The sequence below is a fragment of the Limanda limanda genome, chromosome 9 (assembly GCF_963576545.1).
Source record: "Limanda limanda chromosome 9, fLimLim1.1, whole genome shotgun sequence".
NCBI classification, from domain to species: Eukaryota; Metazoa; Chordata; class Actinopteri; order Pleuronectiformes; family Pleuronectidae; genus Limanda; species Limanda limanda.
Window position 1 is genome coordinate 10,031,380 of NC_083644.1, and position 54,883 is coordinate 10,086,262.

At 42.4% G+C, this 54,883-nt stretch overlaps 2 protein-coding genes across 2 annotated transcripts; both read right to left on the reverse strand.

The window, feature by feature from the left end:
- Positions 1-690: 690 nt before the first annotated feature.
- On the reverse strand, positions 691-7,721 carry ctdspl3 (CTD (carboxy-terminal domain, RNA polymerase II, polypeptide A) small phosphatase like 3). Its single transcript, XM_061078363.1, has 11 exons — positions 7,387-7,721; positions 5,211-5,334; positions 4,983-5,123; positions 4,078-4,186; positions 3,672-3,789; positions 3,159-3,245; positions 2,676-2,738; positions 2,415-2,494; positions 2,033-2,159; positions 1,656-1,751; positions 691-1,217 (listed from the first exon to the last, which is right to left on the reverse strand). The coding sequence occupies exons 1-11, from the start codon at positions 7,561-7,563 to the stop codon at positions 1,152-1,154; spliced, it is 1,188 nt and encodes a 395-aa protein (XP_060934346.1). The 5' UTR covers positions 7,564-7,721; the 3' UTR covers positions 691-1,151.
- Positions 7,722-15,734: 8,013 nt separating this feature from the next.
- On the reverse strand, positions 15,735-54,590 carry arid3a (AT-rich interactive domain 3A). The gene is made up of 9 exons (XM_061078400.1): positions 54,400-54,590; positions 39,805-40,578; positions 39,426-39,708; positions 21,031-21,103; positions 19,431-19,614; positions 18,974-19,221; positions 17,705-17,971; positions 16,877-16,966; positions 15,735-16,378 (listed from the first exon to the last, which is right to left on the reverse strand). Exons 2-9 carry the CDS (start codon positions 40,143-40,145, stop codon positions 16,257-16,259), a joined length of 1,608 nt encoding a protein of 535 aa, XP_060934383.1. The 5' UTR covers positions 40,146-40,578; positions 54,400-54,590; the 3' UTR covers positions 15,735-16,256.
- Between the last annotated feature and the right edge of the window lie 293 nt (positions 54,591-54,883).

Here is a 54,883-nt window from a genome sequence, read left to right on the forward strand (position 1 = left end):
ACACAATTCAAAAGTCAGGTTCACCAGATAATTAAAGTCTCACTGTTGTTCTAGCTTATCACAATAAGAGGAAGTGTATCAACTGAACAATGTGAATTTCAGCTGAATAATTACAACCAGATGGTTTTTTTTCTCCAGGAATCATTTTAAGATTATTTGGAAATAAATTGAAATTTACAGATTAGTTGAAGTGTTTTTGAAATTAAACTTTCTCACACTCATGTTTGTAAGGGACCTAAAATGTCCCACCATCTCAGTGTGCTGTGAAATCAGGTATGTTTTTATATTCTCATATTATTACACCGTCTCACTCTTCCTCTTACACCTTATTCCCTTAGTTCTTTCCAATTGTTCTTCTGTACATTTGCTTTCCTGCAGCACAGGAAGGGATGAGTTCTGTTATAACAGCAGGAACCTTTTTTGAGGATAAGCCTGGAGTTATCACCAGAGAGACATTAGATTAAAGCAAACTGACTATTACTCTTCAATTTGCACAAAAACACCAGCGTGGAATCTGTGTAAAATCATGATTCCACCAGAGGATGAAGCTGGATTTTGCCTCAGTGACGATATTAACCGCTTTCCACTTTAACATCCTCCTCAGTCTGACCTGCAGCAGATTTCAAGACTAATCTCTCGCACTTTTAAAAATCCCACCATTCAACTCAAAGCAGAAACACATAAGTCACATTGATGATTTCAGTGATTTATTCTCCCGTTAATATTAGGGCAATTTTATTGCATAAAAAAAATATACAGAGATAACAGCCATTGATTAGTCATTTAATCAATAAATAAAAGATAATTTCTATAAACAACATATTTCAAGTTTTTTTCTCAAGAATAAACACAAACAGTGGGGGGCAGTTTACTGGCCTGTGGAATGAGTCTTGGACAAAAGAGTTGGAGGTGATGAACGACCAGCAGCATGTTTGAAATACCAACGTCTCGTCCTTTTAAGTCATCAGGGAGGACGGTGGAGGGCGAGTGTGTTCACAACACAACGGGCCTCAGGGCGCCCAATTCTAAATGGTTTCATTTTCACTTTTTTTTTAAACAAAGCACAACACGAATGCAAACACAAGCTGTGAAAGTCACGTAAAGTAGTTGAAAGTGAGGGTGTGTGTGTGTGTGGACGAGAGGCGGGGGGGTCAGTCCTCCGACAGCAGCCTGTGGAAATGATCCTTCCTCTTCTTCAGCACCTCCCGACAGTCCTCCTGAAAAAACACAGGCAGAGATATTGGGACCGAACCATGAAGCCGGGGGAGGAAAGAGAGAAAGAGAGCGGGCAGATGCCCGCTCTCGAACAAGTTCTGTCCCAACCAGAGAAGCCTCAGCCAAGGAAGGCGGTTCAATACCTGAAGGTGTCTGCTACTCCTTCTGCACAGAGGCTTTAAACTAAACTTTCTTAAAAACATAAAAGTTTCAGGTTCTTCAAACACGTGATGAGGTTGATGACAGAGAACCTCAGGAACATGCTCCATTGTTTTCAATACGACAGATGTAAGAGATGCTGAGGGAGATTTTCAATCTTGTCCTAACATAACTGATCTTTTAAAACATCTAATTAATTGACTTTTATTGTTTCTTATCTTAAATAAGTCATTAGATTCATTTTAATAAGACACGTTTGTGTGTGATGATGTGAGACGTACCGCTGCAGACAGTTTCTCCATGTAGGAGACGAGTTTGTGGAGCTCTCTGTCCGCGGACTCTCCGGTCCAGCTCTTAATGGGAATCGTGTTCATCAGCTGTGGAAACAACAAAAACCTGTTACTTACATCACCTTTCACAGTGAAGAGGTGAGATGACACAGGGGCTTCAGAACTTCCTCTTCCAAAACAAATCTATAACATATTCAGGGGTATTTGAAGTGTAGGACTGATGATTCTGTTTATTTGAATTGTCAATAAATACCATGAAATCATTGATCCGACTAACTACTAACGTAAGCTGCTCACTTGGTTGTGAGTGGCCAATGAGCCCAGGATAATGTCTAATGTAGCCTGAGTCCCAGCTGTGCAGTGCTTACGTGGTACGGGTAGGTGTGTGGAGCGTTGTCCAGGACCACGGTCTTCGCCAGGTCTCTTCCCAGGACGCTGAGGTCTTTGATGTAGTGGCCGAGGATGCAGGCGCAGTCCTCCTGAAACAGTCGATGTCTAGAAAGATAAAAAATGACAAGGTTAAAAACATTTACTCTCGTTTCGGTGAACCACAGTCGCACTGGAACATGAAAGCCACAAACTAATGGTCCGAACACAAACGGAGCATGTGACGCTCAGGAGTTCTGTCCTCAGGTCAGTGCACCGCTCACGGTCGGGTCGGCAGCAGACTAACACGAGCCGGCCCAGTCGGATCAACCAAAGCAAATACTTTATGAAACACAAGTGGAGGAAGACGTGAGGGAGACATACCGGAACAGTTTCCTCTGCGGGTCCAGAACGTCCAGAATCTTCTCAGCGTATTCCTTCTTTGCACATGTGTAAACAAACAGCTGGAAGAGAAACCAAACAGCAGCTGGAACCGACTCCACACAAACCAGAGCTCAGTGGGCAACATGGACTCTACATAAACACTTCAATTTATATTTGTGTTCAAAGGAAGATAAGAAAGTAATAGAGTCAAGTTGATTGAGCTGGATTCAAATAAAATAAAGGGGGGAGTTCAACACAAACCTCATAGACTTTTGACATGGACTGAAGGAACTCTTTCAGATGTGGTCGAAGGATCATGTGCACCTGACAGGAACAAAGAAAGATGAAAGTATAAATCAACTTGTAAATATATGTTTTCTCACTTTCTTCCCTGGTTCCTTTTTGAATATCTAAACCTCTTTTTGACAAAGCATTTTAAATAATCAAATTTCATGCTGTATTGTTAATCTTCTGGGTTTTTCAATACATTGATGAAAAAGTGATTTCAGTGTTTTCAGAGATGAACAGAGACATTTTATACGGCATGTTTACAGATCATTGTAAATTTGAATCTGGATTAATGAATATTAATCAGAATACGCCACTGAATATTTCAAAACTGTCTTGTTGTCAATCTTTACGTTCAGCCAATGCTTTATAATGTTTATTCCAAATGATTTCAGAATGAAAATCATGTAAAAACTATAATAGTAACAAAGAGTGTGAGCAGCAGCCAGTGGTCACCTTGTACTGATTGTCCTGGAACGCCGTGTTGAAGGTGAACTCTGCTCCTTCGACCGCGTTCAGAGAGCTGAACATCAGCGTCTCCTCCTGGAAGGACACAGATCAGTCTGACTTAGTCTACTTCACTTCTGTTCAGACTGCTTTCTCCTTGTGTGTGCGATGGTGAGAGTGCACAGACACACAATGAAAACTGACAGTCTGACCATCCCACAGTAAAGTGGCCGGGCCTCCACCTGATGGAAAAATGTATTTCACGAAACAAACCAGTTGCACTAGTTTTACTTCCTTACACTTGAAGTCTGGATCTATCTTAGCTCCACCTTTGGTCTTGCAGTGTGACAGATGATGTTCTCTTTAATGACTTGATTATACATCAAAAGGGGGGGAACTGATTTAAGACACATGGACATAAAAAAAGAACTGGTTGACCACGTAGGGCAGGATAATATTCATGTGTGTGACTTATTTTTCCCCGTATCCCCAGAGTAAGAATCCACACAGAAGTCAACTCACCAGGTCGAGCACCAGCGTGGCCTCTGGAGTGCTCCTGGTCTTGGGGGGAATGTCTCTGAGTCGCGGGGGGGAATAATCTCTACTAGACTGTGACGGTATGTTCTTGATGAAGGTAAATCTGGAAATAAAAATAACACTCTTTAGGAACCGAAAGAATCAGTGACACCTTGAGAGTTGTGTGTAGAGTGGTGTTGAGTTCTGCAGAAGTAAATTATAATAGTCAAACTCACACATGACAAAACAGCTGTAACATTTTGAATTGACAGAACTGGGTTTCCATTCATTTTGCACCCAGGTGTTTGCGTTTTCTCTGATGAAGAAAAGTCTGTACTCATTTTATTAACTATAAGTTCACGATCAGTTGTGTGGTAAGGCGGTGGAGAAACATTAAGAGACATTCACTCACGGGTTGAAGACGTCCTCGTCCTCAACTCCGGCCAGAAGTTCATCGGAGCCGAAACCAAACACACCTTGTTCTGGACTCAACAAAATGCTCTTTCTAGTACCATTCGAATCTGGACAGAGAAAAACAACATGTTTAAGAAGTGAGAACCAAAAGAACATGAGCAGACGAGCAAACAGGGAAACTTGATACTTTGATCTTGTAGCTGCAACACAACACAGATGCAAGTGAAGCCTCTCATGTGCACAGTGAGAATCATATTAAAGCTGTTTACAGCATCACCATTGATTCTGACTTTTTCACAAGGGAGTGGTTATGACTCGTACCGGCTCTGACACTGAGGTGGTTTTATAACAACTCCCTCACACAACTCGATATGGTCATTGTCATGTTTGTTCTCAGCTGCTTGAAATTTGGCTTTTGAACAAGGTGGCACTTTGTGTAAAGGAGTAATTATTGAACATGTCCCATCACTCAATGGGATCATCAAGACAGTTACCATCTTTCTTCACATTGTCGCAAGTGAACGTTACACAAGGTTTAAGTTCAGGGGGCTAACAGGGTAAATATCCAGTTGCCCTGTTTCAGATATTCATATTCATACATACAGAGCTCATCCAAGCAATGTCTAGAAAAGTCCAGAGTTGTAGTGTACGTGTGAAAGCAGCTCGAGTCTGTCACCAGTAAAATAGAGACAAACCGTCACCACATTAATACGAGCTGAGCAGTTCAAGAGCTTCCTGCTGTTCTTTTTATTTGAGACACTTACACTGGGAATTTGCCACCAGCCACCAGAAAGATGCTGACACATTTAGGCCATAGTCAGTTTACACCACAGATCACTTTCATAATTTTTGTGTTTTAATCAAGACCAGATTGTTGAAACTCAGAACAGAAGCTGCACTCACTCTCTTTGCTGGGTGTGAGGAAACGCACAATGGGCGAGTAAATGTTTCTGGCTGTCGAGTTGCTGGGGGACCCCGGGTCGATCTCGGACAGGATGCGCTCGGGACGCAGGGCGGGTCTGACCGGAGTCTTGAAAGACAAATCTAGACCACAAGAAGACGATCAGTCAGAGAAACACAAGAGCAGAAAGTGAAAGGAATCATCCATGAGAAAATCTGGGCGGTGCGAACCGGTTTCTCTGTCCTCCACAGCGATGGCTCTCTTCCTGGCTCGGCCGCGAGGAAGCCGCCGCCTCACCATGGTGGGAACTTCATCGTCTGAGTGGTGGGATTCTGTATCCAAAGTTTCTTCAACCTACAAAGTAAAAGAGCATATAAAAGCATGTAACAATTCCATTTAAGTGTTTGAATTTGGATGTGATATTGAGAAGATAAACACAATTCAGATCTTTTACTAGGAGTTAACACCAGTAGATATGCCATGGATATGGCATTAGATAAACTGTCATGATGTGCAACTATTCCAGCCTCAAAACAGACGAGAGAGAAAATCATTAGTCATCATGTTGAGGCCTTTACTGGGTTTTTTTTGGAGTCAGATAAATCAGAATTTGAAATCCCTCAATGATTGTGCAGCTTTTAACATTCAGGCTCTATTAAACCCCAATAACCTGAATATCATTTTATAATTATTTACAACTGTTAATTTGGTTTTAAGTAGTCTGTTGAGGTCAGATTCAAATCACATTAAGGCCTGGTTTCAAAGTGCGATTGTTTGGATGGTTTCACACCAAAATACCACAAATGTTGTCCTCAAAAAGGTATTTCATTCTGGAGAGCAATGAGCATTGAGGTCGTCCTACTTCTCTACAGCTGTGGAAGTGGTCAGAACTACTCACAACAGGATACTTTAAAACAGAGACAAAACAATATGCATTCAGGATTGAGCTTATTTTAAATTCAAAGCAGACACAAAAGGCAAAGGTGTAACCAAACAGAGCAGAACCAGTTTGGAGTTGAAAGTCTGCTGGAAGGAAAGGAGGCAAACAGGAAGGTTGGTTCAGCCCTGATTTACTCGAAGTAAAACACAGGCTTACATTATATATCTATTTATTGTATTTAACTTGCTGTTGCACAAAAGGGAGCCATAAACCAAACTATAGGGATTCACAGCTCCGGTCTGAATGGTAACAGTCAGCGTGCTTGTGTCTTGGTGACCTACTTTTAACTGGGACCCTCTCTCATATGGAACTGGTCTATTTAACTCCCAGTGCGTTGTATACTCTGAGCCTCACAAACCCAGACAGGGACGTACTGCAGCCGTAAACACAGAGAGCTTAAACACTGGGGCTGATTTGTATCCTAGTGACGAGCATGACTGGTTTACTTCATACTTCATTTCCAAAAATCCCCCGATGCTGAACTAAAACTGTTAATATCAGTAAACGTTTTCACAAAAATTCTACATTTAAGATCAAATAGAGATAATAGTTCCTAGATTATTCAGGACGAGCGGTGATCTTTAGGTGATTAAAAGATTGAATAAAAGGGGTCACTATTGTTAATTAATTCGTTAGAGGGTATTTTTCAATCATAAATACATAAAACCCTTGTTTGTAGACACTAAATATACTTCTACAGCATCAGTCCATTAAAGATTGTTGCTTGGAAACATCTGAAGTTTCCACTTTGCAAACAGGAACCTGATGTTTTGACTCGGTCACTGATATTATACAGAGACAGAGGAGCTCAGTATATCAGTTTACACACATTATGTTAACAGGAAATACACAAAGCAACATGATGCACATGAGCCATTGAATTGCACGTGTAGAAATAAGTATCTCACAGTTTCATGAGTTAAACCTGCAAATTCAACAGCACCACGAGTAGCGACCATCAAAATGACAACAAACCTTCATGGAGGTAGCATTTCATGTTAGCTACATTAGCAATTAGCCAACTATACTTCATTATATATATTAACATATGTCAAAATAAGAGCAGTTGACCACGCAGGCACAGAGTAATGTTATGATTGGAGAAGTAAAGTATGATTGTTGTGGATTAAACGCTATTTGACAGGAAGCTAAGGAGCAGATGGGACCTGTTACTTCATTTAAAATTCAACAATTTATGTGGATGAAAGCATGGATTTGTTGTGTTGTTGTTGTTGTATCAGTGGTGGAAAAGCCTCCTTCAGTCCAGACTCTGCTCCATCACAACAACAGCGAGCTAACGCTGTTGTTGTGATGGGGAAGCTAGCTAGCTAACGTCCGGCTAACTAGCATCGTAGCTACCCAGGCGACCGTGTACACCCCGGAATCGGAGGCTGACAGGCCGGACACCGTTCACAATGACCCGGGGAGCGATGGATGAAACAGTCGGTCTCTCAGGCGGTCGGTACCTGGGTCACTACTGGTACCGGGCTCTCGGGCACCACTAGCGGGCTCTCAGGCACCGGCAGCGGGCTCTCAGGCACCGGCGGGCGGGCTCGTCTCGGGGTCGCTTTGACGGCGGCCGGGCGGGGGTTGGTCCTCCTCGGGGTGTCCGGGGAGGTCGTCTTGTGAGACCTGAGTCTCATCTTCTTTCTTCATACGAGACTGGAAACCAATAAACAAGCAAACCTCCTCCTCCCAGTCGGTGATGCCGCTTCTGTCTCGGTTTCTTTTTGTTTTGCTTTATTCCACCAGGCTTCAGCGCTTTCAAGAGTTGACTCCGCCCGCCCCGATCAGCCCCGCGTCCTCTCGAACCGCCGTTTAAATCTGCCGGGGTGCGATAGGTTCGTAGCTGCTGACACGCTCAGGGGGCGGTGCTCGAGTCACGTTCACAGGTCACGTTGCAGGACGAAAACCAATGTAGGTCAATTTATAAAACAAGTGTGAGGAGAAGGTTTTCATCCAGTTTAGAGCTTTTACACTTTAATACCATTTAAATTCAAAGATATAACAAACTGTCATTTAAAAAATATACAATAATGTCTAGAGCCTAAAACAAGGGGGGTGTTAACAGAAACCTTATTTAATTGCCATTTCCCATTAAAGGTTCAGTGTGTAGAATTGAGTGACATCTAGTGGTGAAGTGTCATGTTGCAGCTGAAATCCCCCTCACCTCACCCGCCCCCCCCCTTCCAAACATGAAATAGAACATGTGGGAACCTTCAGTTGTCATAAAAACTCAAAGGGTGTTTAGTTTGTCCAGTCTGGGCTACTGTGATTGATTCTGACTTTTTCACAAGGGAGTGGTTATGACTCGTACTGGCTCTGACACTGAGGTGGTTTTATAACAACTCCCTCACACAATTCGATATGGTCATTGTCATGTTTGTTCTCAGCTGCTTGAAATTTGGCTTTTGAACAAGGTGGCACTTTGTGTAAAGGTGTAATTATTGAACATGTCCCATCACTAAGACAGTTACCATCTTTCTTCACATTGTCTCAAGTGAACATTACACAAAGTTTAAGTTCGGGGGCTAACAGGGTAAATATCCAGTTGTCCTGATTCAGATATTCGTATCCATACATACAGAGCTCCTCCAAGCAATGTCTAGAAAAGTCCAGAGTTGCAGTGCACGTGTGAAAGCAGCTTCAGTCTGTCACCGGTAAAATAGAGACGTTAATCCCCATTTAAATTCAAAGATATAACAAACTGTCATTTAAAAAAAATACAATAATGTCTAAAGCCTAAAACAAGGGGGGTGTTAACATAAATCTTATTTAATTGCCATTTCCCATTAAAGGTTCAGTGTGTAGAATTGAGTGACATCTAGTGGTGAAGTGTCATGTTGCAGCTGAATACCCCCTCACCTCACCCCCCCCCCCCTTCCAAACATGAAATAGAACCTGTGGGAACCGTCAGTTGTCATAAAAACTCAAAAGGTGTTTAGTTTGTCCAGTCTGGGCTACTGTAAAAAAAACATAGCTGCCTCCATAGAGAGGACCTGCTTTAAATATAAAGGACACATTCTAGGGTAATGATGATTTAACGAAACATGATTTTTTCTTTGTTATAGATTATAAGAGCCTGGGGACATAAGCTGCGTTTAACTATAAATGGAAATAAGACCGATGAGGTTTAAGTGCTTAGTTATTTTGTGGAGACGACATAAATGTGAACAATAACAGATGAGCTAAAGAATTCAAATGGATGGAACATGTTCTTTAATGTACTGATAAACAGGTTTACCAACTTTCAACATGAACAAAAACACATCCGAAGCTCTGCTGACATTTAAGAAAGGTGATATTTTATTAATATCAGATTCAAAATAAAAGTATTCACACAAACACATATTGAGTAAATATATGTGTAGAAGAATAGCTCTTCACCCTTCAAAAAATCGAAAAGAAAAAAAAATGAATAAAACAAAAACAAAACAGTTGCATTGCCCGTCGCCACTTCACTGTTACCATGGTTACCGGGACACATCCCATTCATCAAAAATAAAAATAAAATAAAAGTAATCATTTATAGAAAAAAGGAGGAATAAACACACATTTACAGACTGAGAAATGACTTGCAGTACTAACAGTGGTACTAGAAGCAGTACTTGTTGTAGCACTAGTAGTATGTAGCTGTTGAGCTGGAGGTTCCCTGTGGTTGGTGCTTAATTAAACGGAACAGCAGAAGTGTTAAGAGCCTGTAACACAGAGAGGAGAGGGACAGAGGAAAACACCTCAGGGTCCAAAATGAGCCTTTTATTCACCAACCAGGGTGAAATAAATATCCACTGAGGAGATTTAGATATTCATATTCAGCCAATGTAACATTATAAATACACCAGAGTTTTCCCCCCCCCCCAAATCCATGTTACAGTTCATTTCGGACCCTGGCGTCGACCCTGGCGCCCTCGTTGTGTACCCACTACACTGTAACTGGAGCCCTCACTGGGTTAAATGCATCAAACTGGAGGCAGAGGTAGATTTTCCTGAGAAGTTGTAAGAGACAAAAAGACAGAGTTTGTTTCAGTTCTGAAGCTGACGCAGAGACACACGGAGCACGCACACACGCAAGCACACACACACTCACACACGATTACGTCACACGCTTCCCTAAAATAATGACACTGTTATCGTCATGATTATCGCTATATTAATAAATCTGCTCTAAATGTAATCTCAGTGTGCCACGGTTGCTACAGCATATCAAGAAAACAAAAAGCAAAGACAGCAAAAACAAACAAAAAAACAATATAAACATGATATAATCCAGAGCCCTAAAAAGCCATATTTCAGAAATAATCTATTAAATGAATCTCGGTAATACAGGTTAATAAATTCATATTACAATTGTCACAGCAGAAGGCATCTTGTTATTTTCTCAACATCATCCTTTTCCCTTCTCCACCTTCCACCTGACGGAGGTGAAGTCAGTGGCGAAGTCCAGTCCAAAAGCCCCTGAACCCACATACACCCGTAAAATGCTCTGGCTAAAGTTCAACGCCTGAAGCGAGTGGGACCTGGTAAGAGGTTGTTTTAGCTACAGCTCCGGTGGGAGTGAAAGCAGCAGTGTTTCAAGAAGAACAGCCCAGAAGCTTTGATGTGTGAGATTTGGGGATCAACTCCTGAACAGCACAACATTTACTACTTATATTGTCGAGAAAATCAAGCTCCAAGACAAAAAAAAAAAAAAATGCAATTTGCATTAAGACAATAAGTCCGGCTGCGGGCATTGATCTGATCTGTGGCCTCAAACAAAGCAGACTGAAACGGAAATCAATCCGAGCTTTTAACTGCATTACCACAACAACAACAACAATAATGTAACCATGACAAACAGAGACACGGCCTGAGAACTGCAGATGCAAAGTCCTCATGTTGATCTAATGAGGAAAGCCACCTGCAAACAGTCACATGACGCAGCTGGTAGCGTTCAGACAAAACACAGCCAGAGTCTGCTCCGACCTCAACACTCACACGAGGTGCCGACAGAGTTCAGGCTGACTCCGTGTTCACAGCTGCACTTTCCCAACGTCTCTTCACAGAGCAGCTCCCTCTGATACACGGGAAACCTGCCTGAGCGCAGATCCAGAGAAACCCACAAGACGGGAGATCTGATTATTGATTGTTCACCGATTGTGTCTTTGGTTTCTGAATGAATGCTGATTATCTAAGTGTTGCTTGATGATTGAAAGAAAACCCTGGAAACACTGGAAGGAAATTAAGACATGAACACTTTAAATATGTCATTTGTTTGGCTGCATATGAATCCTCCAGCCTTCGATTAAAACCAAGTCATTCCATTTAGGAGATCTAGATTGATTGTGCGTCGTTACAAAAAACCACCACCGGGGGGAGCTCTAACTGCAGAGATGGAAGCATCTTGAGGATACTGACTTCTCTTGATTCCCCCTCATCCTTCAATAAGGATTGTCTGCGGTCTCTACAATCTCTTTCATAGTCAACGATTAATAACCCAGCATCAACTACATCTGGACTCGTTTCCTCGTGAGAACACAGCCCTCAACAGGATCCTCTGTTGCGGCTGGTGCAGAGAGATCTGCCAAAGCTTTTTTCTGATTTGAGGTAGAAATGGGGCGTGATTGTGTTTGAAGGGATGTCAAAGTGTTTGGAGGTAAACTGTGTTGTCATAGCATCTCCTGATTGTCGCTACCACGCAATTAAATACATGCCGGCCTTCCCTGAGGGCGCTGCCATGCACCCACAGAGAGGGAGAGAAAGAGAAAGAGAGAGAGAGACAAACAGAGAGCTGCAGTACCTCCGCTTTTCAAATGCAAATATCCCACAGGTCAATAGATATACGATAAACATGGATCTGCTGAAGTGTGTGTGTGTGGGGGGGTGCAGGTGCTTGAGTGTTGCCTCAGGGGCCAAAGGGTCAAGGGGTCAAATCTTAAGAAGAAATGTTGATCCTTTAGATTTAGATTGATTGATTGAATTTTGGCTTTCTTTAGCAGCCCCCCCCCAACGACAGGCCTTTATGTGATTGTCAGTCACTACAAGCAAATGTGACATCTGCTCCTCAGGAAGAGGCAGAGACAGATGCACGGCTCTCAGTGAGTCTCTAAACTGACCAACAAGAATGAACACATCCTTTTATACTGTACCATGTGACAGAGGTGACTGAACTCCCTGTTTGTTCAGGCTGTGACTGGAGGTTAGCTTAGCATGTAAACACCAACTTTACTGTAGAGACTACGCTGCCCTGCGACGACACCATGCAATAACGAAATACTTGGTCAGAGGTGATTTCAAAACCTGAATCTGATTTTCTGACATTTTACGTTCTCAAAGTAATTATAACATTGTCTAATCTATACTTTTTTTTGGGGGGGGTGCAGAAGAACTGCATGGGAAATAGATAAAAACGATTAACAAAAGAGGCTAATTTATTCATACGTTGTGGTTTTGAGTTTTTTGTGTAACATAAATAAGATGATAGCTAAATATTTTATCATCAGGGAGAAATGTCTGAATCACAATTTCAAAATGTGTTTTGTAAATATTAATTTCCTAAACTACTTGGTTAGTACAAATGTACAGGGGGCTTAGTAAAATTTTTGTATTTTCTATGTTTTTCATTATATTATTACATTTCAAGATATTTATGTACACTGCATGATTATTTAAAAAATGAAAGGTGTTTTCATTGTAGAAGGGACATATGTAAGGTGTCTCAACCCTAACTCTATTTCTAACAGGGATGTGAATCTTTCACGTCAGGCTCCATCATGTGAATCACTACTGCATGAAAATCATTCACATGTTAAAAGGCAAAAAGGTTTCGGGCTGATTGATGTGTGAGTTGTTCACAAATAAGGAACCAGGTATTGTATCATCTCTATGTAAAGCTGTAACCCTACGCAAACTGGACTTTCACTTCTGCAAAAATACCCAAAAATGGTTTTGTTGTTCGAAAATAAACCTCTGCTGTCAAAGAGTCACTGTTGTTAAATAAGCATCAGGCTGATTTCCAGACAGAATGTGTAGAGGTAGGAGAGGAGGAAACTTCTATCTCCGTTTTCTTGCTCGGCTTCGATACGATCATACATCAAACCAGCTTCAAGTCGTCTGGCTGGCCTGCTGCTTTTCCATTCATTAGCAGTAACTGTAACTCAGTCTTCTGAAGAAGAACACACACCGTCACTGATGTGAAGCAAATGAAACCAGGCCCAGTGGGCAGCAGCAGCAGTTTCAAACCTGCAGGTGCAGTAAAAGCTGCAGCACCTTTAAGAGCTGCGGTTCAGGCTGCGTTAATCTCAATGGGATTAACAATTAATAACTAACTGCACAATAAATAATTAACACACGTGCTGGGGCTGAAGAATCTTCTCACCACAAGGTCCACTTTGACAGTTTATCTGGAGCTTTCAACTGTGTCTCATGATCTTGTTCATTGGTCAAATAATTAACATGAAGGGTTAGTGTGAAACAATGATTCTCCACGTTTATCATCATCTACCTGAGTGAAATGTTCTGCCTCTGATCACAAGCTATTTTAACTGACATGTTGTATAATTGTCCAAAATACCCACAAATACAACAGCAGCTACACAAACTGCTGCTGTTGAGTCTTTGCCTGCAGCTAGTGTCCATCTGAACATCGGAACTGTCGCTGCTGCTATATTTCTTGCCTGTAGGTGGCGCAGGCTGGCATGCACTGAGCTGGTCTGCAAGTAAGTGAGTCGATGGTAGTTTTGTTTGCATCGTTGAATCTATAACGAATTGATGATGATTGGAATTCATCATTCAGGCTGAGGCTCTGTGTCTCTTTAAGATGGAACACGATCAATGAGAAGCTGTTTCTGGAAAACAATTATTAAAATAAAACTTTAGCTCAGATTTCCTATTTTTTTCTCTTTTCACTGAACTTAAATACCAGTGTTGGATGACTGTGTTTCTGAATGGGAGTGGTGGGTTTATCTGAGTATAAAGAGAACTTTCCAGAACTGACCAGTGTTTGTGCAGCAGCTGGTGGCGATTTCCCACCGAGAGCCGCGTCCAGAATCAAAGCCTCGACAGCCATCTGGTGATATTTGACTGATACAGTAAAAACGTGATTCGATGGAGGTACTGTTCGCTCTCTGGACATCTCATGCTGCGTTAAGGCCTCGGAACAGAACCCACGTACAAAGCCTGATTTACTTCCTAACGTCGGTAGGAATGAGGCTGCTTTGCGTCGGGGGTCGGGGGTGGGGTTGAGTAACAATCTTTAACAGCCAACAAACCAGTGAAGTAACAGGGGTTAAGGTCCAAAAAGCTAAATGATTGATCCACTTCAAAATGCGGAGACACATCTACTTGTGTGGTGATGCGGCGTCTCCACGGTGGCAGATTTAACCTTTTAATAATCGAACTGCAGAGAGTGTTTGTGCAAACACTAAGACACAAGCCAGTGCTCAGCCACAGCTAGGATTATCTCTGATCTTTCATTATCAAAAGCCCCAATTTACCAAAATCTCAACAAAAAAAAACAATCCGAGGATCACAAGGCATTCTCTGTGTTATTCTTAATGGATGGCGAGCCAGTCTCCAGAGGACCCCGCCCTCGTCACAGCACAGGATAAGAAGCACTTGGATCTGAATAAGCACTAAGTCATGCAAAAACACAAAGCTGAAACAAACAAGCCAAAGCATTTGTAATCTATGATACAAGAAAAACAAAAAAAAACATCAGATATGAGCTGAACTAATGGTCAGGATAAGTTTTTCCTGAAGATCAGATTGTCTCCTGACACCTGATTGTCCGTTGTGAGAGTCTCCGCAATAACAAGGATCAAGCAGACGCTCGACTCCTTTAAATCCTGGACAGGAAATCAAGAATTTTCCTGCACGCTGACGGACTTTTATCTACAAACACATGCATGCATCTGACCTTAAGACAATCACTCCACTAGAAGGCCAAGTATCATAAAAAAGATAAAAACTAAATCTTTCCGCAGGGAAAGACGTTGAAAAGCATTACTCTGTCAAGTGTAATAGAAGACTGCGGGATATTATACAAAGCAATGAGCGAAGGGGTGGGGTGGGGGGGGTGGGGAGGTTCACCTGAGAACAATGGAAAACGTGATATTCACAAAAAACATCTGAGCCCTGAACGGCACCAGGAGCGGTCGGGGGTGGGCGCCGCCCGGGGCTCAGGAGATCCAGCGTGTAACGAAAGGCTTCAGCTCATTTCCCACCTGCTCAACAGACCTTATTCGTACAAACAGCCACTTTGAACATATACCTGCATACAGCCGCTTGAGAATAAACCTGCATGATTGGCATAGATATGTATTGAACTGGCCTTATGTCAACAAACAAGTGAGCGCGGGGGGAGGTGGGGGGTATACATCGTGCTGTTTCAGGAAGAGCAACAACACGACAACTGCATGAATTCAGCAAGGGCTGTCAGCCACGTAGCATTCCCGCTAACTAGCCACTGCATAAACTCTCTTGTCGCAATCGATAACGGACCAAATCTATTCAGCAGTCGACCAACATCCTTGCAGATTCTTGAGATCCAGGAGTTTCTTATTTTGCGTTTCCCTGAAAAATCTGTGGCATAGATATGACGTGTGTCTCTACACAACACGGGTGCAGACCTGCACCAGTCTTCCACATAGATATCCAAACTGGCTGCCATGTGAATAAGGTTATAAGGTTTTACACAAAATGAGGTCACAGCGGTACATTGTTATATGCCCTGAAGAAACAACATATACCTTTAAAGCTTTTCTGATTAAAAATAGAAGATATTCTTTTTTTTTTTTTTTTTATAGAATTCTAAATATATATACTTTTTTTCCTGCAGTGAGAGGATTGTAAAGATTTAAAATGATAAACACAATAGAGAATAACAATAATGATAATAATGACAACGAAAAGATAAAATAAAATAAAAAAAAAAATCTCTCCCCTAGAGGATCAAACATTACTGTCAGTCAGTAGCTGTGTTTGTGTGTGTAAACAGTGCATTGCCCTTCCTGGTTATTACCTTCTCTTTTGTTCTCCGATAATCTGTACATTTATGCAGAAATAAATAATTCACAAGTTGTGCATTGTTAAGCATATACTGACTCTCAGTGGGGATAATTTTCTTTCAAAATTATTTTGGCTACGAAGAACAAAAGAGGTGAGTTTGAGAGAGAAAACCTGAGATAGTGTACTTCAAGTGATCCGAGTTTCAGTTGGTGTCTTCTGTACGGTGTGTGGGTCTTCTCTTTTTTGGCATAGATGATGTAGAAAATGAGGTTGGTTTTTGGCTTTACTTAGCGTGGTAATTTTTTTTTAAAAGACTAGAGGGGAAAGGCTGGGTGTGGGGGTGGGGGGGTTGTTAAGACAACAGGTTGTTGGAGTTTGAGGTAGGTGTGTTCTGAGGGCCGACACGAGCGGCGGTGGCGGATAATCCAGACGCAGCGGATGAGGCTGAGCCAGGTGCCTGAGCAAAAAGAACACCTGGAGAGGAAAAGATACAAGCAGCACAGAAATTAAAGTTAGAACACAGAGGGATCCTGATTAATGTCATTTCTACTGAAAAAGAAGCTTGAGCTGCTTTCAGGCATGAACTCCGGAAACTACAAATGTCTGGACTTCAGATCCTGATACTCTCCAGGGGTGGCACCTGGGTAGAGCGTGTAGGAGGGACATTATGACGTATGAGTTCCACTGCAGAAATCAAATGCTTTAGTTTACAGCACATCCACACGGACGTCCGCCCTTATCACTAAGAGCTCTAGAGTCTCTTTGTCTTCCCAAGTTGACATATCTTTGGAATTTCATAAGAATATCCGGAGTTCAGTGAAAACAGCTCAAGACTCTGGAAAGTAACTGCACGTGACTTTTGTTCAACAAGAAGCTGTTCATTTACTTATCATTGGTTTATCTGTAATCTCTGATCAGTGGTCACAGTCACCCTGACAAAAAAAAGTCACATCCCGTGACAGCGCCACTCACCAGCGTACACCACTCCGTTGAGCTCCACTGACATGCTGATGCTGCTCGTGCCATTGGTGGTGAGGTTCAGGGCTGAGCTCTGCCTGCTCTCTGTGAGACAAACAGAAAGGAAAGCTTAGCAGTCGTTTTGACTCACACTAGTTTTCTTGCATATAAACACTGTGCAAATTGCCTTTTTAACACTTGAAACACAGTTGACTCCTCCTTTAATTTAGCATATAAAGTCCACAAAATTCTCTCTCAGGAAAAATCTAGTTAGTGTGTGAATTTTGCAGAAACGTCCAGTTAAACATTTCTCAGAAGTCACCCCTGGATTATCAGTGTTGAGAAACAGTTTGCGTGTTCTATCAGATAGAGATAAGATCAAAGTGCACAGCTGCATTAGAGAATCCCCGCGCAGACAAACACAGGCCGACCTACAGGCCCGCTGACAGGCACTTCCTGGTGATGTGGTTTGTGGCAAGATTACAAGAAAGTCTCAAGACACTAGCTGCCAGGAAGCGGGAGAATGTGTGAAATTCACCTTGTATAAATTCGAGGATAATGATGACATGCAATACTATTTTTAGCTCGTTAAGATTCTTTACAAACGACCCTTCAAATGAGAGCATAGCGGAAAAATACGAGTTGGATGTAAAAGAAACCAAAGCACTGACACTGAGCTGATAAAGGTTGTAAGTAATCCAGGAGCACGACTTGATTTGTATTCATAATGAGAAGGAAGAACACATTTCATTTTGTTCTTCCATTTGAACATGAAAAAGCAAATCTAGTGGTTTTGTTCTCCTCATATTGGCTGATTGTAAAACTCCCCCGTGTGTTCAGTACCTTGGTTATTGATTCGGATGTTCATGGGTATCTGGGCGGTCATGGCCAGAAGGTTGTGTTGCAGCGCTCTCTGCAGAAGTCGGTGGTGATCCTCAGGCGACAGCGCCACCTTCTTCTCCGGAGGCTCGCCAGCCTCCAGCTTGTCTCTCAGCTGCTCCAGAGCGGCCACCTGAGCAGCCATTGCTGCCTGGGCGGCCGCGTGACCCGCCAGGACCCCCGGTGACAAGCGAGCCATACCATGCCCCGGCAGCAGGTGGGCTCCATCTTCTTTTGGTCAGAGGGCACACAGAGGGAAAGAAGGTGGAACTGAGTATAATGTGACATCAATATAAATTGTGTTCTTCTCTGGCGAACATGACAGAAAAAACTGTTTGTCTGAGATGCACATGATGTTACGGTTATATCACAGTTAAAAATCTGACAGCAAATCCATTTATTCATTCAGTTTAACTGGCAGACATTAATATTTTTTTACTGGTAACTAGGGGTTTGTGGTTTAGCTTGTTGAGGGGAACGTGCTGTGAATAGCAATAATAGTTTTGGACAGGTGCTGGTCATTTGATTGACGTCAGTTGTGCAGGAAACCCACCCAGGATGCACGAGGCCATCATATCAGGTTTCATATCATGTGTTAATTGTTCTATGTTGTGCTCCAAGATGTTCCTACACTTTGAACCCTGTTACATCAGTAATCACCAGTCAGTGTGGTTAGATCACAAGTGATGGTGTATGAACGGAGAAGTTCTCCCCGATGGACATATAATATTTACAGTGATATAATGAATAGTGAATAAATATGATTCAGCTATGAAAACAAATACTTGTATTTATTAAAAGTTCCATTTTAAGGTGAAAATTTAATTAAATGCCAACAGTTCTTGCTTATTTTTTCCACTTCATACTCAGAATTTCTTTTTGGATCAGTTTGTCTTTTCCTACAGAATCTCAAATAACATTGAGATTGTGCACAAACTTATATTTTGTTTAATACTTCATCATATATGTAGTTTGGCTGGTTGGAACTCAGGTCTTGTTACTATGACAACAGCACCCAGTGAATTTTAAAGCAACTTCAAACAACCGAAAATTCCAGACTTCTGGACCCTGAACAACTCTGTGAACCACAAATGAAGAACATGTCCCACAATATTGGAGTTTTCCAAAATTTTAAAAAACAAATCAAACTCTTCAGCCATTTAAACTTCTGATGAAGCAAAATGACCGACATGACCTTGCTCTAACAATAATCATCAGATAATAAACAGTCACCTTTCTTGATCTTCTGGATGGGCGTCAGCGAGGCGCCGTTGGTTCCCAGGCTCAGGCCCACGCTGGATGTGTGGAGCTTCGGCGAGGACAGCATGGTGGGCGTCCCGTTGGGCGAGTAGGTGAAGAGGGAGCTTCCAAAGCTCTGTCGCCGGCCCTCCCGCCGATTGCTGTCAATGGCTGCCTGGAGCTCGTTGGGGTTGCTCAGACTCCTCTTGTCACATTCATACGGGTACAGGTACTTCATGTATCTGAGAGGAACACAATGGATTTATTCACACAGTGATGACTTGAGCTCAGTCTATGAGACATTTGAATACAACGTTTTGAGAGTGGAGTTTGATAGACATGGACAGTTGCCAGACAGTGAAACCTGACAGCTCACAATCATACATGAAATCAACTGATTAGCTTCATATGACTGGTGTGTGAGGGGGCGTGTGGTTGTGTGTGTACTGACTGTGTGCGGAGGGTGAAGGCTGCACTGGTGATTGAGGTAGGCAGGTTGAGTCCCTTGGTGATCTCCCTCCACAGCTTCTTGTTGATGACCTCCACCAGGCCGCCCTTCTCTGTGACCAGCCTGTAGAGCATGTGCAGATCCAGGACCTGTTTGGCCATGATGGGAATACGATTCACCGGGGTTCCTAAAACACACACACACACACACACACACACACACACACACACACACACACACACACACACACACACACACACACACACACACACACACACACACACACACACACACACACACACACACACACACACACACACACACACACGGGAAATGTCAACAGAGAAATAACAAACACTCATAAGAAGATGCTTTCTTGCATGAAGCATCCTTGACAGTGGCAGCAGAGAGAAAAGACAATTAAATGTTTTACTACATGAAATCGTTATTGGCATCGTTCCCCAAAATAAATATCAGTCAGGCTTTAATTACAACTTTATATTATCTTTTAATTTACTTAACTTAATATAATATTGTTTAAATGTTTCTCAAACCATGAACTAACCAGCATTTGTTTGCGATGACGAAACCTAACCAGGCTGGTTTCTTAAAAATGGAGGTGATGTGAGTGCAGATAAATAAAAGTCTATAAAATATAAAATATAATAAACCACCTTAGGACAACATCAGTCAGTAGTTACACTTTTATATTAATCCATGACAAATTATTTTCCCAGCTGATAAAAATTAAGCTTTTAATTCTGTGATCATCACATTACATGACTTCAAATAATGAGTGATCCTAGATACAGGCCCCAGGCCCCACATGTAACATAAAAAATGATTAATCCTTGATTTGCCTTTTAAGGAGCAATGCATCATTTATGAATATGGCCTGCAGATGGCGCTCTCACATTCTCACAGACGACTTGGGAGACCCGCCCATTGTTGGTGTCTCTGACAGTGTAAACATCTAGTGCTGGTTTTTCAGTTGTGAGCACATGCCTGTTGTCTCCCGCCCTCTGATCTGATTAAATCAGCCACGAGTCCTCTACTCCTTCTTGGTACTTATGAGAGAATCATGTGGAATTAGCTATTGGCGATTAATGTACCGAATACACAAAAACACAACATTACATAATCCATGTTTCCAAAGTGTGACAATAAGTTAGCAGTTTTGGCGTTATGTGTGTGTCATCAGTGTGAAGATCCTGGATGACGGCTGAGTCAGTGTTTCTGAGTATGTGTGTGCGGTAATAGAATTGGGGCAGGGCCATGTAGACTTTTGGAGGAAGGGTGGGTAAACCATTCCCAGGCATTGATACAATGTGTTCCCTCTAGTTATAGCCTGGGAATGACGAGAGTGTGCAAGACCATAAAGCAATCATCTCCAAAATGAATGAAGACCCCCACCCCTCTGTGTGAAAGATGAGAAGACAGCAGTGTGTCGTATGTCAGGGAGAGATGGGGGGAGACCATCCTGTCTATATCAACCTATTAAAAGCCTCTATATGACACAATGAGTATATGACACAATAGGAAACTGAATGGAAACAGGAAGCAGTGTTCATGGATGTAAAATCCTACAAGCTCAGTTACAAACCTCTTTTCTGCATGAAGCTGAAGAGGTCATCAAGGAACTCCTTTCTCTTTGGGTCTCCGTCCAGTTCATACAGCTGCAAAGTAGAAGAGGAGGGAAACTCATGAAGACAAGAGATGTTTTCGTATCTAACATGTTGGAGATCTGACATTGGAAAACCAAAACCAGCACAGCTGTCATATGTGCTATGGCAGCGAGATGCTCCAGCTTAATAAACTAATAAGATCTGGCCACTTCTGAATGGACAGAAACCAAACAGTTGCCTCCTTCTGATCACCAGAGGAGACGACGGATGGGGGAAATAGAGAAATGCAGTGGACCAGTCTGGCCTGATGAGAACCTGATGTGGGTCCAGCTGCTAGCATGGCCCCAGGATCTGGAAAGTTCAGTGAAAGTTAGCAGTAAAAATTGGGGCACCCACTCGGGGGAGTACAGTGAGACCATTGAGCCCGTGTTTTTTTTCCCCAGCCCAGTTTGCCAGCGTGATAGTGAAATCTCTCCTTGGATGCATTTCTATTTATGCGTCACACACTTCAATCTATTAGTGACTTGTATGCTGCATGAAGGTTTTACCACGTACACCTCATCCAGTTGAGCTCATGCAGTTTCACCGTGTGTTGTTGAAGATGGTAGGTTGTGAAAAACAATGTACCTGAGTGAGCATCAAACCAAACCACAGAGGATTGAACCAAGACGACTGACGCAACAGCCCACAGTGAGCAAGCAGGCCATTACGAGCTTTTAGTGATAAGGCACCACACTGGTGTCGAGTGATTTCCGCAGTGGAATTTATACATCATGTTCTGCGGGATCTACCCAGGCGCCACCGCTCATCTGAATGATCTAGACATGTTCCTGTTGGTGTGAACACGTCTGACGCTTCTGCCGTCTTCATATGTGAGAGACAAACTGTGGAGAAAGTATTTTTAAAACTCATACATGTTTTTTAACATGTGTGAGTTTCTGAAAACAAAAAGGTGTTTTTCACTACTTTCAGAACAACAAAAAGGACCATAGAAAGATTTTCTAAAATTCAATCTGTGCCGACGAGGAACCTTTGACTTTTATTCAGTTTTCCACCATGTCCCTCTTCATGCATGGTATCAATTTTCACATTTCAGTCAGCGTGTGGGTAGCTTATCTATGAATGGGGCTTTTTGCTTTTGGCCGTGCTCTCTGACACTTTTCAAATTCCTGGATCCGAACCCTGTAACAAACAAACTGATTCAAGCACTTTATAGCGAAAAACTGCAAATCATCTTCTGAACCTGAACCCATAGAACGTTAAAAGAAATGAATAAGTAGCTGCTTATTCCTTTTCTGTTTATTCATCAATTGAATGATTTATGCTTTATTTATGATATTTAAATAGTATCATATGAGCAGTGAGCTGCATGACTAGTAACATCAAGAGCAAACAAACCTGAAAGGCAAACAAGACGTCTGGTAGAAGACGCCAAATGTTCATTTGACATTTGGAATGCTCACACAGGGATTAATCCTGACTCTGGAAAACAATGAAGCTACTTTAACACCCATCGATGAAAGGGAATGATGCGACGTTCCCCCCCACCTACAGGATGAGCTGACCGAAAGGAAAAAAAACTGTTGAAGTTTTCAGTGTTTACTTTAGGCGCCAGTTCGGAACAAATTAAAATGAAAGGCTCCTCCAGATGAAGTTTGGTGACAGTCGTGGTTTCTAACGACTAACAGACTGTCCCTCATTGTGGCATTCAGCCCTCATTAGTGATGCCAAGCTGCCATAAGATCTTATTATCTAGTGGGTGGGGACTGTTAAACTGAAGAGGGCTGAGGTGGACGGGGGGGATGTCAGTAATGTACAGGACTGCTAGAGGCAAGGGGGAGTTTTAATTACAGGATGCATGCGTTTCGTGAAGTGCCGCGCCATAAATCTCGGAAATTGCCCCCCCCCCCCTTAACTCCCATCCCCCAATGTTGCTTTATTCCCCCTCTATCCCTTTTTGTCCTAAACATACAAACATCTCCTCTGGTGGGTGCAAATCAGATCCAATGCTCAGCTCCCAATGCCTCCAGATGTGTTAAGACAGCTGGATACTAAAGTTCATAACATGAAAAAAATATTTTAGTGATTGTCGCACAAAATATAACAAATTCTCCAACTTTTCATCGCAGTCTACAGTGTATGAAGTGAATTATTAAAGCCGAGTTTTTCATGTGATGATTTTTCCAATCGCAGCGATTTCCAGAAGTGTGACTGCACCGTTACAGAGTGACCGCGATAACACACTCTCAGTACCCGTCTTACGGAAGAAAGCATTTACAGCTGGATGAATCATTCAGTATTTGCTGTTAAGTTATTATATTTTTAATCAATGAACATGCAACAACAATCTAAAAATCAATTTTTGTTTTACTGTGAAAGGTTTATTGCAACATCTCACGTCATCATATCAAAGTGTCTGTATTTAGGATTTTGTGCAGGTTTTCGTACACAACATAATTCGTAGCCTTATATAATCATTTCCGGTCAATGCAGTATTTCTATGTTATTCCAGCTCAACTAAATTTGAGCCACAGCGGAAGACAAATAATGATAATGTTATTAAACTTGGGCAAAAACACTTTGATTCTACTCCCCTAGAGTTTGAAGCACAGGCAAATGTCAAATTAATTATATGTAAATAAAGATGGACGTCGTGTCTCCACTACCTCCCGAGTCCCACTATTCAGAAATGGAGCTAAAACATCCTGGATACGAACGCTGCCATCTTGCCCTGAAGACATCATCGGAGCAGCAGCGATCGGGGGATGGAGCCACGGTAGCAAGGTCCCATTGATACACATGCTCGGACAAACATGAGCTGATCAGCTGTCAATCAGGATGTTTCACGGTGTGTTTATAGCCTCTATTAACAAATTAAAACTTAACCTACAAAAAAATAACACTTGAAAAACATAAGTGTGATAAGAACTAACTCAAATGACAGAAACCTGTAATTTAGAAATGTATTGGACGTGTACTTTGACTGAGTTTGGTGTATGGTCCATCTGCTATCGTCTTCTGCTTTGGCTTTCACTTTTGGGGGAGCCATCATGTCGTCAGTCTTTATATACAGTCTGCGGTTTGAAACCTATAGAAGGTACGCCGTGCTCCCTGCTGCCATACAGTAACTCCAACGTCCTTTCACATCAGACAACAGCAGCTGCCATTTAGATTGTCGCTGGTGTCGGCGTTGACACAAGTCACAGGAAATGCAAAATGTGTCTCATGGTAAACAGGAGGATTTTCCAGTTGGGTTATTGTTTCTGTGTTAACTCCGCCCCCAGCCGTTGCCGTGAGGTCTTGAAGGTGCAGCTGCAGGTTACCTGTAAGCTGCTGCTATTTGCTAATGCTACATTCAGTGTTTACGTCAAAGTTCTTTTTTCTTCGGACGCATGCTGGAAGCAACCAAGTAGGATCCATTTTCTATTAAGAATCATCATCATCAATCAATCTGTTGGCATTTTTTTTGGACCAAAAGATAAATCGATTGAGAACATTATCAGCAGATTACTTGATTACGGTGAAAATAACAGTTAGTTGCAGCTCTGAGGGAGAAAAGTGGCTGAAAACCACATCGCAGTCATGGAAAGAGGTGAAACCATCAAAGTGGGAGGCCTGTTTGACTAAGGCCACTGACACCACAAGAGACAGCCAATCAGGATCCTGTCCAACCGGCAAGACCACTAGCCTGCCCACCCACCCAACCCTCCTCTCATGATATCCTTTCTCGCGGTCGGTTTGTCTTTATCTGTTTTTCCCTTCATTGTTTTCCTCCACACGATTGTCTCTTTTACGCTCTCTCCATTTGTCCCTCAACTTCTATCAGATTGTCTCTTGGTTTTTTGTCTCTTGCCCTCCCTCAGCTCCATGTATATAACCCTTATACACACATTATAAGTCCCCTGCCACTACCCCCCAACACATGCACACACACATTACATACAGACCTTATCAGGCTGAGGTGGGTGTGGTTGTTTGAGGCTCATATATGTTTTCAAGTCTATAGTATGTAGGCTGGGACAGGGGCCCCTCCTGGATTAAAGCTCTGTTATTCAGATAAACAACAAGAAACGAGATAAACTAGAAACTGGGCCAACTAGTATCGCTGGGAGCCTGTTCCCGCCCCTTCACCAAAACCCCTGCAACCAAAAGGAGACTGCCGAGCTGATCACAAGGCAGCAGCTGTCAGGACCCTATATAAATATGATGCTGGGTTTTCAAAAATTTAACAAACAAAAGAGGAAAAGTTCTGCGACTGGGTGAAGATCAAGTCTGATCTTTTTGAAGCATGAAAGAGATCCGATTGTTCTGGTGTCTGAGTTCAGTCACAACATGCTGTTTAAAGCATGACAACTCCAGAGCCACATTAAAGCAAGTATTTAGGGTTTGTTGTCTGATCATTTCTCACTGTGTCTGTGAATGTAGGTCAGCGACAGCCTGTCTGCAGAATAATTACACACAGAAGAAAAAGCAGTTTTGTGTAGCAAATCATCAGTGACCGAAGGGGCAGCCTGTTGCTGCAGCTTCACAGCCATCGAAGCAGTGGTGGTGTTAGTAGGTAAAACTGTATTTGTGCGCGTGTGTGTGTGTGTGTGTGTGTGTGTGTGTGAGGGGGGAGGGGTTCGCTCCACTGTTAATGCAAATGGCAGTTAGTGAGCCAGTGGCACACAAGTGTCACATAGCACATAATAGAGGCTTTGCAACTGAAAACCAAAACTGAGAGGAGGCCGGGGTATCGTCTGCATGTTCCTTTACACCTGCTGATCACCCCGATCACCTTGAGGTGTAGGACACACACATACACGCACGCACACTCACACACACACAAAGACACACACACACAAGGTCAAAGTATAAAAAAGTTTGCTTTCATTTTATGTGCGAATACAAATTTTAGGATTGGACACATCCTTCTGAGTGTTTGACCTAAATCCTGTTGCGGTACAAAAGGTTTTTCAGTGAGAGCCGAACTCCCAGAGGACGTGTGACACAGCACACAGCTGCACATGTATGTACCTGTGTACTTGTGCATGTATGTGCACTGGTACATCTAACACCTGGCATCAAAATATGTTATGAGTGATTGAATTGAAGAAGGATATAGAGCCTGACCACATAAGTTAATGTGTAAATGTACCACAGGATGGAGTGAAGTGGAGACTTACGGGGGCACATCTATGATTGAGCAACATGTCCATATAAGCATATATTTAAGTTGGGGGGGAATCACCTTCCCACAGACGAAAGACGTGCCTCAACTCCTTTATGCTATATATATATATATATATATATATAAGACCGTAAAGTGGGTTGTGAGTGTATCTAGGTCTGCCTTGTTGAAACGAGTGGATGTGTTTGGTTAAGTTTTTACAGGTAGCTACTATACAGATCCAAGTTGAGTGATTACAACACTTTTATAGAATGTGGTGACCGTTTTTTATCCTGCCCTTTTAAATAGTGTGTGTTTATTTTAGGCAAAGCCTGCATGTTATTTTCTACTTCGGCTGTGACAGCAGCAACCCAGTTACACCGAGACTAAATCCCCTTTAATCCAATGCCGAAGGACCAGTTTCACAACTTCATATTAATCTGTCTCCCTGAGTTATTTCTTCTCATGAAAGAGATTAGTATGAACGTGTTTTCTTCATATCCTCCTGTTGGACTCGAATGGAAACATGCAGCCGTCTCATTTATGTAAGGTCGCTGTGTGCAGCACTTGTAAGCGTGACTAGATCAAATTAAATCTGCTTATCTGGGGTAGGGGCCAAACAAAAAGAAGAGCCTGATGACGGTGGACTGTCTCACAAAACTAATTTATGAACACAAATCCAGCTGATAAGAATGTAAAGACACACGTAGACATTCAGTTTATACACCGGAGGGGGAGGGGAGGCTATGGCCAGCAGGGAGAGGAGGTTGACGGAGGGGGGGTGGTGGTGACGAGGGGGGGTCTTGATACGGCTAATGAACACATGATTAGCCATATTCAAACACTTCATTGTTCCAGGCCAAAGCCCCTCTCTGAGTGTCATTAATGTACCAGAGCCAACACACAGCGTCGCTTCACTGTTATACACACACTTTGATCGCAAAATGCAATCTCACGCCTTTATTTCCTGGAAGTCACAATTATGTATCTGCAAAATGTCAGTGTTGACATAGAATTATGTAGGATAGATCATAATATGATAGATCTATCATATTATTCATTAATTGGGCGCAACATCCAGAAACATCCAGTAACACCCACCACAGCTGCCAATCATGAGGTTTCTTATCCTGTTCAGTCCAACTTTTCCAAAAAAACTCAAATGAAAGGTTATGTGATGTCAGAAAGAGCAACAAATGTTTGGCACTTTTTGTTTACACAATAACTAAGAACTGACAACAAATATAACTGCTGGTTATTCTCTGTCTATTTCTTTTGTTTTTCGTAAACCGTGTTCAATCCCAATAAATAATATTTCTATTCCCTTTAAAATATATTTGAATGTTCTAGCTTGAGGGCTGGATGTGAGAAGTCTCTGCTGGATACCAGATGAGGTCCAGGCTAAATTTAATCCCGGATTGTTAATGTGCTCCATCAGCTTTGGCTTCATGTATTTGGCCTGAGTGAAAACACAGTTTCTTCTGTGTACAGAAGGAATTTCATGGAGAAGGTTTACATGCAAGCCCTTGATTCAATGTCGCTGCAACGAATGCAATATACCAATGATTGAAGCTATTACGTGATTACCTTTATCACAGTGAGGTCGTGAATAGAATTGGCGGAGAACTGCATCTCTGAAGCCAAATTTCTGTTTCTGTGTTGCCTTCTGATAAAGATGGAGGCAGACAGTTAAGTTTCTCTATCATCATATTGTTCATATCTATTGTTTTGGTTATTTTTTTACATACGGTCTATGTATATGGTCTGACAACACAATTTCATAAAATAAAATACATTATAACATCTTTACACTTTTCAGTTTTGCGGATATAATGATTTATTTGTGGCCACTGCTCCATATTGATTTTCAATTCTTTCAATTAGATAAAACCTAATTTCACTGTAAAGTGCATAGTGCATTGATTCACGACAAATGATGTGTGTTGTGTATTTGCATATAGATCAGGAGAGAGGGATCCGATAGTAAATGGTGAACTGAGAAGCACGCGGAGATGCAGTCAAATGTCAGGTGTGAACTGATGTACTCGGTCAACTCGTTTTTTGATCATACACAACACATGTTAGTTCCAGGTATGAACAGGCCTTTGTTTCCTCTACACTCCGCCCTGCCCTTTCCTTTCCATCCCCCACATGCACACAATTAATCACAATAGAGCTGTCCAATTACAGATGCATTGAACAGTGTTATATTGACAAGCAGGATCAAATGCATCATAATCCTAACTGATCGGCTGACCTCTATTGACTGAGGATGAGGAGCAAACATCCTGCTGAGACAAACCACCCTGCTGCGTGGGATGTCTTATCTATTTATTTCATTGCATGTAATTTAGCTGAAGCTTTGAATCCAAGCAACTTACAATAAGTGCAACAAACCCAAATCAGCAAGAATCATGTAGCTTCAAAAAGCCAAACTAAGAGTACTACATTTAAGTGCAATTTTTTAATTAAACACCAGAGTTGACGATGGTTATTAGACATTATTATCTTAACCAAGGTGCATGGGAAAGAGGTGTGTCTTGAGCCTGCAGGGAAAGATGTGTAGACTTTCTACTGGGGATCTTGTTCCACCATTTGAGAGACAGGAGAGCAAACAGTCATGATTTTGTCGAGTGGCTCTTGTGTCGCTTTAAATGCAACAGGCACATTCAACCCCGGGCAAAAAAAGAACCAGGTCGTTTGCATTGTTGCAAAATAAAACCACAGTTTTGAATGTTTAAACCTTGGCACGCAACCAAGCAGGAGTGATTCATAAAATCCCTGCAGCTGTATGTTATTTAAAGTGCCAAATATGTGATTGGACTGGATTTATGATTTCCCGTTTTAACAGTTTAAATTAAATTAAATTAAAATATTGTCTTGATGTTTTTTCACTCCAGTTAGACCGAATCCTTTTCAGTTCCTGGTGCTGGTACATATCTCTGGAAATTCAATGATCTTTGAGGACGTGCTTTCCTTTGTGTTGTGAGAGGTTGTGAGTCGGGCCTCAGCCTGCAGCGCTGTGCTAAAGGATTTTTTATGCTTGGCTTCAGTTGGGTTTACTCGGATAAACAGTATCTCCTGCTGACATGAGGAAAAAGGTGAAAATCAGCTGATGCAGACGAGACATTAAACCAGAATGAGCACTATCCCGTGGTTACATGCACATCATTCCTGTCTGCCTCTGTCAGCTGCCAGGGCTTTGGATACGAATCAGAAATAACAGCCAGCTTTCCCAGGGCCAGTTTTATGTTAGCAGTTAGCCAGCTATAACCGCTCTGCTCTTGAATGCTATCACACCGATGGCCGCCTGATCTGGGAAGGGCGAAGCTGAGCGGACCGAAGGAGGGGAACTGGGTGGGGCAGGAATTCAGCATCATAAAATAATGTGTTGGAAGGGAGCAGCCCAACAAATGATAAAGTGCTGTTACGTATTCGGTAATTGTCACTGGTTCACAGGCTTTTTCACTGGTATTTCCCTCACAACACGTTTCCTCAAACCAGACTTTTTAGAAATGTTAGAAAAAGTCTGACAGTGACAATAACCTAATGGACGCTTGTTTGAAAAGCTGAAGTTATTTCTTCAGTAGCAGTGCAGATGCCATGATAAGGGCCTAGTCTCAAGGAAGAAAGATGGAGACAGAGATAGAGGAGAGGTTGAAGGTTCAGAGGTAGGTCTGTAATCTGGCGGAGAAAGGCTAAGAAGAGCTCCACTGCTGCCTCTCAGCGTGGAGCCCCTGCTGGGCAGAGCGGAGCACACACATGGCGCTCGCCCTGTCGATCAGTGTGATGGATGGGCAGGGGATGAATTCACTGCTTGACAACATGGCCTTAAAAACATATCGGCTCCGCCCAGCCCCGTGGAGGGCAGATATCTTGTGGCCATGTGGCCAATCCCGCCCAAATCAATAGGTGGACAGGCTGCAGTTTGACCTCAAGCAATTTTCGGGGTTGTCCTCTGCATGGAGCGGCAAGAGCAGTGTTCAAATTTGGATGCGAGCACAAAATGAAACCTTAAGAGAAGCAGCTGACATGGACTCAAAGGTACCCAGAGGAGTTTTTTTATGTTTGTTATCCTGTAAACAAAGTGACTAACCGTCACTGTTTCCTCTCAACAATCATTATGTGTGAATGCTTCTCATGAAACATAGGCTCGGGAGTCTTTTGTGGAAAAACCAAAACTAAACTGTTTAAGTCCATGTTTGCTTATTGCAGACATAGATGTAAAGAGTGGAGATGCTTGTATACATCAGTATGTATGTATATATATATATATATAAAATTGAATATCAGTTTTTAAAATTAGAAAAAATAAATCTCTACCGTTACAGATCATTTTGCATCTTTTCCCTCTTCCTGGTTGGGCATTACCATATTTACAGACCTCTATCAACTGTCACTCAATTCAAATCAATGTCAAAATAACAACTGATCTGAGACGGGTTCTGTCTTGAGACTTTAATTCTACACGTCGCAATCAACAGCCTCCACAATATACATTGTCGCTCTTTCACACAAACACATTGACAAAGAACCTTCTAAAAATCTTAATTTGTTAATCACAAACAGAAAGGACCTGTGACTATTTTCTTACAGAGCGGTGAAGTGAGATCCAGTCACCAGTGGTCACAGGACACAGATGTGGGCTTTCTCATACCAGGTGTGAACTGACGAACTCAGACCTGTCCACTTGAGAGGAGTTATCTCAGGACGGATGTTAACAACAGGTCTGAACAAAGCCACGGACACGAAAGGGCAGCGAGTGTCACCTCAGGGGGCAAATGTGCCTCGAAGATTATGGATGAAAACACTTACAGACTCTTTTATGTTCGAGTCGGACGAGTGTGCCCTGCTCTGCATAATGTTTGACCTATAAGCTGCACAGCCTCCTGCACCCAGCATTACAAAACATGCATATTTGATTTGCAATCCACTTCAATGCAGTCGAGTTTCATCCCACATGGGGACAAAGAGCGAGTCAGACCTTGGAAATGTGTAGCTAAAGAATCTTTATCTATGTTTGACCTATTTCTTAATTGATTCTTTCAAGAAAGGAAGCTTTCAACACACGCTACCTTTTCAGAAGCATCTGAAGGTTAAGTCACACATGCAATGCTTTTGTAGAAATGAATGCCTCCCACTGGCTCATTGTACGAAAACATGTGAGTGAGGGTTTTGTTTGCTGCCAACCATTCAGTGCAGATCAACACAGTGCAGTTGACAGTTATTTAACGACACGTAGCTAACACTAATGCAGGCTACTTCAAATGCCTTGCGATGAATCCTGCCTACATGAATGTTTTTAACCTGCGCCAAGGAGGATAGGTTATCACCCCTGTCTGTTTGTTTGTAAGCAAGATTACACAAAAACCTATTAGACACATTACCACACAACTTGGTTTCAGATGCTGTATGGGTCTGGGAAGAACCTTGCATTTTTGTGCGGCTCCAGGTCAGAGAGGTGTTAATAGATATAAATGTAATAAAAAAATACACATAAACGAATATACAAACATGGTTGTTTGTGGGAATGTTGAGCTGTAGTGTTTAAGACAGGGATATATTTCTGTTATTTAGCCTTCCCTCAACGATATATCATCTCAGTATAATAAAGTAAAAATCATCAGCACCACAAACGGCCTAAAATAAGTCCTAATAAACGCCTCTAATAAACTGCAGCCTGAGTGTTTCTGAGTTTAAATTTAGAAATAAGCCTTAAGGGAAGAGTTCCTTATGCAGGGACAAAGAGGCCGGAAACAGATGAAGCAGGATTCACATATTTCCTTTGGAAAGCAAGAAGAAAGCGTTCAAAAATAACATTCACACATAACAGTGCAATGATGCCGTGGGTCTTATTTCTCCCCAGCTAACAATAATCATTTCCCGTTTCTATATTAAGGTGTTGACATTTTATAGTCAGGAGGAAGCTGGAGTGTTTTGCTGACAAGTCATCAGCGAACGTGCCAAAATAAAATGAATACTGTTCAAATGAAAAAACAAAAGCCAAAGAAAAAGTCAGGATAAAAGAGCTGGCCTCAGCCTTTACGCAATCTTTGTTTACATTCCTGCTTCAACCCCCTTTTCCTCTTCCTTACTGAGCCGCTGCCAATTTCTAGAATCCCCATGGCTGTACAGCTTCTGACATCAGCTCCATGCCGCACGCTTAGTGTTGGACACAATTCAAATGCTCGGCATTGCTTCAGACAAAATGAGCATGTACTAAACACGCCACTTGGCAGTGGTTCAAAGACCGGCGCCAAGTGAATGGCTTTTTTCTCTTCCCTCAGTCACACCTACCCTTTCCCCCTCCCGCTCGGCTCCTTCTGACAGGAAGACTTGCAGAGGCCTTCCCTTACTGCCTCAGCCTTTGTTTTTGGCCTTTTGTTTTCATGACATGAACAAGGCACATTAACCCTTGTTTTCTTTTTGTTAATCATAGACCAATGCACACAGAGCTCATGCCTGGCACAAAGTCATAAATTAAATGTGAACTCCTCCGTGATAATTAATCCAACCCCGATGACTCGCTTTACAGAAGTTCACATTTCTTGGTGCTCTGAAATGAAGGAACTGAAATCAAGCAAATGGACTAGTGTGAAAACTGGAGAGTGGTGCGTAAAACACAGCCTGAATAATGACCAAACCATGCAGGGACACAGCTTGACATAGTTTCACATGTATTATTATATTATATTATGTTTTTGTTGCTTCATTATCAAAAAGGGGTATTCAACCTAGATTCAATTGATATTGAACACCACATCAGTAGTTTGAAAAGAGGGTGGGTGCACAACGACCCCTGAACACATTTTAGGAATTTGAAATACCTGCCTGAGCAGACAGACACATCTTCAGCTGCGAAAAATGTAAGAAACGACATGATCCAACCTGTTTACCCGACCCGGAGGCAGATCAAAAGGGCTCACGGTGGAATATAAACCCAACAAGCACTTATCAGACAGCTGTATCAGCAGAAACCTGACGGCAATCCCAATAAGTGTCGCTCCCAATTGGCTCTCGTTCCAGCTACACTTCCTGTAGTCACTAACAGCACCCTCCCCCCACTCCTAGTGTGTGTGTGTGTGTGTGTGAGAGCAATTTAATGTTTAATGACAACTCCCCCCATTCACCCTGATCATGGTGAGTGCCATGAATTTTTAAAGACGTCCCTGCTTTACTGTCCATCTGGGCTCCATCTGCCCAGCTGCTGGTGTTTAAAGGCGGCAGAGACACAGGAGAGGAGACTTCAAAGCCTCTGCATGGCCTCTGGACAGTTTCTGGCCTGAGGACGACATTGTTTATAAAGGGGGGCAGGGGGCGCGGGGGCAGTTATATTAGATATATTCCATAGCATTGAACAGACCACACATTCATGAAGCCAGGTTGTAAAACTACTTCCACAAACATATCGTGAATACAGAGGCAAAGAACTGAAACAAGGAAGGTCCTGTGAAGTTAAGTAAGAAATTAGGTTAATACAGTTTGTTGGTTACTAATTTCTTCACATCTTTAAATGTTTGGAGTTCAATAGATGACCAATGCAGATATATAAATAGTGAGTAGTTTGCAGCCAATATGCTGCAAACACACGCTACATAAAATGGCCGGATCAACACCTGGAATTACAATGTATTATAATCCTGCTTAACTGTGAATTTAAAGCCTGCTGAGAGTTGTGTATATTATAATGTTATAATGTGCATATATTAAATGTATATTATATACATATATAAGTACATGAACACATACACAACCACATTTGGTCAGATGTGTTGTAAGCCTATTGGCTGTTGGACAACACGTATATGTTTATCCTTAATTTAAGCATAAACATTTCCTGGAAAGTGTGTAATTTAAAGAATGATATTGATATGGATCTTTAAAAGGGTAGATGTTTATTCGGGGCGGGGGGCTCGTGGTATATGAAGGACACCTCGAATGGGGTCACTGAAATAGGCACTGCACCAGCAGCACAAATCAGTTTCAATAACAAAATAATCCAATGACTGCAATAATTTGATATCTGTGTAAATCCCTGACCTTTTATTTCTGCTGCTCTCTGTCAGAGCCAGATATGACACCACTGGCATAGTGCCTCGAATATTTTGATTAATTCACTTAAAACCACAGTGTAATCAGACATCCGAACAGACAGCACCTCCTGGCTGGATTTAGTCTGACCTTCCAGCTGAGAGATATAGAAAGGGCAGAGGTCGACAGATCCACCAGGAATGCAGTTTGGGCCTTTGTATGGTATATCTTAGACACATCCTGAGGCAAACCGGAACAAAAAGTAGGAGTTTGCCTGGATATTTCCCCACTTGCATGGCACCTTAAACCTGGACTGGTGTCAGGAATTGACTCAAGTGTGGACTTTCCTGGATATTACTTCACTGGACCCAGTCTTTCGATTCAGTATACTGTTCTTATGGTGTATTCTGACCATAGCACCAGTTTTAAGCCTATGTATTTAGAATAGAGCCTATTGAATGCAAAATTACACAAGGAAGGGGAATTTAGTTTTTTAATTTATTCTCCTAATATTTTGTCGATCGTTTTTCAGAGGTCTTTTCTCAGGCCGATTCTTGAACCATTGCTGTTATAGGCCCGTGATGCCACGCTGAGACACAGTTTGTGACATTGGGGCGAAACAATTGCTACGACATCAACACAAAGAAGAAAAGGACAGTTTTCAGTTTGGAAGAGCTCCAGCTGCTGCAGACTGATAGAGGCACACAAGGCTTCTGCTGAGAATCTGGGGTTCCTAGTGGCCACATTATCACCCTCCCTCAGGCACATTCCAACAGCCTCCACCCACCTGCTTAAAATAAACTGTACAGCCTTAACCCCTTCCTTCCCACCCAAAGCCATCCAAAACACTCAAGTCGACTCCACAACACGTGTATGTGTGTAAGTTACAGGGTTTCACAGATACCTCATAAGAACCTGTATAAAGGCCTCATCTGCACCGGGTTGGCTCATTTTGAATTCAGGGTTAAAAAGGTGCCGTAGTGAAGCTTCTCTGCTGCCAAATGTGGTTTCGTGCTGTGGCACATTGTGATGGTCACTTGCAAACTTCAGCCATTGAAGCTACTTCATTGGTGTAGACTGGACATTACAACAGTCCCATTAAATTAAGCCGATCCACAAGATCCATGAAGCCATGAAATGAAATTGTTCAAAATGTCTTTCAATGTTAAGGAAGGTGAAAAGAATACCTGGATCCATACAAAAAGTTAACAAGTTATTCCCCGACTCATAATGCATCCTTCCACCAAGTATAGTGTAAGTCCGTTCCATAGATTTGGTGCAATGCTGCTACCTAACAAACAATTTAGCCCATGGACAGGGGAAAAATCATAACCTCCTTGGTGGAGGTAAAAGGAGCTTTTGTCTTGTATATGTAACATCAGCTGGTTGTTTGGCAGAATGATGATCCCTGGCAGACTTAAATCACAGCCCCTGAAGTCTGGCTTTTCCTGGTTTTCATCAGGATTTGCAGTAAACTGTGCTGCAATCAGCTACAACATTAAAACCAGTCTCCAGATATAGATGCATTTGTGGTCTGGTGACATAGCTGACGTGGTTTTTGAGAGGTGCATCAAATTCAATTTATTGGTGATGTTTCAGACACATGTTCTTGTGTGCTGCACTCTTAATTTTTATAAAAAACTTCCAAAGACCTTTATGACTGCTGTGAAAACTCAAGTGTGCTCAAATCACCACTATTAAAGTTAAAATATATGTATTTATGTAACCTGCTAATCAAGCAAAGAAAAACTAGTTTGCAGTGAAAATACAATTCAAATTGTGGTCTGCAGATTTAACTACTGCCTCTTTCTCCAATAACAAGGAGAAACCACAAATGGCAGGTTCTGGTAAGAAAAGAAGAAGGGCAGTAAAACCAGCTCACGCCAAATATAAATTAAGGCTAAAATCACTGAGTTTGATTTTCATGGGGTTGGAATTATCAAGGGACAGACTGTGCTCATCATAACAGGTCGGTCATATTTACATTACTCACTGCAGACACAGCAGATTTACTGAGGATTATAATTAGAGGCCAGAGCTGCAATTATTACTAATCACTGTAATCATCCGAGGGCAAAATTTGTCCTGTATGAATGATGTGCAGGGCTCAAACCCTGGATTCATGTATAAACTATCAGCAGCGAGGGAAGAGGCCGGACAAACAGACGTGAGCGTTGTTGCTGTGCCCATTTGACTTGTTAAATTCAGAAGGTTTTTAAGGACAGTTTGGTTTACCCTCCTCTCTCCAGTCTGCCCAGTGAGAGCCTGGGAGGAGTTGGACATTAGGCGTGACAACAGATTGGGTAACACACACATGATACTGGCTGTCTTATACAACCGTCAGCTACACACCACTCATGCTTGCATGATCTACGGCTGACTAGCTTGTCATGATAGAAATGTCCTCACATACCACATGCTGCTGAGAGTATCAATTCTATTCATTCACACAAAACTTTACAGAGGGAGGGTCGGGCTATTTTGAGATGCAGCAGCGAGGTTTAAGGGGAGTCCTCGGTCTCTGTAATTAAAAGAAACAGGCCTTAAATTACTAAATCCATGGTTAGGTTAAAAAATGAAGCGCATGCCGACTGCGTGCAGTGCGCTGGAGTTAATTTACTTACAACGCACTGAACGCATCAATAAAACAATCTGAAATACCCCCCCACCCCCACTCTCCTAACAACTCCTGAACCATCTCGCTCTTCTCAAAGAGTTTAATAATCTCTGCACAGATAAAAGATCAGCTGCTGCTCATATTGTCAAACATGTTTTATGGCTTGAAACGTTCCTACAGGCCACAAGCCTGTTTGCATTTCAACGTGTCTCTGTGGTTTTCATTCAGGCGGCATTTGCATGACATGGGGGCTCGGAGCAGGCCACCGTGAGATCTCCACAGATAAATTTATCCAATTAAAGATCTCTTTATATCTTTGACTTTTCTTTATTGGTTTATTTAAAGCAGGGACACTGTGGTCTATTGCACCAGATTAGCACAGTGCTAATTTGCATCTTGTCCCTGGGCCTGTATAAACATGATAATTTTGTATATCACTAATAAACACACCTGAGGGACAGATCTGTATACATTCAGAGAGGCATCATCAGACGTTAACTGTAACACGACTTTATATGGTGTCTTGTCTTTCAACCACCTTTTAAAGCATTAGTGTGTGGGGGGGGGGTGTCAGGGACACGTCGCCACGTTCTTTTAGCTGCATGGACGAAAATTTAAATATCCTGGTCCACATTGAAGGACCGCCTACTCTGATGTCCTTTGACCCTCTACAGTTTCATAATAACCCCCAAATATGTTTATATTTTTCAGTAATTCTCGTACATTTCTTTGTAGCCACTGCCACAATTTTCCATTTTTGTCTACCGTTTAAAATGTGTAAAGAGTATATTTCATAGAGCTGCGCGCTGCATGTTTATACGATCAGCCCCTCCTGATACTGGTCCCTCTCTCTCCCTCCACTTCCCACTGACACACAGATACACACAACACAAACACATTGACAAAGTTCCCATCTGTATAACCACACTGGCTTAAGAACATCATCACTTAGTCTTTGCGAACAGAAGTGACGTACGTGTTTAATTCCATAGACGGCAGGGAAGTGGGATCTGATCACAACTGGTCACTTGAGACACATATGGAGACTTACTCTAATACCAGAGCTGTCCACCTTTGAGCCGCTCACCTGAGACAGATGATTATTATACCAGCTTTGAACAAGGCCTCGGAGTCTTATATCTTTTTTTGTTTCGAACATTTTCAGTGATACAATTTTACCCGAATAAACTTTTTAATCTCATTTTACACTGGACTGATGGGGAGGTGACTAATTTGCAGAAAAATCCATTTAAACAGCAAAATGTCTTCACCTTGTGGAGCAAATATCATCACGTGATTTAGTTATTTATAATCAGTGCTGAATTATACATCATTCCTCACTCGGAGTCTTTTTTATCGACAGCAACCGTCAATCTAAATTTGGCTGTTGACAGATTCAAATCTCTTCACGTAAGCATCCCGTCTTATTCCACTGAGGCCTAGCTCATCATATCCAGCCCACCAGAATGTTTATAGTCAACGCCAGCATGGTAAAGCTATTAAAAAAGCTCCCTGTCCCCATCTCCCCCCTCTCCTAGCTGTCCTCAGCCTCTCGTCCTCAGCTCACAGGCATATTCATGACAGGGAACAACTATTTTCTTACTCGAAGGCCTCAGTTAGAATCTGCTCCAAAAGAAAAACTGACCTGGCAGATCCTTGAGGACGTATACCCGTCCAAAGTTTCAGCTGGCTCAGTCAAAGTTTTAAAGACTCATCAACATTTGTCCAGTGGCTGGTGTTAATTTCCCACCCTGGTTGGATTACGTGTTGTACTTCTAAGAAAGTGTCATACAGTTTAATGTGAGGAGGGTGTGAAGAACAGAAGTGGTTCCCTTGTCAGCAAACAGCATTGCTGATGAATGTACTTTCTCAGAAAGAGACAGCAGCTGACTTTAGATTATGTAAGGATTTAGCTGATATGAGGGAAATTATATCTCATATGACCGTGTCTGTAGTTGTGCGGTTAATATGCAATTCACTTTCAACAGAGAAGTAAAGGCCGGCGCATGCTTCTGCGTTTTCACAGGCCCGGAAGCGTAAGAGCCCTTCTGGGCCCCTTAAGTACTTACGTATCCCTTCTTACGTGCGTCGCCCAATTTTTCTAACTAGACGGCAAAGCTCCGCAAGCGTCACGTAGCCGGCAAGGCTATGATTGGTCTGCTAACTACATAATTACCGGAGTCGCATTTCCGGTTCATGCCCGATAATACCGGCAGAAACCACGGAAGATTTAGAAGAACGAATATGGACCAAATAGAAGAGATCCGAAACTATGACCACTAGTATAACCCGTCACTGACTGGTGGATTTGTCCGCCAGAAAAAGGCTCTGAGGAGCCGCCGCGGCGAGGTAAATAAACAGCTCTTCTTCGTGCCGCACACGAAGAAGAGCCGACTTCGACAAAAAACATTACTCCGCCTAGTGTTCTGGCAGGGAATTGCATGGCAACACGCGCAACGCTTGGAAAACCATGAATGACAACAAGTCCTGCGTCACAACTGTGTGAAAAGCCGCAGACGCCGTTGCAGAAGCATGCGCCGGCCTTAAGATAGACACTAAGATACAACAGATCCTACCTGTCTAAACTGCTCCTCGTAGGTCCATTCTCCGTGGTCCTGCCCGCCCAGATGGCTGTGGGTGGCGTGGGGAGGCAAGATGGCTACACGGGGCTCCTGGTCGACACTAGGGCGCGCCTTCACCAGCTGGGAGTGGGGGTGGAGCTGGCGGTGGGGCAACAGGAGGATGCCTTTCCCTGGGGCCACAGCATCATGGCCTGTTGGCAGATTTTCCTCTGCCAGGTCATCGTCAAAGTCTTCTTCCATCTCGCCTTCAAAGTCCTCCTCATCCCATTTCCGTTTGCTGTGTGTGTTAAAAAACAGAATGAAATAGTTTAAAAGACATTAAAGAAATAAGAGATGCTTTAAGACGACCAGAACAAAGACATTGGATACTTACATCTGCTCCTCCTCATCTGAGCCCATCATATCTTTGTATTGTTCCTCCCCTTCCTCATTTTCATCATCATCAACGTCGTCCTCGCCGCCGCTGCTGCGCTCCGACATGGGGCTGTCCGACACTCTCTGCAGCCCGGCCGCCACGGCACGCATGGCCGCTAGCGCCGCCATCTGGGCCTGCTCGGACTCAGGGGCTGGGCTCCCCATGGGCTCGTCCCCCCCTCCTCCACCTGTGCGCACCTGGGTGAGTTGGGCAGCAGCTTGCTGCTGTAGCTGCTGCTCCATCAGCAGCTTGGCCCTCTGCTGCCTGTGCAGGTTCTCCATGACGGCCTGGAGCTTCATCTCCAGGGAAAGCGGCACAACGTTCAGCTGCTCTCCTTCCCCTCCCTCCCCCACTGAAGGAGCACCAGTTGGGGGCCAGTCGTGGGACAGTGGTCGGTCCTTCTGCTCAGGCAGCGAAATCAACAACTGCGCCGGCGATGAAGCAGCTAGCAGCTGAATGGGGGTTTATAGGTTATGGCTATGTGGAAATGTGGGTCCTCGTGGAGACGTGGAAGGAGGAGGAGAACAGGGGTTGGTCAGAGCTCTGAGACATGCAGTCACAGAGAGGCTTCACTTCTGGAGACAGAGGCCTCTCGCTTGTCTCGGTGGTTCTTCCTGCAGCTGAGGGGGAAACCAAAGTTGTCGGCCGAGCTGAGCCGCACAGGGTTCAACAAGGCACAAGCAGTGGAAGAGAAGGTGGGAGTATGAGAGCACGCTGACAGACTACAAAGATCTGAGGGACAGAAAGAAAAACAGAGTGTCAGCCTGTTACTTCCCCACTGTCTGCTAACATCAGTAAGTTCAGTTAAAAGGCAAAACCGTTTTGTTGTGGCTGCGACAAAACTGTGAAACAACTTTCCTCGAAGCATCAGATCAGAAAAACGTATTTCTATTTTCAAACTCTTAAAAACTTTCCATTTGTTGGCCTTACACTAAAGTGGACATATTCAGCTCGATCTGATTTCAACCTGTAAGGTACGCACGGTTAAAATCAAAACTATTTTGTGCATGTTTCATTCTTGTCGTTTGAGGAACTTGACCAATAATTTTGAATCAACGGCAGGACTTCTCAAAACCCTAACCGCTCTCAACTCACGTGCTGAGACAATGTGAAAGAGGAAAAGGAAATGCCCAATTTCACATAGCAAGCCTAAAATCAACATGAAGCATAAATACAGTGTCACTGAGTTCATGTTCACTATATAGCGTGGGCAGGATTAATCACACACAACACACATACACAAACACACACACACACACACCGGACAGGCACACTGCTCACAAGGGACAAAATGTTTTAACCGCAATAACAACAGGAAGTGAAATCAAAGGGAGAACCGTCACTTTCTTTACCTGGTTGGCTCCGAGCCAGAGAGAACTTGAGCGCGACAGCAAACACAAGTACTACGAGTCAACACTGTTAGAAACCCACACCATTTATATTCGGATCTGTGACTCCACTGAGGTATGACTGTTGTGTTTCTACCCCCCTATTTTAAATGTCTGTGAGCGATAATGGTTCTCCTACATACCTGGTCCATGAAAGTGCTCAGGTATGCAGCGCAGTCTCGGTTCATCAGAAATAAGCTTGGATGTCTGTTCTCTATTAATGAGTGTGGGGCGGCTGTGGCTCAGATCAGTCGCGCAGAGATAAGAGCGGCGAGCCGAGTCAACAGCACGTGGGGAAAACTAAATTCGAGTGCAGGTGCTGGATGTGTCGGAGCAGCAGTCATGTCATGAGGCAGCAGTGACTGTGCACCACCACTCATTCAGCTACTCTGACTAATACATGAATAGACAGACCTCGGTAATCACTACCTGCCCTGATGCTGAAACTATAGGTTTTACATAAGACTTTTCACACTGGGTACATTCTGTTCGGATGAATGCACGAATGACGCTCTCATTAAAAAATCCGTCGCATGAGTTACTTCTTAAGGGAAATGGAAATATTTGCTGGTGTTACTTGTTTTTTTTCAAGTTGTGTCGGTCACCTTTGAAATTCAGAGATTTCGTAATATTAGGAAAATAAAGTCCGGATTTTAGGGTGAATATCAGACAAACAACTTGTCACCAGTATTGGAATAAGGAATGAAGCATCTTGTTAACTTATACAGGGGTAAAGGTTTCACAAAAAAAACTAAATACTTCATCACAACCTGACATCATTATAAGTATCAGGACTTTAAAAAGATTGTGCAAGAAACTGTCTAAGAATCATCACCCAACTCATCTAAAATGGCTGACATTGTAGACACAGTTGGAAAGTGTGAAGACAAGAAACAAGACAAATGCCTTGAGTCGTCATTTTCCTCAGCCACATACCCAACGTGCAGCAGTCAGCCTGCAGCTCCTCACTGTAGCTGAACTGGTCAGCTTCCTCAGCTATAAAATGTATTTAAAAGTTCTGCCAGAACTATTAAAAACTAAAGAGAAGTATAAGAAAAGCAAATATTGGTCAATGATACAACCGCTGACAAGCCAAATGTTACGGTGAATAAAAGTTAATCGGAAGAAGTTTGTACGTCAGCAGGGACGGAGGAAAAAAAAATCATCTGTCACCCTACACTACGTCTGTGTGTTAGAGAAATGTTGCGCAAGGAAACAAGAGCTGTGAAACTTGTATTTCTTCAGCGGGTGAAGGAAGTGACAACTGACGGAGCAGAGCCAGCGAGGCAGCCGACAGATACTCAATATTGATTCATTACATTCTTTATATGCGACAGAGGCAGGAGTGAACCGCAGCAGTTGTCACAGGGAGAATAGCAGCAGTGTAAGCAGGATTAAAACTGGATCTGGTTTGACTGAGACAACTTGTCCTGCCCTACGACACAAATATTTACTGGTGGCACCTCTTGACAATCCAGTTGAATGAAGTGACACAGCCAAATTCATGTCAGAACAGCCTGTACATGCACTGTTGGCATGTTTGCACACTATTATTTGGACTATCCATTACGCAACATGTCAAAAAGCCAGGAGAGCAAAGTGAGCCAGAGGGAAACAATGTGGCCACGGACAGCGCCCCCCCCCTTCATGTGTCATACATGTAATTCAAACACAGAAGTGTCCATCAGAACAAAGCCGCTCGGATGACTCTTCCTGTGCAGAGGGAAGGAGAAGTGGTCACTTTGTTTCATACCAGCGCTTTTTTCACAAACCATCATGATTTCCTACATGTTGGATGGTGCAAATCACATTGCATCACTGTAAATGTTTCGCTGCTTCCCCAAACAATGAGGCACGTTTTGCGAAAGCTTTTTAGACGGCTGTGATGTTGATCACGCGACGACAAAAATAGTTGAATACATGCCACGCAACAATAAAATGAGGAGTCACGTGTTTAGAGGGAGGAAAGTCAGCTGTGGGTGCCTGAGTCTCGTGTGGCCCAAACGTCTCCTGGTTTTTTACTTCCAACCAAACCCTGCAGCAGCTGATCTCACCCTTTAACACTTGCGCTCAATAAATTCAAGCAACAGATGAACGCAGCCACCAAATGGTTTATGGTTCTCGCTCTTCGCTCAGTCTAAGTGGCACCTTACTGGTGACACATGTTGTAACTTCTGCCACGGAGGGTTTTTTTTTTTCTGTCTGTGTTTGTTTGTTTGTCTGTTAATTACCAGGATTAAGCATTAACTACTGAACGGATTACCATGACACTAGGCCAAAGGATACAGAATAAGTCTGGGAAGATCCATTTACTTTAACATTGTGAGACAGGATGCTCTTGACATTTTCATCAATTTCTCAGAGAATAACTCAGGGATCTGAATGTTAAAGAACCAGCTATAGGTGCAGAACTTTATCTTTCAAGCGTAATATTGACTTATCCAATGTTCTAGGGTACAAACAGTTCTTTAGGAAGCTGATAGAGTTCTGCGTTAACCCTTTCTGATTGAAACTCTACTCTGCAGATTGGCTGGTGGTTGCCTTTGGTATCTCGTTCTTACACATTACATTCAACCAGACCATGGCCAGAGTGATAAGCCTTTTAATATCTTAAACACAACTCTCTGTGAAAGCGAGCACTCTCAAGAGAGAAAGGGCCAAATCCTCCAAAAAGCCCCGGCTGGGTCGCAGTTACACTGCAGCAGCGGTGGGAAAAACCACGTCTGTACATTTTCTTGACGTTTCTTTACATTGACCCCCCGGGACAGTGACCAGCTGTTTTTTTGGAAGTCCTGCTTCATTCTCAAACTGCTGCATGGCTGACGAGTTCTGAGAGGAAGTTGCTTTATGACCAAGGAGTAAACAGGTTTCACAGCATGTGTGCCGCCCCCCCACCCCCCCTTTTTCTTCCAGTCTAAAAAATGCTGTTAAAAATAAATTAGAGAAACTTACTTCCTTCATGGTTTTTTTTTCAGTTACTGGGGAAAATTCTAAATGTATGTATAGGTGCAGTAAAGGTCAGGAAGGAAAATAGCAAACTAACTAATGATTTCCTCCACATTCAGAGCTTTATGAAGGTTTTCTGCATGTAGGCCGTCTCCGGATCAATTCGACTTCTGCATCTTGCATTGGCAATTGACCAAAGGACAAATGTAAATCTTTGCGCGGTGGCTGACGTATGTTGATTTTCTGTCAATGGTCCGTTTCAGAGACCATTTTCCATGCAAAACAAAAAACGTAGCTACGTCAAAGCAGTGCTTGATTAAATGCGTCCCTTATCTGCCTGCCGTTAACTGCTCCACCTCAACACTGCCTGTTCATCGGTTTGCCGTCTTCATTTATTGTCTTTTCTTTCCCCCCCTCACATTCTTATTTTCACTCCTGATCACTTGTCACAACTCTAGACTCTTGCATTTAAAAAAACGAATTTGCTGTATACACTGTGAACTCAGGGTGAGTGAGTAATTGTCACAAGCTAATTTTGCACAACATAACGGACAATCCCTTAAACTGCACAGCTAAAGTAAAGACACTTAGGGCCCATTTAACACCATAATTGGCTAAAGGAAGGCCGGCCTGCTGGTGTAGGCCCATGTGGGGGTCAGAGAGGAGCGGCCGGGAAAGAAACTTTGACAGTTGGCAGAATGAGGGATCAAGTAGAAATGATCAGAGCTAACGGGTTAATCCTCTTTTTTTTTTTAAACCCACATTTGTGAGGTGGAAGACTACAAGGTCTGAGCAAACACGCCGGAGTGATAAGAACAAGAGCTAAGGGTCTAATTCCAACTAGATAAAGGGACATGCCCCACATACATGAACATATATACATACATACTGATAATGTACTCTTGTGAAAGCATCAAGCATTATCACACCACAAATATATGGGATTCCATTTTCTTCTTTCAGAGAACTGCTGCTGTAATTCACACATGGCATTTCACGTAAAGAAAATAGTTTTGATAATTCATTAAAAAATATTAAATTCACCCGGGTTTTTCCTCAGTAGGTGGTTTTTATTCTCATGTACCAACATCAGCACAGATACACATCTGGCGTTTTAATTTTAAGTCTTTATTTCCTCTCATGCATTGAAAATACGAACCATCTCTTGCCTGATAAAGCCGAGTGGTTTCGAGGTGAACTGGGCGAGGTCTTGTGAGACTTGAAACTGGGTATTAAAATTAAAAAGGTCTGTCTGTTCTGCATGACTGGAAATTCACAGAGAACTAGATTCTTAAAGTGGTAAGCCACAAGATTTATGATTTTCTCTTTGTAAGTGCTCACTCTCCTAAAGACCTCATATAAATCATAGTGGGTGGCACTGTGATGTCACCCTTGGTTTTCTGACAATGCAGTTTGACGTCTCTGTGCAGAGTTATCTTAATCACATCACCATGATGCTCATGCTACACTTGTTTTAAATAAAAGACTGCGTGAGACCAACGTGTCCACTGGAGTTTTCTATGTATACCAGCTTGAGTGTGCAGTTTACGGGTGGACAGAAGCCTGTTGTTGGGCTTTATCGCATCATTACCGTGTCTGGTCATGTACCATGTATCAAAGGGCTTTTACAGGAAAACTGGCTTTTTGACGATGCTATCTATACCAGCATTCCTGGACACATACTATACTGCAGCACAACAGCAAAGTTTGTATATTTTTTTACTTCAGCTTTTTTAACCTCACAAACTGACATGTACTTTCTCATAAAAATGAGGAACAGAGGCATCAGAATGGGCACAACAAAGAGACTTCAAGTATTGGGCTGGGCTCTTGACATCTTATCTAAGTTTTCCGTTTTTTTTGAGCGATCCGCTGGTTAAAAAACGTGTACATATGAACTTGGCAGTAAATAAATATAGAGTTATAAAACCCATACAATATACTGACCCATTTATATAGCTGTAAATGATCATTGTTTACTGCGGAACTGCCTGTCTTATTTGAATAGCACAAATTTAACTTTGTTTAAAGATTATTTAGTCTTTGTTTGTACTTTACTCGCTACAAATAACGTGAATACATGAAGGATGCGTAAGATCCCCTTGGAGAAAACACACAGCAAAACCTCTCCTAATTCAAACTGTCATTCCATTTCTGTTTACAAGCGTTTACCTTTGTTTGTAAATGGCAGCAGGACATACATTTACATAAACAAGCAAACTGCTCGGCTTTCAAGGTATGAGATAAGAACCAGGAAGAAGCTACGGTCTAATTGTTTTGGCTTCAATTAAATAGCTTGGAGGTTGAAGCCAAAAGCAGGAAGGTGAGCTTCTAAATTTAAGAATAAATAAACAGGAGAATAAATAGCATGTGAGGTAAAAAAAAAAAAAAAAAAAGAATCTCCTATAAATAGGACACAGAGCTGTGTTGAGCACCTGGCCCTGTCCACTGTTCTGGATAGTGAATACATAATAAATGAAATCAACTATCATAGTCATCATGTGGTCACATTTTAATTGAGTAATGAAGTTAATTAAAAACATAATTTCATATTTAAAATTCAATTTCATTTTACCTAATGTCATGATAAAGAACATGTCCTTGTTAAAAGCTTTCTTTGTTTACATCTCATCATGTCGACACAGGTTATCATTTAGCATCGTAGTGAAAGAGTAATTGTGAACAGAGAAATGAAACAGTGACCATTCATGATGCTTTTTCCATAAAAAAGGAGAGAGAAAAAAAAGGGATAAAACAAAAATTCAGTGGTGCTGGTCTTGATTAAGAGTCCCTCTCTCACATTCCTTGCACTATTACCTCGCGAGGCAATAACACAGGCTCCATTGAGCCCCGCTGCACCAACAACAAGATCATTGAGGAAGTGTCGCACAGGCTGGTCACGCACTTTCCACTGACCTCTTCCAGTGAGCCGGAGAAATGCAGCGAACCAAATCTGATTAGCCCCAGCTATGCCATAAATTAAGTGGGTATATAGCAAAAATAATCCAGTGATCCACTTCCCAGCAGTGAAACCTGTGGTCATCTATCAAACCACAGGATTCACCCGCAAGGACAGAGAGGCGGATACATGGACGATCTGATATTTTGTATCAAAAATTTGGATTTATTCACAATAAAATTATCAAATGAAAGAAAGCTAAAGTCTTTTTCCTAGTAGGTGTGCATCTTGCATGTATTATTTGTTCAATGCTCTTACTTGAAGTGTTTTAAACAAAGTGTAATATTAGACAATTGTCATTTTGTCATATATTCTAATGTGGTTTTTAGACTTATCTTATTTGTATTGTTGTATATTTAGGAACTAGTCCTCTTACTCCTGATTACATTTGATGTTTTTATACTATACAACAATCCCCAAATGTCCTTTGGGATTAATAAAGTTCAATATCATATTTTCTTATTCCCTAAATCTACAGCATTACTAGCAAGCAACACCAAACAGAGCTGAATATATTTATGTTAAGTATTGATATAATGGAGATTCAGACAGCGCTGCTGGCCCATGATGATCGATGGCTCTGGGGATTTTCCACTCTGAAAACAGGGCGACGGGGAATGAAACAGATATGACACTTAATCATTCTTGATGTCTTGAGTGAAAAGGGTTCACTACAAATTCTCATGTGGGTTGAAAATATTCAAACATATAGATATATGATACCAAAACCCATTTAAACTCTGCCACATGGGTGTCTTATCACTGGGACAGTCATCAGACAAATAGTTCAAATAAAAAGTCTCTGCTGATTCTGCTGAAATGTTTGCACTCCTTCATGGCCACCAGCTCACTGGTGGATATTGACCTCGCCATGTAACAGCCCTGCCTGTGGATTCACGTGAAGACTGCAGTATTATGACAGCAAACAGAACTGATGACAGCTCTGGTTGAGAAACAGCTAAACACAGCCACTACCCAAATAAAACAACGACCCTTGATGTCAGGTTTCCTTATCATTTTTGACTGGCATGTATTTGTTCCTTTTGTGGAGCTCAAGACAAAGTTCAATCAAAACCAAATGGACACAATTGTTACTTATGTTGCTCCACAATGAGGAAGTCGTTCATGGCTTTTGGACTGGAATGCATTGCAACACTTATCAAGTACATTACTTGAACATATACAATTATATTCATTATTTTATTACTCAATGCCATAGTTTCATATTAATTTAATAAGTCAGCTTGTACCAGAACACCAACTATTCATCAAGGAGAAACACATTTCTTAAAATGCACTTGTAACTTAAATAACTCTATAAATACCCAAACTTTAACATTTTTGCATTAACTATTTTCACTTTTATTGTGACATCCAGAGACAGCCCACCGAGTCAAATACCCATGTTCAACACAACTATGTCACAAAGCGTGAGGATTCAGGGGGCTGCGTCGTGTCGCTGCTTGCAGCAGAGCTCAATGAATCTGCTATTGTAACTCTAGAACGATGGTGTGATGACAGTTCCTCTAGTGCAGGAGGTGGGTGGGGGTGATGGGAAGGGGAGGGGTTGAACTTTCATTGAATGGCACGTACGTCCCAAACTGGATTAACTTGTTGGGTTTATATTGTAAATGTGTGGTCATGTCATTGCATTGTGATCTTTAACAATCATGCCTTTTGTCTGCAGAGAGGCGACAGACGAGTGAAATCTTACATAAGCGCTTTGTGAATTGCACGCGGAGACATCCAGAACATTAAATTGCCACTTTGCTTTATCTGTGGTTGTTGGTTCACGTGCAGGTGCCCGGCCTAATAAAACCATAAAGGCTGCTCTGTCTGCTCATTACCTATGTGTATATCTATTAGCCTGAATCTGATTAGATGAGCTCTTGATTGCTTGGGAAGGCTGCCAGAAACCAGCGGACACAAATATGAAAGACAAATGCTTCAGGTTTCATGGACATGTCAGCATGTTGCAGCTGTGTGCTGGTATCCAGGCAGAGAAGCACTAGGATAGATCACAGTGGCTGGCACGGCGTCAGCTGCTGACTGAATACACAGAGCCTAACAGCCTTGTTGAGAAACTGTAGGGCATCCCAAAACCTAAGACCCTTCCTTACTCCACTCTCCGCCTGCGTCACCGTCAGCCCTGCTGGGATTCCCCCATGGCTCCAGCCCAAGCAGTGAAGTAACTTGTGAGGTTTTTTTTTCTGCATTTTTTGGCAGGATAACAAAGTTAAAGCCCCACGTGCTGCACAGGCCCTTCAGAAATGTAGTTTTTGGCACAGGAACAGCTGAAAGCCAGCCAAGCCACGCTGCTTCCCACTTCTGTAATGGCATGAAAACTTGTGGTGTGAGAACGACAGTGGCATTCAGTGATACAATTCATGCTGATATTCACAGGTGGGTTATTACTGAAGCATTCGGATGACTCAATGTAGGCCCCCAGCACACGCCCTTAAGCTGCCAGGGAGATCTGAATGTATAGACAGCATAACAGCAGCCTTTTTAAACCTGTGAAGGATTACAGGTTGAGAATCTGAAAAAACAAACTGACTCGTTTGTCTTGTCTGTGCATGCTTGTCTGTCTTAATCTACAGACACTAACCAGTTCAGTGGCTGACTGGGAGTGACTGGTGTTCACGCTGCCAAGACATTATATGGGGGCAAACCGAACACACAATTTGCATATTACACTAACTGCTTCCAAATACATACAATAGCTCTTCAAATACCTTTGGACTAAGATCACATCTATGTGATGACAGGAAGCTTGTGTGATTGATAACAAGCCTCACATCTTTATATGTACATTTAACCGTGACTCAAACACGCTAACCAGTGAACGCCCAAAACATCGCTAACCACTTGGAAAACAAACTAAATTCTCTCTCTGATACACTGGACTGTATGTGAAGCTGAGTTAGTTGCAAATGCAATACAGATCACAACATACACTTGATTTAGAGACATGGTCACAGGCACCAGTTTTCATGTCAAGAGGAGGATGGCACAACAAATGCAGTGTGAGGAAACACACAACATCAGGACAACATGACAGAAAGTAGACAAACTGCTTTAACCAAATCAATGATAAGACTGATTCATCACAGGTGAACCTCTGACATGAGGCTTTCTGACTGGATAGAAAGGCCAGAAAGAACAGAGGAATTGGAGCTGCATTTATATTGTCTAATCTTTTGATCATTTTTTTTTAAATCATCCATTAATTTAGCTTTTTAATTGCCAGACAATAGAACCCTAATGCATATGAAAGGTTTCAAACTCAAAGACGATTACTTCAAATTCACAATTTTATCTAATCAACATTGAAAAACCATAAGGTATTTATGATAATCCTATTAAATAATGTCCTACTCATTTTCTATTGACCAACGTTTACAGCACTACATAGAACAACTTGATTTTATGACATCAATAATAGGTTGTAATAGGTAGACACCGATAATTTTGGCTGATATGAGCCTTACGCAGACATATCAGTGTTTGTTTGCCCAAACACTGCGGTGGGGGTTCAACCTCAGTCTGCGCTATCTGCATGCCCAAGTGTCCTGGGCAAGATACCAAATCCCTAAATGGATAAAAGCGTCCGCCAAATGTAATGTAATGTAATATTGACTCTGAAATGTTTACAAGCATTACTGAGGCTTGTAATAACATGCTATCTATAGACAGATCTTCATGTCCATCAGCTTCAACAGACTAATATATGTAGAAACCTGCTTTGCATAACAACTGTAGCTTGTTAACTAACTTCCTATTGAAGTCAGAATATCAGTTTCATAACGGCAGGTAAAGGTTTGCCCCTATATCATCATGCCGCGTTGATGGGAAGTAACAACACAAGTGCCAGTTATCCAAAGCAAGAGAAGAAACAGGCATCTTTATGTAAATGTGGTTGCATTACAAAGTGTGTTGCTCATTAGGGCCAACCTACATTATACGGAGACCTTTTAAGACCTGAGCGTCATCACTGGCCATACGTTTCTAATCCACAATGGGCCAATAACATTGTAAACACACAAACACACACACCGTACCTTACTCCATTGGAAACACTGCGCTGATGCAGTTAGCTGGAGTTGGTCAAAGGAAACCATATGCCAGATTGGTCCAATCAGATTAGTGTGGCAATTTCTAGGCAAGCCTCTAATGTGATTGGAGGCTGGTGGGGTGCAAGTTGTAACAAGGCCTCGGGACCATCGCTGAAGATTTTCAGTGCTGAATAATCACACCGGGACACCACAGGTGGCACGTTCTCAAAAATGTCACACCTCTTTCCTATAGTCAACCACAACTTCAGAGAGTCGGTTTGTGTCGAGGAGCAACGTGACAAGTCAAACATATTATCAAATTCGACGATCAGCTGAGAGGTTCCTCGCTGACATGGCTGGTTTAGAAAACCCGGTGCAGTAAATCCTGACCAGTTTGCCACCAGCGGCTGGTGGTAAATCCTCTCACAGAGTGAAAAGCCTCTTCTCAAATTCCTTTGCCATAAAAATCTATATGTGAACGTCCAAGTGAAAAGACGGCCGTTCATCCTGTCATAAGCGTTTCTTCTTCACGTTTCCAGGTTTCAAAATCACATTTCCACATCAATTGGTGATGTTACAGCAAACCGCAGCTGTCTGTCTGAGACCTCATGTTAAATACATTTCTTCATGCCAAGGACATTTCACAACGGTGTTACTGTCAGCTCGGTTCCACAGTAGATTGAAACATACGGGCCCAGGTTGTGTCTTTCAATTTCACAATTTTTCACACGATCAAATATTCTGCATTTTCACACGATCAAATATTCTGCATTTTCACTAATATTTTCTGGATAGTGTGGGAAAACCCCCCGAAACCAAAATTTACATGACACCAAGACATCTAAGATCTCCACTGAAACCAGGCAGTTAAACATGTGATTTCCAGAAAAACACTGTATATGTTTAAGGTCATTATGACAAAGCACTATATACATGGCTTCAAAATACAACCGGCTTCCTGTGCCTGTTCTCCCCCACCCCCAATACTTTGTGAGAAACTACATCCACCACAGATCAAATGCCAGTCAGTTTTGGTTGTGGCTGTAAGTTTTGGTCAGCTCGTTCCAACCAACCAGGCTCCTGAAATACCCAAAACAAAGACCTTTTGAACTCTTTTATTCTTTAAACCACTATGGATAAAAAAAAAACGTTCTGTCTGTCTTTGGTGTCTGCTGACGTCATTGAGACGAACATGCAGCCGGTTGCAGACGGAGGATTTTCCCACCAGGCCTCTGTAGCACTGAAGGCATCTCATTGTGTACACGTCGGACTTGTGGAAGCTTTGACTTGACTTGTCCTGATCTCAGCCGCAAACAGACGCTGACAGACTCTTTTATCCACCTACTCCACCTTGGTTTTTCACTCCCACAAAACAATTCAAGGGTTTTTTTCCACGTGAGAGAGTGGGATTATTACAGGGCTCCATAGTAACTCGTCTGTGGTCTCTTGAAAGGAGCTGTACAAATTTAAAGTTCTTATTATTAGCCTTTATCTTAAAACCCCATCTGCTAAAACCAAAAAACTGTGGCATCACGATCACTCTGCTTCTGGTGTTTACGGTGAATATGGCTGCTGCTATTTTCACTACTGGTTAATCTTCAGATTATAGTCCTGGTTAATCATTTAGACGAGAATACGTCGTAAAGCAGAAAGATAAATATCGGAGACAGTTTCTCGGAGTTTCTTCAAATGTCTTGTTTTGACCAGCGATCTAAAACCTGTCAACGTTCTCAGGAATATGACAATGAGCAGGAATAAGTACATGGATATTTGTTTGTTTGTTTGTTGTTCTTTTTAGCATTTTTGCTTAACCATTCCAATACGTCGTAAAGCAGAAAGATAAATATCGGAGACAGTTTCTCGTTGTTTCTTTAAATGTCTTGTTTGGACCAGAGATCTAAAACCTGTCAACGTGCTAAGGACTATGACAACGAGCAGGAACAAGTACATGGACATTTGTTTGTTTGTTGTTGTTTTTAGCATTTTTGCTTAATCATTCCAATACGTCGTAACGCAGAAAGATAAATATCGGAGACAGTTTCTCGGAGTTTCTTCAAATCTCTTGTTTTGACCAGCGATCTAAAAACCTGTCAACATGCTCAGGACTATGACAACAAGCAGGAATAAGTACATGGACATTTGTTTGTTTGTTTGTTGTTGTTTTTAGCATTTTTGCTTAATCATTCCAATACGTCGTAAAGCAGAAAGATAAATATCGGAGACAGTTTCTCGGAGTTTCCTTAAATGTCTTGTTTGGACCAGAGATCTAAAACCTGTCAACGTGCTCAGGAATAAGACAACGAGCAGGAACAAGTACATGGACATTTGTTTGTTTGTTTGTTGTTGTTTTTAGCATTTTTTGCTTAATCATTCCGACCCTGAATGTGGGAATAATACTGATAAACAGACTTAAATCAAGCTAGGAGCCCATGGGTGACATTTTGACAGAGCAGTCGTAGATGCTGTCATGTGCATTGACTTTATATCCAACTTGTCAATGGGATGTGCTGACGTTATGAAACCAAACTGTAAATTCCAGAATGATTTATTCATATTGTACAGGAGGGGGCCATTTGAAAAAAAAAAATGAAATGACTCTAACAGGCTGTTGTAACTGAACCTTTCTCACAGCTGCTTTCTTCTTCTTCTTCTTCTACACTGAACAGGGACACAACTGACGTAGCTCAGATTAAGTGAAGAAGCTAGCTAACTCCTGCTAGCACATTTGGAACGTTAGCAATTAAAAGCTGTTTGAAGTTAACGCCTCAAAAGTCGATGATTGGTTCGCTTTTTAAATTTTTTTTTGCAGTTTGACGCTTTTTCCACAGCTGACAGCAAAACCACGTCACGTCATGTTCTAGTTTCTCATCACTTGTGTTGCTGCTAAATTTGATTAAACCAACACAAAAACCCACTTTAAAAAACCACCAGGCACAGGAATGAAATCACAGGCTCCCTCCGTGTGATTCCGCTGCAGGAAGTAGAGCCATGACACCCCGCGGACGCTGCTGGGTGACATGTAACCCTCCGCGGCCAAGTGATCAGCCGATGCGATCATGTATCGATTAAAAAAAAAACGCTGCGTCCTGGAAGTGACCATTAAAAAAAAGAGAAACACACACACACAAACGGAAATTCTCCACCAGCGCGTACACATGTAAACAACACAACATCAAAAAACGTCAATGTGTAAAAAAAAACTTACCACGTTGGCTTCCGTCGGCTTTTCACGCTGTTTAGAACCGGAAGACACATTCTGCCCCCCCCCCCCAGTGCCCGAGGAAAACACACGGCGAGGAAGAAGAGGAGGAAGAGGAGAGGAGGCTTGTGTGTTTATCAGCTCGGATCAACGCGGGTTTCATGCGGGATATCCACGCACTCGGCGTTTTGCGTGTGATTGTGTTGTCACAGTTTGAGAGCCAGCACGGCTCCGGCTGAGGGGGGGGTGGAGGGAGTGGGGGGGGCAGAGGCGTGGACAGCTCACTCACATCATTGGTTGACAAACAGCGATCAGATGCAAATTCCTAACCTCTGAATCAGCAGGGGCCGCCCCCCCCCACCCGGACCCCACCACCACCTCCTCCTCCTCTTCCTCCTCCTCCTCCTCCTCCTCCTCCACCACATGCAAGAGGAGCAGAAGCAGCCAATGGGGGCAGAGATGAGGCTTTATTTGCATCGTTTATTTGGAG

What these genes read in the sequence shown, in the direction of transcription:
- ctdspl3 (XM_061078363.1), bottom strand. Translation starts at nt 7,563, where the DNA reads ATGAGACTCAGGTCTCACAAGACGACCTCCCCGGACACCCCGAGGAGG. An exon ending in CCTCACACCCAGCAAAGAGA is followed by an intron (nt 4,187 to 4,982) that starts GTGAGTGCAGCT and finishes TTCTCTGTCCAG; the next exon opens with ATTCGAATGGTACTAGAAAG. An exon ending in CCATGTCAAAAGTCTATGAG is followed by an intron (nt 2,495 to 2,675) that starts GTTTGTGTTGAA and finishes TTTCTCTTCCAG; the next exon opens with CTGTTTGTTTACACATGTGC.
- arid3a (XM_061078400.1), bottom strand. Translation starts at nt 40,145, where the DNA reads ATGAAGCTCCAGGCCGTCATGGAGAACCTGCACAGGCAGCAGAGGGCC. An exon ending in TCAGATGAGGAGGAGCAGAT is followed by an intron (nt 39,709 to 39,804) that starts GTAAGTATCCAA and finishes TAACACACACAG; the next exon opens with CAAACGGAAATGGGATGAGG. An exon ending in ACGAGGAGCAGTTTAGACAG is followed by an intron (nt 21,104 to 39,425) that starts GTAGGATCTGTT and finishes TCTACTTTGCAG; the next exon opens with CTGTATGAACTGGACGGAGA.